General features: G+C 39.3%; 1 long non-coding RNA gene across 2 annotated transcripts; it reads right to left on the bottom strand.

Annotated features, from left to right (window-relative positions):
• Positions 1 to 15,276: 15,276 nt before the first annotated feature.
• LOC136010992 (uncharacterized) lies at positions 15,277 to 64,434 on the bottom strand. 2 transcript variants are annotated; one of them, XR_010611132.1, is made up of 3 exons: positions 64,324 to 64,434; positions 48,388 to 48,471; positions 15,277 to 15,398 (listed from the first exon to the last, which is right to left on the bottom strand). It is a non-coding gene; the product is annotated as an uncharacterized LOC136010992 (long non-coding RNA). The 2 variants fall into 2 exon arrangements; XR_010611131.1 differs by lacking the exon at positions 15,277 to 15,398 and adding an exon at positions 47,851 to 48,091.
• Between the last annotated feature and the right edge of the window lie 7,655 nt (positions 64,435 to 72,089).

Below are 72,089 nucleotides of genomic sequence, written 5' to 3'. Positions count from 1 at the left end.
AACAAGAAAATCTTTATGAAGGTTTGCCACAGGTATTTGCTTATGATATGAGGGGGAAAAATAGCCTTCTAATAATCATGGTAGACTAACACAAAGAAAAAAATTCTTCCCATTTATTGCATATCCAGCCACCTGATTCTCAGACTGTTTAAAAAATAGTGCAGTTATGCCACGTACTTGTATTTAAGATTTTGCTCAGCACAAGCAAAACATGTCCATTGCATGAAGATGATGTGGAGTGGACCTGAGGTTATAAAAACTGGGAGGTAAAGGTAACAGTTATAAAATTGCACCTTTCAAATAGGCAGATGAAAATACTCTAAAGAACTTGGAACAGTTTTCTCCCAGAAACAAACAAACAAACAAAACAAAAAAACAAACAGAAAAACCAAGAATTAAAAAAAAACCCAAGGAAAACCCAAATCAAAACAAAAACCTAAATCAAAAACCTTTTTTTTTTTTACCAGTAATTCGCTGCAAAACAGTGAAGAAATACTAAGTAAGACCAGAAGAAGCTGTTCTTCACAACAAAGAAAACTAACCACAGTGCAAAAGAGATTTGGATTGATAAATTGAATGTTGGCATGTGATAGATGGCTTTAACACAGATGTCTAGAATGCATTTTTACTCAACTTCCTTGACTTTTTGCTTCCTTCCTTTTGACCTAATACTGCAGCGGAGAGTTTTAATTAAAATGTTTTATTATAAGTGAGTCCCAGCACTGGGACAGAAATATTAGGAAGCAGCAGGCAAGTGAGGAAGAATAGGCATTTGAGAGAAGGAAGTACTGTGGAAATATTTTCCTATAGCAGCTTTCTGCTGAATAAATAGACAAGTACATTATAAAAGGTACACACAGGTCAAAAAATAAGTTAACTCTTAATTGGAAAATGGACAACAAAGATTTTATCATCATATGCCAAGATTTAATTGCTTAGAATTTTTATTGCTTAAAATCTATATTACAGGGAAGGAAGGCAAAGAAAAAGGATTATCTAAAGGAAAAATTAATGCATATGGATAAAAAAAAGGGATGCTTCTGATTTTGAAAGTGGAATGGGATCATTAAACAAAGCAGATATATAAATTCAGATCACTTATTATTGATTTGTAATGTGAAACCAAGCTAGATTTTGAAATACAACGTAAACCATACCCATTAGTGGAAGAAGTTGTCAAAATAAAGGCTTTGCATTTAGAAAAGCTGAAAGTTTTACGTCTTGCTTATGTGCTCTAAAATCTCTGCTACATTAAAAGTTTTGCAATAGTCATGGGAAACAGGGGTCTTTGCCCTCCACAGGCACATAAGGAAGAGTACGAATCAGAAAACTACAGTTTTGCTTTCTTCCCCTCCCACCCCCAGGGCTTACCCAGACACATTACACAGAAACACTGTCTAAATAGGACAAAAATTCTACTGGGTTCTGGGTTTTTTTGATTGGGTTGGGGTTTGGTTTTCTTTCTTTTGTATGACTGGTATTTACATCAAATATAGTAAAACATGTAACAAGTTACTTTGCAACCATTTAATGTTTGTTAGTATTTTTCAATAGTCTTTGTTAAAAGGTCTGAAAACACACACACCATGGCCTTTTCATCTTTATCACTCATGCAACAGTCTCTTGCTAACCTGAGCAAAGACTTTGAGATAGTTTAGTCACTGTAGAAAATCACAGAGGAAATCTGAGAAATCTGGGTCAACTGTTAGGGAGAAACCTCTGTATTTACAATTGAAAATCTCTGGACAAATTTATAAATTGTTGGTGACCTTTTGGAAGACAGTGCTTGGAACTGATTCTTGCTGATTTTCAAAGGAATCTAGTATCATTTTTGCCCATATCTGATTTGTTCTCTTCAAATTCTAGTATTTGTATTAGAGTATTTGGATACTCTGATCATTTTTTGAATCTGGATAAAATGAATTTGTCTGTCAAAGTTGCTAAGTTAGCTTCATTTGTACTATACCTTTTTCTCTTTGAACTTGGTGAAAGCTTCCCATTAGTGGCTTTGTAGGATATTTGCTGATGATGTACCCTTATCTGGTATGTTAAAGCCAGCATGTAATGAAAATACTTCACCTGTACTTTGACCTAAATTTAGCTCTGTGAACATCTCAGCTGCAGTGCAGGAACTTCTGGGAACATGGACATGATCAGCGTGCATCCCCAAGAATTTAGCCTTGTGGGAGGATGCTGCATAGAAAGGTTATCTGATAGCAATTCTCATCTATATTGGATTTTTTCTTCCTGAACTTGCTGAGTTATGACCAGTGAAAAAGAACATTGTGGGTCACAGGGTAAATGTTGCTTTGACTCTGCTCTCTGCTGCCCAAGAGATGTGAAGCTGTTTGAGAAAGCATCCATGCTATTTGACCTCATCTTGAGCAGGATTAGGTTTGACCTGAATCAGTTTCTCAGATGCAGATGATGAGGGTGCTAATAATGCAACACTTGAAACATATTGCTACATTACGTAAGCAATGCAGATGCATAAAATAATAGTGTGCCAGTGAAGTTTTCATGTTCTTAAACACCTACAATGTAAGAGGATCTAAAGCTTGCCTGTGTCTTAGCGTTTCTGTAGTTCTAGACTCCATAAATGGGCTTTTGTTGAATTATGAGATTTTCTTGCTTTTCTCCTGAATATCACACACAGTCATGGCACATTAATTGTGGACTGGGTTTCTAGTTGTTGTTTACTATGCTGACTTTCCTTAAAATGTTATTTTCTGGCATCTTTAGGAAAAGTAACATCAGCTTATTATAATGATCCAGAGGGACAGGAGTCAAGCCATACATATTAGTACACTGTATAAACACTGTCACTTACCCATGAAAATGTAATCATTACAGCACTCCTCTACATTAGAATTTCATTTTTACTTTAAATAGGTTTATAAACTTTGACAGCAATTTCTTTTTCACATAAGACAAGATGTGCAGAAATGCACCTTTCCTTTTGTCCAGTATTGCCTACTCAGTGCAAGAGCATATAATTTTCTTGTCAATGAGACTACTAGAAGCGGTTAGTGGGGTTGTGAATGTAATCACAGAGAAGGTTAGCATTCTACAATGGCATTTGAAATCCTACTAGTTATTTCCTACTTAAAGGAGTTAGTGCAAGCCACTGCTGCCTAACAAGAGCTTCTTCTGAGAGCTCTCTGAAAAGTAGCTCACATTAACTCATGCTTGTCATAATCTGTGATTAATACCAGGTGTCATGCAAATCCGTATCTTGTTCTGCAACACGCTCTGATTTTATATACTATCTCTTAAGCTTAGACTGAGCCCCAAAATCTGATTAATGTAATTTATTGGATTTATAAAATTGGCGAAGATGTGACAACAGCCCCAGAGCCTGCATAATTGCTGTGTGAAATCCTGAGATTAAAATATATTGGTTCAAATATGTACAAAGTAATTCAAAGAAATTCTACAGCACTGGAGAAATTATAGTCTGAAACAGCCAAAACAGAAGCCCCTGCATTGGTGTGTCAGAGACGTGATTTACTGTAGGTTTGTTAAATTTATGATCAGGCTGTTGAGTGTGGGCAGGGAGAGAGAAGTCTTTTCAGTGTTCTCATAGGGGACCCTTCAGTAACACACACCAGTGAATCTCATAAACTGTTTCTTTGAACCGCTTGCAGCTTGAAGGCTTTGAAAAGTCACTACTTTTTTTCAAGTTAACCCCTACTAAAGATCAACGTTTACATTCAATTTTCATCATGTCAGAGCTGCTATTTGGGATAGAAAACCAAATGAGTTCATTACACTAAAGACTAAATTTAGAAGTACCTTTTTTCTTAACTAGGATGACTATACTGATTATTATTTCAGGAATTTCAGTATTTTATAAAAAGACTACATAGCAAAGTATGTTCAATGATGTATTTAGAAATGTCACTGGGCTTAGCAGCCAAAATTAAAGATACGGTGGGATTTACTTCTCCTAATAAAAGCCAGTTGTTCATAAATACACGTGACCTCTGTAGTCCTTCTTCTAGCCTTCAGGTATGTCAGTGAAAATTTTGACCTCTGTAGAACAGGCATCTAACATTTGTATCTTTATTTGCTACAGATTTCAATACCATATTACAGCAGAATGGCTGAAAAGCTGCCTTGGTGCTGAGGGCATTTCTGGCTTCTCTGCCTAATCAAGTTTGCTGCCCTGTTTTCGCCTGGAAGGAACAAACAGTTACCTTATATAGTATAATCTCACAAATTCCTGGAGCTAGCAACACATGTTATATGCTGCCGCAAAGTGCGAAATCCCTGCTTTCCAGTGCTAATAGCTATTTGTTTCTTTTTAATTTCCTGGTTCATGAAATGCAACCTCCATTCTTGCATAATTCAGACTGTACTTCTGCCTGCTTGCTGTGGCCTGTGGTCATCCAGATTTCTGATCGCCTGGTCTTGCATCAAATGAAAACTCAAGGAGAAATATTTCAAAAGTGCTAATCTAGCTAAACAGCTCTGCCATTCCTATATTTTATTTTTGCTTTCTTTGGACTTATAAGAAGCCAGCTAGGAAAACAAGAGTACACTACATCATTGAAAAAAAACCCGACATGGATTGATTTCCTAAGTTCCATTCTTAGTTGAGGTCCTGGTTAAGACTCGTGTTGTATTCATGCAGAACAAGATGCAAATATTTTCTTTTTCAGTTCATCTGCCTCTCCAGCAGCTCCTGAGGGTAAAACAGTAACATACTAATATTCTTTTGGCTTCATGGCCAAATATGGGTATTTCTCCAGGCTCATTCTTTATAGTTCATCTAATAGCTGCTTTAAGGCTTATGAGAAAAAGTAAGACCTACCATAGGGATAATCTCAAAGATGGTGAAGCAGCTTTTGCCAAATGGTTCACAGAAGCCCTGCAGTTATCTTATTGCTTTATTTCTCAGAAGAGAAACACTCTTTTCTCAAGCTTTTGCTGTAAAAATAGTGAAACTCTAAAAAAAAACAAAAAAAAAAAAAAAAAAGAAACCACCCAAAAAACCAAACAGTCAAGAAAAAAAAACAAACCCCAACCAAAAATATTTCTATTTTAAAGGTCTGATTTAACATGAACATTATATACACTTGGTATATTTTCTTGGTAATTTACTTTTCATAAAGGTCTGTTGTACTGAAAAACTCTGCCGGGAATTGGATGTATTTATTCTGCATGTACTTAGGAATTTGTAAAAAGGCACAATGACGATAAAAATAGAAATATTATGGCTAGCTGCAGACCCCCTGATACAGAGACTGGTTTCAGCTTAGATAAAGCTTGCTGAGGTCTGAGTTTAAACCAGGCTTCCTAGCAGGGAACATGTACATGCTATTGTACTTTCATAATGAGAGCACCAAATCAATTATAAATATTGCTTGGTATTGACAGCAGACATCTAGATCTGATCTACGTAAAATAATGCAACTAACATGTAAGGGTCAAGACACTGCTTTGCTTGTGCCATCATTACTCTGAGCACAAAGCTCAGCTTTGTTGCCCAAAAAGCAGTCCAGAAAGAGTTGCTGTGTCCTCAGCTCTGGTCCAATTCAAAGCCTGCAGCCAGAGAGACGTCCTTGGAAAGCCCTTTGCAGGGTTTTGCAGGGAAATTTGCCCTAAGGGCAGTGCCTCTAATAGGAAAATCTGACAGAACTTGATTTTCACGTTTTTGCTAAAGTGAGCCTGAATCCAGCCCCCAGCCCCTCTTATCAGTCAGTATTTGCAGTTGCTTTGGGCGAGCACAGCAAGCTTTGAAGTGGAAGAGAGCTCGTCCAAGCAGTAACAGGACTGAGATATGAATATTGTAATTCATACTAGGGAAAACTTTTCCAACGGATGTCTTTTGTGATGGTCTGTATTTCAAAGACTCCTGATTTTTCATTTTTAAATCATTTGCTGGTTGGAACAGGCTGCCCAGGGAAATGGAGGAGTCACCAGCCCTGGAAGTATTTAAAAGATGCAGTAGATGTGGTGCTTAGGGACATGGTTTAGTGGTGGACATAGCAGTGCCAGGTTAACAGTGTGCCTCAGTGATCTTAAGGGTCATTTGCGTCATAAACAATTCTATGATTCTATAATTTATTTAAATGCAGTTGCTCATAGCAGACTTTATTGCTACAAATCAATCAGCTATGTGTGTGTGTGTGGGAGGGGGTTAGTTGCAAGTGTGCTCACAAGAGTGCACTGATTTTCATTGTGTTTCCTTTTCCAAATGCTAAGAATATGGAGTTCAGAAGTGATATTGCTATTCCTTGAGAAGAATTGCTTGGGAATTTTTCAGGAAAAAGAAAAAAGCTAGAAATTGTCAGTTCACTAAAACTATATATTTTTTTTTATTCCTGTTATTTCGTGGAACGTACTAAAAGGTTTCAGTTTAAGATTGGTCTTCCAGTTAAGAAGTATATTCAGCACTTTTGTTTGTTCAGGCCTTTTGGAACTGGGGATTTCCTCTGCTGAGGCTGCTTTAGGCCCCTCTAGCTGAACATTTTTCTGGCATAGGAGCCATGCTGTGCCACAGATCTAAGTTTTGCTTCCTGAAGTTGAGAGTAAAATATGAGTTATTTTATCTTGACCCTGGGGACAGCAGCACTTGCTGGGAAGAGCTGAGCCAGCGGCTGGATGTATCTGAGCTGTGCAGCTTTCCTGCTTTTCAGCATGACTGCTTGTGGGTTTATCGTATTTATACTGTGGCATTGTCTGGGTAAAAGCAATAAAATCAGCAGACTCACGCCTGTCCAGAGTGATATGGAATCATTCCTGGGGTTTTTCTATGTTACAGTAGGAGGGAGTGTTAAACTGTACAAGGGATTCTGTCATTGACAGATATACTATCAAAACCTTCAGCTAACTTGGTGATACAGGACAAATTCACTGAAGCTTCAGCAGACTTTAAGAACTTTCGTTTTCCTGTTAAATTTACCGCTGGTGGCACAGGATCAGTCTCTAATTAATTTTACCACTTGGCAACTGAAGCCATTGCTCAGTCCCGTTCTTGCTGAGTTCTAATGTTGTACATAGAGCCCTGCAACAGAGACAAAAATACTTGCCCCGTTATATAGCACCAAAGAGACTTTTTTAGCCCCTGTACATTTGGCAACCGTGAAACAACTGAGCTGGCATTGGGCCTGCTCTGCACTCATCTCTGCTGCAAGGGACTTGAGTGAAACAATGCACAGACCTAATAAACCATATAAATGTTGCTCTCACAAAGGTTCTTTCCAGTAAAGAGAAGACGTGCAGTGCCATGTGATGGGCACGTGCCTAAGCCTCAAGGAGGAGGCCCAAATTAAATCATTTGGGCTGTTCCCTATAATATTAATAATTTCCAGAAGCTGCTGTTCCCTAGACACCAATATGAAAGTAATCCATTTCTAAAGATAAATTTTCCCCACACCTCAAAAGTAGAGTACATCAAATGTTGCAAGAAGGAAAAAACAGTAGCTGTAGGGAGGGTTTCAAAAATTTCAGTGCATATAGAGGAAACCCAGGACTGTTAGCATATTTTTTACCTTTTTGACAGCAAGTAAATGTTCTGTGGCAGACAAATCTGCAGGAAATAAAATTTTATGATGTGTTGTAGCCATACTGCTTATTTATCTATACACTACTGGCAGACTATCAAAAGACACACAGTGTTTTCAGTGTTTCTGAATATGACTTGAAAGCAGCTTGACTTCTGTAATCATAAACGCTGACAAGTGTACTCTGCATACACAGACCAGATGATGTCTCTTTTTGTGATAGCGTGATGGTGTTGTACAACCAGTCCAGAGATCAAAATCAACTGAGAGGCAAAGGGCATTTTCTGTGTTGCCTAAATATAAAACATTTGGCCCATAAAAGGAAACAGTCAAGCATGGCATTTAAACTCCTCCTGTCCCATTAGGTTACCATTTAAAACAGCAGTAAGCACTGCTGGCTATTATTTCTTTTCTGTCCTATGTATCTTAGCAATCTCAAACCAAATTTGATGTTCATTTATCCTAGGAGAATCCCTAGTGGAGGGGTACTACTGAACATGAAAGGAATGAGAGCTAATTGCAGACATGTAAGTATCTTTGTTTTTTTGTTTGTGTCCATGCTTATATTCACAAGAACAAGTCTGACCAATCTATACTATATGGGTTAGATTTTGTTTTCTACCTCTTTCCAGGCCAGTGCTGTCACACAGAAATGCGTAAACCAGATGTAAGCATATCCTTCAAAAACACCTCCTTTTTTCAGTTGCTGTTGCTACCTATGATGTATATGGTTTCTTGCTCAGTTGAAAATAAGTTATGTCGTTACCTTTCTTTGTGGAAAGGTAGTACATCCAGGTAAAAATTACTGTTATTATGAGTGCATAATGAAAAATCAAAATGAAGAATGCCAACTTAAAGGAATTGTTGCATTTTTGAGCACCTTTGTTTTACAAAGACAGTATTCTTTTACAAAGATGGTACGTTGGCATACGTATACATGGTTACCACACAAAAGAATGTAATTTCAAGCAGGTAAAAGTAAATGTAAGCCGTCTGGCTCTACTGTTGTTATCAAGGCCTTCATCAGTAGTGTCAAATGTTCTTGTTCTGCTCACTACTGCCTGGTTTCATGAATCGTTTTTCTGTTGGCATCATACACAACTTTTTTTTTTTTTTTTGTGTAACAATGCTGCAGGTCATTCATGGGAGAAAAGGAATTCAATGTTGGAAAATTACTTATTGTACTGAAAACATGCTTATTACTGTACAAAGTCCACGTGGAGCAAAATAATATCCCCAGAGAAAAGCCATAAATTACAGTAGTATGGTGTAAAGTAAAATACACAACTGCACACAACTTAATGAAAATGAGCACTCGGTTAAAAGATTTGAAAGTAGTCCTTGCTTCTGGTATTTTAGTTTTAGGCGTTTGGACTTTTAGACTTTAATCTGCTCTAAATATAAAAGTGTGTTAGGTAATCGTCTCTAATACTTGCAAAAGTTTTAAGGACGAAAGTATATTTCTTCCTGTGTTGCTTTTGTTTAAATGTTCTCAGCTATAATGTACTGCCCATGAACCAAAGATAATTTCATCAGAAGCAGGGTAAAGACTTGGGAAATATATGGCAGCAAATAATGGTTGATATGGAAATACTGAATGTTTAATGCTTTTTTGCTGCTGACTTAAAGAATGCTTTAACATAACTAGATGCTTAACAGTATTAAAACTATCAAGAAAAGGATTAGGAGGATATTCCAAAGGTAAGAAAAGAATAGATTTCAGTATAATTTTAAGGAAGTCAGAGGTACTAAGGTCGACAAAGAAAAGAAAACTTGTTGCAAAGCTCTCAAGGAATTAGCCAAGCAGTCTTGAGGGAAGAGAAGTAGGGCAAAGCAGGTCTAAAATCTGTATTTAAAATAAAGAACAAATGTTCTGTAGTATGCAACTCTTGTAATCTAACTTGCATATCAAAGAAGATTTCAATAAATTAATTAACAGCATTGTAAACATCAGATGACTTGCTAAATTATGGGAAAGTGCTAGCATGATACCAGATAGGGTAAGCTTAGTCTAATTTGCAAACAAACTGGTTTAATGGTGGGAGACAATAGATGATGTATCTTGATACTGCCCCAAACTTATCAAAAAAGTAAACTAACAAAGCTAATGTAGATGTGTTCAGCTGTCATACCCTAATAATGGTTCAAAAAGCTGCTTTTTCTTTTTGTCATCATTGTATTGTATCACTTAGTCATCAGCATAAGAAAGCAGTAAGTACTTTAGGAGCTTCTTTTCTCATGCTGGCAAGTGGTAATACTTAAGAGTGACATCACAGCTTGTGTTCATTGTACCACTGACTCCCACAGCACAGAAGAGCTGTCAACTGGTTTTGTGGGTTCATAGTCCGTTCACTCAGATTTCACTCAAGCTCCATGGTTCAGGGATCTCAGCTATGTTTGAGGCAAAGCTTGCAGAAAGGAGTAGTATACTGGTATATAAAAGCTCAGCTTCTTGTCTGTATCAGTTGGCGTTTTATTGGATAGTACCTCTTCTATCATGCCTTGCCTCTGTTACGGCTTGAGATATTCACAACAGCAGTTGTAGCTACTGAAATAGTGTAGCTCACTTACAGCCTGATTAATGTACCTGTATATACATCTTTGAATTTCCCACAGTAGCATTGCAGGGTGACATTTGTTCACCTATAAAGGGGCAAATGAGGATGAAGCAAGAGCAGACAGTTCCTGACCAAATGTTTCAGGGAGGAACACGGTGCACTGCCTCTTGAGATCCAAACCAGAGTCCAAATTTAAGATTCTGTCACTGTCTTTGTGACACATCACTAGTGGCATGGGCAGGGTGTGCAGGCTCCTGTAATGAAGCCTGCCTTGATGAAAAGCTTTATCTCCGTAGCGGGTACATAGGGAAGGGCTTGTTTGGATCAGTACTGGAAAATTTCTCTCCCACTAATATTGAAAACAGATCAGTGAAATAAATACAATGCTTTTCAAAGACAAAAATATAGAGTGCACCAAGATACTCAGTGTACCAATTTTCAGCATGCTTTCTGCATAATTATCATGCTATTAGAGAAAATAACTAGAAGGCACCTTCAGAACTCTTTTTGCTCAGGGCTCTTCAGTATACAAAGCTGATAGTACCATGCTGGATTTTAAACAGCAACTGCTATTTATGCTGGTACTAAAAAAACCTCCTGAAGAGAACTTTTCTTCAATTTTCTCAGTTTAAACCTCACCTACACATTGTTACTGTGATTTACCTGTGGATGCCTAACATTAGCTTAGTCAGGAATGCTGTGCTTAACCTTTGCTCAAAGTCAAGTCAGTGTCTGCCATGAAAAACCCTGTGCAGGTGAATTCATTAGCATTCTATAGGTGAAGGTAGAATATACCTGTACACTGACCTCTATTCTGAGTCAATTTTTTCAGTCTTAAATGATTAGGGATTGAAATAAATGACTGAATATGCTTTGTGAGAAAAGGTGAAATGAATAAGAAGATGACAGATACTTTGTTTTGTGCTGAGACCTGGAGCAGATTTATCTTGTTTAAAAAAATTACTAGAGTGATGATGAAGTAATAATCAGAATTTTCAGTTTCAATTAACAGAGACAGGGTTTTCCTAGAAAGTTTAGAATCTTTTCTAGCATAGTACTGCACTCTGAGCCTTCTGTCTGCTCATCCTTTTAACTGTGTGAAGTTGCACGTGTACACTGGAGCTGCTCACTGCTAGCAAAGGCTTCTGACAAACGTTATCTGCTGAAAAGGGTCTGCATTGATTTTCCTATAGCCAGCTCTTAAACTGTAAGATCATTCCACTCACTTGACCTGTGATTTGAAAAGAAGACCTAGGAATGGATCTGAAATCCCTAGATAATGTATATGTGGCATGAAAGGCAGTAGCATCCATTCAAACCCCACACTGGTTTTAAGCATGTATTTGTTGTGAGGTCCCAGCACACTGTATAATTAACGCAGACAGTAATTTATCTCCTAACTCTATGGGAAATACTACCTTTTAATTTAAAATAGAAAGATCACCTTCGTAAACTTGCTGAGCAGAGCCTGAGGAGAGCAGCATCTCCTGCCTCATTTTGGAGGGGAAAGTATTTCCACCTTTAGCTTTTAACAGACCTTATTTGTCTGGACATTCATACAATTTAGTACATTGCCTTATGCTGTACTTGTGCAGGGGAAATGTCTAACCACTTTACGGTGCCTGTTTGCTGCTGGAATAAAGTGTTGGACAGCTTTTATGCCCCTGGCAAATTGACACTGTGATGCTGAGGCTTGTGATGTTTACTTTCCATGCAGATAGAAAAGGCAATTTCAAACAACCTAAGTAGGCAAAACCTTGTACTTTGGAAAGACTTCTTAAAATGAACTGTGTACTTGATTAACTTCTTCCGGCTGTCTGTAAAATTATCATGCTATTAAAGAAAACAAGCAGAAGTCACCTTTATAAACCCTGGATTCCTTTGGTGTGAGCCTTTCTATGATTTTGCCTTCTAGGGGTTCAGACCAATGTAGTTCATCAACGTTAGTTCTCATGGAGGGTTGACCACCTTGAATTTAGTACTATGCTAGCAAAAATCTGGCATTTCTCACAGGATTTCATCGCTGGTGTGCCACTGACCCAGCCCCTGAAGTGCACACCCCTCTATATGCCATGCTTTGTACCTTACATAGGAGGAGCTGGGACAATAGCAGACTTTGTAATTTTTTCAGAAACGTAACATGCACCAGATGTATTTTGAAGGTATGCATGTCAAGGCTTAGTGAAATAGGGGCACCAGTGAAAGAAAGCAGTATATATCTGGCAAATGGTTCAAGCTCTTTTCTTGAATGCAACATCAAAACTCCCATCTGTAATTGTTCTTAAAAATCACACAGCTGAAGCTCGTCTTAGGTCTATTTTTTATTAAACTAGGTATTTTATGCAAAGCATAAATTAATTCACTCTTTAGCAATTTTCAAAAGACTTTGTCTTTTCCTGTGAAAGCAAATCCTGTACTTTATGCACTTACACTACTATAATACTTACAGTTTTTTCCCATATGCTGGTAGCTGCTCATTTATCTTGCACTAGTGATAGTCTTTTTGGCTGACCTGTGGTGTGACTTTAGCTGAATAGAATGCAAAACAGGAGCTGATAAAGAGCTTTTTTACATCTGAAGGTCATAAATATTGAACACATTTCCTGTCATGCTTGTCAAGAAGAGTGTCATGCCTCTCTTGGTTTTGCAGTCAGTCTTTGAAAAGCGAAGGCCTAGCAGGAGTACCGGGGTATATATAGAATACTTTTCACACTTCTAAAGAAGTTGAGATTCACTTCTAGAAATTTAATAATAAATTCAAACAAGTCTGAGCTTAAAAATGCTACATTAATGCAGCGCTAGCACTTTAATATCAGGCACTCTAAAATCTGAGTATTTTAGAAGGTTCTGCTGTTTAAGTGTAATGGGGCTAAGCTGCATATCCTGAATTACATATTGCATATTTTAATAGTAAGAACATACTAGAACTTACATTTTAAAAACCACTTGTCCATCATGCAAAGCTAATGTTAATGGAGAGTGAGAGACACAGTCATATTTGAAGGTGATCTCTTCAATGGTTAGGAATTTTCAAACTCCAAACTTTGCCATCTCTTTTGGCTGCCAGGTTTTTCATTTAAATAGATATTAAATGTACTGGCTGAAATAGCCAGCGGTTTCCTCAGAGTTAATCGGTTTGGTATCTAAATCATGTCAGAAACTCTGAACTGAAGGTTCAGTTTTTTTTCCAAATAAGGATAGATACATAGGTCTTAGGTGTTTTTTTAAAAATCAAGCATACTCAGAGATTTTGGAGAGTGTCAGCCAACTCAGAGATGCTCATCCATAGCCTTCCTAGTCAAAGTGTACGCTGGGAAATAGAAATGGATGAGGGATATTCTACAGGTTTTGTTTGAGAACAACACTGAAAATTCTATGTCAAAATGATTTTATGAGAGGTGTACAAGTGGGTGTTCTTTTGATGTCATACTGGGTTGAAACTTAAATAGGGGAAGTTTAGATTGGATATAAGGAAGAAGTTCTTTACTGTGAGGGTGGTGAGGCACTGGAATGGGTTGCCCAAGAAAGTTGAGAATGCTCCATCCATGGTGGTGTTCAAGGCCAGGTTGGACAGAGCCTTGGGTGACATGGTTTAGTGTGAAGTGTCCCTGCCCATGGCAGGGGGGTTGGAACTAGATGACCTTGAGGTCCTTTCCAACCCTAAATATTCTGATTCTATATTTTGTTTCATGTGTGCTTCAGTGTTATCAGTTTGTAATTTGTTATCAGGACATTATCTTCTGTTTAGGTACACATGATGCAGCGTTAGTGTGCATTTAAGTTTAATTCTAGAGCCCTATTTTGAAAAGGTACACATCAGACATTTCATATTTTCATGGTCTATGATAATAGTATATCTATATATATATATACTACTTATTGTATTACCTGAATAAGGACAGCACATCTAGATCTTACTCTTTCAGAAGTGCATACTTTATTGTTACAGATGGAAAACTGGAAGCATTGGGCACTATAGAACTCTTATCTTTTTTGTCTACTGAAGATTTTTCAGTTAAAATGGAGATCTTATTGGCAGAGACAATAATGTGTAATTTATTATTTAATTTTTTTAAATGGTTCTTAAAACATACTAAACTGTTATGTAACATGCTAGTGTTCCAACACAGCTGATGAAAACAGTCTGTAGTCTGACACAGGTTAAGTTTTTGAATACAGGTGTAAAAAGTCCTTGACATTTTAAAGAAATTCTTCGTGTCAAATAGTAACATTCTTCCCCATTAAAATGACTTTTTTTTCATTACTGGCAATGATTGAAGATGGCCTATTCCAGATAGAAAATAGTCCCATACATATTCGGAATCTAAATAAGACACTGGAGTCTTAGTTGTATAGATGTATGTTTTTCCCCACTCAGCACAAACAAGCTTGTGCTTGTCAGAGCTGTAGTATACTGTCTGTATCAATACAGTTTGTATTCTTCAATTTTAGGTATCCACTTTGCAGTCTGTCCTGGGATTCATTTGCCGTTTCAGTTTAACAGCAACCAAAAAATATCTCATGTCTTTAAAAGGGTTTGTTATGTCTTGATCTCAGCCGGCTTACCAGTTAGTTCTCTCCCCTACTGAGGATGTCAGTTATTCCCCTCCCAGAATTACTGATCATGCAGGCAAAATTGGACTTCATCATTGTTGAAACTTCCAGAAGAAATACACGATGGAAATAAAGCTGAGCTGTAGAAGTACTTCTTTTTTCCCTGCTGGGAGCAAATTCAGCACGATATGCAAAATACCAATTAAGACATATTTTGCTAACCAATATGCAACATACTTGGATTTAGATTTTTAGTTTGTTTTTTTTTTTTTTTCCTTCATTGCAGCTCTTGTGAGAGGTCACCTAAGCCTCAGGATGCTAAAAGGGCCATTCTCACTGAGGGTAATTCATCCTTTGTTTGCTGAACAACACAATACCAATCAAAGCCACCAGCAGTTGTGTGCATTTGTGGCTCCTGAGACAAAAGGAAAATTGGAGCCCTGATCCTGTGGTTAGTCTTGACAAGTTGTGATGACCTGGTGACAACCATAAGGAAGGTGCTTTAGGAAGGCTACTCCTCAGCTGGCAAGATCCACAGGGCTTGTCAGGACTCCAGAGCAATTTTCCCGCTGCAGGATTCAAAACTTGTACCACAGAAATAAATGGGAGAGCCACGGGAGATTTCCTGTCAGAAACTCCCGAACTGAGCTCTGTACAGCAGTTTCCCAGCTTCTTGTGTTCTGTGCCCATGACTGATCCCTTGAAGGCATCATCTGCTACTGGCTTCAGAACATTGAGGAAGATTGTTGTCACCCGTTTTGTGTCTGAGTGTTAGCTGTGAAAGGCAAGCACAGAATGAGCCATGAGGGCTTGCTTGAAAGGTTCATTTAACCATTGCTCCAAGAAAACTGTGCCTTAATATTTCTTAAGGGGGTTAAGAGGGAGGTTAGATTTAATCTTTCAATGAAATGAAATGGATGAACAGTTTTAGCTGAAACTTCCTAAAAACCATTTGCCCCGGGGCTGACAGTAAGTAGGAAAATATCACCAGAGAGGGAGAGTATTTCAAAAAGTTATCTGCATGAAAGAAGCAAAGTTGTAATAACACTTCTGACATAACATTAACTGGTAGTGCTACCTTGAGCATCCTGTAATAGTGTATCTTATCTGACTCATATCCAACAAATAGTTCTGTTCTCTGTTCCTGTATATTTTAATGCTGGCCACACTTAAAATGGAGCACATTTCATTCAAAGAATATTAGTATCTAGAAACCAGTTATTAATCCACTCACAGGTACAAAATGAATAGCAAAGGGTATTTGCTTCAAGCAAACAGGAGCATAAATAGCTCAGTATTGCAGAAAAAAAGAGTTTTCATAAGTTAAAGAATGGGATAGGGGTGACTGCTCCATTTTCATGGAACAAAACTGGTGACTCCTTCGATAAGCAACCAAGCTGAGAAAAATTAAAATGTACTTTGAATTTGTGTGATTGTGAAGAATTTGTGTAACTGTAAATCCTTGAAGGTATTTTGCTCATACCCTTCAAATGAAAGGACTCTTTAATTCATAATTTATAAGCATAGCCACTCCAGTGAGCGTTCCTTCAGGCTACTGTGACTGCCTTTGCAACCAGCAGAGAATGTGAAGCAGAAACAGCAGTGACCCTTCTGGACATGAATACTTTTTCCCCCATATTGCTTTATAGTTTGTTTTTTGTTGGTTTGTTTTTGTTTTGTTTTGTAATCTTTTGTTAAATTCTTTTGTTAAATTTCGGTAAATTGTTAAATTCTTTGCCCTCTGCTACACAGGATGTTAGCCAGTCATCTCCACACTGTTGTGAAGATGAAAAGACTGGAAATAACATCTAGACATCTTCACTGCTCTGTGCTGACAGGGCAGAGGCAGCCTGTATCGATCGTCACATCTAACTAGTAATAAGAATGTAAACTCAACCTTGTGCTGCTTTCCATCAAAGCAATGCAAGTCAAGCTTTCCTTTTGCACAGCCTGCATTCATTTCTCCAGTTGTCAATATGTCCTGATAGAGCTTTTAGATGCTTATCAATATTTAACTGCACTCCTATTGACTCAGCAATTACACAGTAATTGATTTAAGATTGATTATCATCATGTTAACATTTTAATGGTCAAAGACTAATATAGCTAGCTGAATGTGAAATTATTTTATGCTTTTATTACCTCTGTCTATGCACATTACTGTTCCTTCTCACCAGATTTGAAGTTTTACTTAATGTTGTATTCTTCACCAGAAATAGTTGAAGATACTGTTTATAGCCTTATTCTTCCCCAGAACTGTGCCCTGGTTTTTAGTACAACATGTTGATTATAACCAAAAACCTTCAAATGGATCTCTTCAGAATGTCTTGTTACTGGTTTAAACATATGAAAAGGGTGGGTACTGGCAAATACTGATTTAATCCACTGTGCCACACATAAGAGGCAGTTTGTGAAAGGATAAGACAACAAAGTTATTTTATCAACTGCAGTGTTTTATTCAAGAGGTAGGTTTGATCAGTGGTACTTTTGAGAATCAGCTTTATTGATTTTTTGCATGGAGAAGCCTGAAGTGCAGTCAGAGCTATGACAGGTTTGAGCTCTGCCAGCTGTGGTGAATATAAATATTAACAAAGAGAAATGTCTAATAAATAAAATGAAGAATGTGGAAAGATGGAATCTTTTCCTAGTTTGACAAGAAGACTCAATCTTACTGGTTTTGTTAACTCTTCAGTGCTCATGGTGTATGAGGGGGAGTGAGAGGTTGTGTGTGATCTGTTGTGTAGAAGCCCAGTGGAACAGGAGGGCAGGACCACCGATAGCCAGTACTGGTCCAGGATTTTATATATTAGATGGGAGACTAAATCACGAATAAAGGGTTACTTTTGGGGAATAATTATACAAATAGAAGCCCAACAGAAACCTGAGAAGAAAAAGGAGTGGATTACAGGTGTTTTGGAATGGTCACTGTTCACCATTTCCTATCTAGTCTTTTCTGAGACTATTGGACATTAATTTAAGAAAATCTAGCACTAATTTATTTTTTTGGCTGTTTTTTTGTCATGACTTACCCTACTGGCGCACTTTCCAAAAATCCACTCCTGAAATTTTTCTCAAGATAGAGGCCAGTTGCTCTTGCAAATAGACCTTGGTAGGCTGAGTGTTATATCTGGGCCTTAATCAAAAGAAAAAAAGAGTAAGGAAATCTTCAAAGGATTCCTCACTATGCAAACGAAGAGGTCGGTGGGCTACTTCATTGCAGAGCCAAGCCTTTCACTGGTAGTAACTGAAAAATTATACTTTGATCAGTAAAGGGTTTGAAAAGTTTTTTGACGTTTGTGAACCTTGCTTGAAAAAGCTGTCAAAGAACTGCCACTCAGTGGGCTGCTATGGAAAAGATGGCAAATCATACTCTTCAGTGCTGTTATTGTAGGATTTGGTCAGATCTGTAAATACTTATTGTGCGTATATTTTCATTTTTTTTTCCTGTTCTTTATTAACCAGTGGAAGTTTTGCAACTTTCAGGCATGAGCAATCCTGCAGACAGCTTTAGTATCAGTCAGAATTTTATGCCAATGTTTTTTTTATGCCAAAAAGAAGTCATTCTAGGAGCGTGTTTCCAGGAATATGGTCACCTTTAAAACCACAGTAAATTTCTGGCCTAGTTGCTCTGGCTTTGAGCAATAACTTACTTTCTGTGAGAGAGCTTCTAAACTACATTTATCTTCACCTGAGCTATGCTTGAAGTGTGGTAGATTTTTTGATTGTCCCTGTAATGGTAGTCTATCCTAATCAGTCTCTTCACGTGTGCTGTGGAATCACAGCTTCTTAGAAGGAATGGAAATTCTTCTAATGAAGAGGAATTTTACTTGTGTTCCTTTCTTTTTCTCTTCTTCTTCCTTTTAGCTATTCCTTCCTTCTTCCCAACATCAAGGTACAATCTAAGATAGTATTTAAGGTGGTATGGCCAAAAATACAATAGAAGGAAGTTCTTTAGTCAAGATTAATTCATACAGTAGATTTAGAATGTAGTGAGAAAAACAAATGATCAGCCTTCCCTAAATACTAAAATTGCTTCTTTTCTGTACAAGCATTCATTGAGATATGCAGTTTCAGTGTGCCCACCTTCTAGTGTAATTTCAGCACAGCAGCTCAGTCTAAGCATGGTAATTAAAACTGCAATGATAGTGATATGGTAAATCTGGCTTCAGGACTCCTACTGCCTGATACGTTGTCCCACAGGGAAATTTCGTATGTTAGCTTCTCATCAGTCAGTGTGGTGCCGGATCGTGCAGCCTTTGCCTATTGCATCTGGTGTTAAGACAGGAAGTTGTCATAAAATATGAATTTTGGCTAATTTAATAAGAATAGGATCTAATCCAAATCAAATCTGGTGATTTTTGTAATCATGTCCACCTTTTTACTAAGGACTGTAGTACTGCACCTGAACTTGAGCCAAATGACAAAATGTCATTGTTATCAAAATAATCTGAGAGGTTGCATGAGTGTAGGAAACCTTGAAAGGCAACAGGAAGCTTTTCTCAAAGGGTCTAGGAGAATTATTCCTGAAGATTTGATAAATCTGTGGTTTTTTACCACAGCATTGGTTGAATCTCTCTAGAAAGGGCCTCAAACTAAGGCTGGGGTTTGTCTGAAAAAGTTCATTAAAATATACATCAAATTAAATCTGTAAAAACACAATTATTTTAAACATACAATGGACCCTAGCGTCCTTTTATTGCTAGTATAATAATTAAGATCAATGGGTTTCACCTGTGAAAAACCCGTAGACATTCTTACAGTACTAAAGAAAAACAGATCTTCCTCCACCAGTAATAAACACTACTGGGAACCTCGTTTTGAAGGGAAGTTCATTTCAGCCTTGCATCTGTGACAGATATTAGATGTGCGTAAAACATCTAAGAAATACTTCTGCTCTGACCTTGTTGCACTTTTAAGTTACTTTGTACTGTTTGTACATGACTAAACCAGGTCTGGGACCTGGAGTGGACCATTTGACTCCTTTCATTCACTAGAACTAAATTAGGACTGTCACGAAAAGTCAGTCTGATGCAATAAAACATCCTGCCTAGGAAAGAGTAGAGTTTTCTGTGTGAAGGCTTCTTGTACATTCAGTCGATTTGGATGAGGAATTCCACTTTTGGACAGTTATCAGCGCAAAGTTGATAGAGGCTGGACCATTGCTAATTCTTGGTTCGATTTTTTTCTGGCTCTTAAATGAAGTGTTCAATAGGCACAGAACAGAACTATGTATATCAGGTGAAAAAGTTAGTTCCTACTCAGTCAGACTACTGATGGTGAAATGAATAAAACATTTTAAAATGATAAACTAGTTCATGTGTCTACAGTTCACTTCAGCACTTCATATTTTATTTAAAATTCCTATCCATAGGTAGAAGATGCAGAGTTTCACATTAAAGTTTTCATTTTAATTAACATGCAACAGCAGGAAGAGGAAAGAAACACACAGCCCCCCAAAGCCCCCTGACACCACAGAATTGTAGCAGAATTCTCCAAGTCTTCTTCTCTAGCTGCCCTGCTTGAAACTCTAAAGAGCTGAATTTTTAGAGCCATTGAGTTGTCATAGTTTTGTCTGAAAGTAGCAGAGGCTGCAACTGCCTCTTATTCCTCAAAGCTATGTCCAGTGTAGTTCAAAAAACACATTTGGGATAGTTCGTTCTGAGAAAACATGGTGTTTACGTTCTGGATCCTTGTCTGCTCTATGCATCCATACACTATTTTCTTGTCCCTTAAGAGGCATCAAGGCGGCTTTTGTTTGTTTGTTTATTTGCTTGTTTGCTTGTTTCTAATGAACTTTGAGTGAAATTTATGTATGGATATGCTCTCTCTGGTTGCTGATCAGAGCTAAAATGAAGCATGCTGAGCTACCACAGTTATGGTAGGCTTTAAGGTGTTTCGTGTGGCACCTCTGACATTTGCAAAGCCCTGACAGGGATGCTGTCCAGCCCCCTCTGATCTACCTCCTGTTCTCATGCTGCTTCTTCTCATCTTTATGTAAAATCTAAGTGAAGTCCAAAATGGGCTCTATGATGATTTATTTCTGCCACAAGTTACAATTATAGAGTCATAGAATAGTTAGGGTTGGAAAGGACCGTAAGATCATCAAGTTCCAGCCCCCCTGCCATGGGCAGGGACACCTCACACTAAACCATGTCCGCCAAGGCTCTGTCCAACCTGGCCTTGAACACTGCCAGGGATGCAGCATTCACACATTTCTTGGGCAACCTATTCCAGTGCCTCAGCACCCTTACAGTAAAGAGCTTCCTCCTTAATACTTTCCTTTCACAGATCATTTTAATGAGGTTAGTGTTTGAACAGCTCTAAATGCTATATATGATATCTCTTATTGTTGCCATGATACCACAGGTCACATTTTTTTCTTATATGATGCTTATTTCTGTTTAGCTTCCTTAGAACGAGTTTGTTGTTTGTTTGTTTGTTTTAATAGAAATTTAACACTTCAACAAAGTTATCTGTTCAAACTGGTCAAAAGAAACTTGAACCTGCAACTAAAAGAGCACCTATGCCTAACTGAGTATTGCACATGACACTCATCACAATGTGGCTGTACATAACCATCAATATTCAAAAAACAGGAGAGAGAAGGCAGTAAGGACAGTACTGAAAAGAACTTTTACAGTGATTCTTCTATTCTTGCTTCATCTACCTTAGTTCCACATTAATAAAAAAAAACCAAAAAAAACCAACCCACAAAAACTTAAATTATAATTTGCTATATGTCCACATTCCCTGGATCCAAATGTATCCCCAACCCAATTCCTTGACTTAAATGTAACAGAAGATCCAGAAACAGCTGTTTTGCTTGACAAATTATACTGCTTCAGCCATTCTTGTAATTAGGATGGGAGATACATACTATAGATCCACACGTAGGAAAAAGCTACAGAACATTAATTGCAGTCTATAAAACTTCTAAATTCATCATCACTGGAAATTTCCTTCTCTTCATGCCAGAGTAGAATAATTCCAATATGTGAAATGAATCCAGCGTGTACTTAATCCTTAATCTGCCATGCTGACCTCATTCAAACGTGAGGGACCAACTGTATTACAAAGCATAATTACTCTGAAGCTAAAAACTTAAGCAAGTCTTTGAGGGCCATGTCAGTGAAACTCAAATTGAAATTACCATGGTTCATGTATAAACAGAGAACTTAATCAGGTAGAACCCATAAAAGCAAGGCTTTTAAATTGCCCCAGGTAGCAAAACATAAAAAGTGTTATTCAAATATCCACCTTTTATAATGCTTTCTAACACTGCTCCTTTTAAAATGAATTTAAGGACCTGTGATGTAGTGAAGATTTCCATATGGTTTAAATTATGCATTTTTAATTTCTTTTATATTAGCTAGGAATTCCCACAGTAGATTTTTTTTCCTTTCTTTTTAAACATAATTATGCACGCAAGCGTGCAGTATTTGGACAGATTATTATGATTCTATGTATCATCTTTTCTGTTAAGACTATTAGTCTAAATTCATTTGTATCATAGAATACATGGGATTTTTAATAATATATTGACAGTTACTGAAGTGTTATAGAAGGGGAGATGGTCTTTCTTGATTAGTCTTTCTACACGATAGCAGTGTAACTTCTGAGAATACCATTAAATCAGTACATTATATTTTTGTCGAAGGTGATCACAGAAGTCTTCTTTCAAACAAGAATCTGATGAAGCCAAGTGGGGTCAAACCTGACAAAGACAAATGAATCTTCACTACAAAAAATTCCATTTAGTAATGAAATGTTCAGTTTAAACCAGAATTTCTGTTCTGAGCTTTGGTAAACTCATTTTGCTTTCTACAAGCAAAGAGAGGTTAAGCACAAAACAAAACTCTTCTGCCCTTCTTGTTTGCCTTTGATATATGTTTAGGGTTTTTTTAAAGGCAACTGAAAATTCCTGGCACTAGCACTTCATTACTTTTCTACAATATCCATAGCTTAACTTATCCTGAAATGATTATAGCTTGATAATTACCCAATTAGGAACACTCATCATCATTTTCATTGGCTGTTTGCAAAATATTACATCTGGGTAATTGAATGCAAGTTACTTCATGAACGCTTGCTTAAAATAAAACACACGTGCACAACATAAACAGAAGATACATCTCACTTCATGATAGCATTAGAAACATTTTGTAACTAACTATGAAATTGCTTATAGGAACAAACTAAAATCACAGGAAATGCATAATGGAGAGTCCTAATATGCAAAAACGCTATCTTTGTTTCTGTGTAAATTGTTCTCTCAGTGCTTCACATTTTCCCCTGCTGGGATGGATGACTCTTGAAATATTTCCTTTTAGTTTATATGTGTAAAGTTACAAGACGAGTAACTTTTTACAAGCTTAATTTATTGTTAGTGTTCACCATATATGACTCGTGACCTAATGGGCTTTATATGCTTTTAAGAAATTAATGGAAAGTATTAAATAACCTGAAATCATTAGAATGACTCTATGTGTCTTAGAGAAGATGCTGTTCAATCACCTAATAGTTATAAAAAACATTTTAGCTAAATGGCTAACATTTTTAGACATGTGGCTAAAAACCAGATGGTCACTTTTCATTGCTCATGTATGTTAATACCTATTAATGCATTCATGTTAATACTACAGAAAGCAGTTTGATATTTTGTTTTCATAGGTGATCACATTCATTAGGGCATAAGATTTCTTCTAATGCCACTCTTTCTACTTCAAATCTGGATCAGATTTTATTTCTCCAACTCTGTCTTCTCTGATGTCCTGAGCTACTTCTCCACCACTCTCTAGCTGATAATCCACAATGTCGTGTCCCGTCCCCCCCCACCCCGCTTTTAGAAAAAAATTAGCACAAGTTGCTAATGTTCCTTTGAAATTACTGACATTCATTGTTCGCATTCCCATTCCAGGTTAATTTTATGCATTTTGTGAATTCCCTAATTTTCTTTTAAGATTGCTCATTTAGAGGTCTCACACCTCTATAGCTTGATCTGTATTCCTGACCCAATCTTAGGTCTGCTAGCAGTGGTTGTTCTAATATTGCTTTAAGAAGTGGTGCTGGATCCTGGATCTCTTTCCAGTATGCTCGTGTAAACCTGGAATATCATCAGTGAAGTCGTGGCAGTTCCACAGGTGTGAATTTTGCTAAAGTGAAGGTGAATCTGATCTGTCTATAGCTCTGGAAAACATGTTTTGTACTATGGCAATGGCTCAGAGCATTTATAACAAATAAAGCATCATTTCAGCAAGTAGCAACATAGAAGCTACTAAATTTTCTGATTAGGAAGGGAACCTCAATTGTGATCTGACATACTAATCTAAAGGACACGAAAGAGAGCATTGGATTCTTTAACTCTCTTGTTTTTATACAGCACTCCTTAAAGAAATTTTCCTCAAGGAAAGTAAAAAGTAGTCTCTTGGGGTGGATAGAGCAAGCTGCAATACGAGGTATTTGCTGCCCTCAAGCTGCACTAAGGCGAAAGAATCATGTCTGTTCTTTTGATCTGCACATTAGCTTCAGTTATATGGCAGATGCAGTCTGTTTCACGAATCAGTGATGGAGGCTCAATGGAAAAGCAAGTGGGAATCCTCATAACGTATTGTAGGACTTACTCCAGTAGTTATAGTTTCTGTTTCCAATGAAAAGAATATTAGCCAGGGTACACATGCACAGGACATACTTTTTCATATGTTATAATTATATGGAACATCTTTAGTAATTAGACAGACAACATACAGAGGAGAGATTACACAAATAATAGGATTTTTTTTTCTAAGATTTTACCCAATCAAAATATGTATTGTATTGACAAGCCAAAAACTTCACACAAATTTTAATTATATTCAGTGTCATCACTACATGATCCACATTGAAAATATAAGCTAATCTTTTTTCTATGTATATGAATGAAAAAACATGCTGAGATGCAACTTTAAAATAAATAACATTCACTGTTTATTAGCAATATTTATACAAATACGTAAAAATGGAGGAGTTCTTTGTAACAGGGACTTTTTTTGTGCTATATAGCCCAAGACAAGCTGCAGGCACTACAATATTAAACAAAATAAAACAAACGAAAAAAATCACTGTGTAAAATTATGTGACTCAAGATGAAATGGAGTACTGAATATGCATATTTTCCTCACTGAGTTCATTGTTATGCTAATTTTATTTTAATGTATACACTGAAAAAGTGCATGAAATTTTGGTTTGCAAAATGAGAATTTGATAGTCAGTCAATTCAGAAGACAAAGAATCGTAGATTGGTTTGGGTTGAAAGGGACCTTAAGCATCACCCAGTTCAGTTCCAGCCCTCTACATGGGCAGAGACACCTTTCAGTAGACCAGGTTGCTCAAGGTCCTGTCCAGCCTGGCCTTGAACATTGCCAGGGATGGGGCAGCCACAGCTTTTCTGGGGAGCCTATGCTGGTGTCCCATCACCTTCACCGTAAAGAACTTCTTCCTAATATGTAATCTGAATATACAATCTTTCAGTCTAAGAAGCAGATGTATGGGAAACCAGGCCAGTAAACACAGATTTAAAGGACTTGTGCAAGTTCTAAATTGAGACATCTTTTGATCTTTGAAGTTTGGCTGCTCTAGCAACATCATACATAGGTTTGGCTATCTTGTCTGAGAGAACAGGTGGCTAAACCATACGTATAAATAATAAAGATACAGTCAACAGATTATGTTAATCATAGATCTGAAGCTAACGCTAAAACAAGAATAGGGACATTTGTTACAAATAGATTATAAACTCACAGTTTTCCTTGTCACAGCAGCCAAAGAATTTGCTACTGGGAAGAGTATTCAAGAGACCATTCTGCCTTGGATAAGCCATAACCAAACCAGGCAAGAAAGAGATGTGTTGTTTCACTGTTATACTCTGCTATCTTGGAGGAGTGAGTATACGTTTATTTTTTCTTCAAAGGCTAGTAGGAAACAAAATAATTTTCCAAGCAAATTTGAAAGGTTTGTTCTGTCAACACTGCTCACTGACCCTTCCATTCAAAGCTCTCTGGTTTTGCACTCCTTGCTTGTTGTCTAAACACATGCCAGTGAAGCAAGACACGTTCAAAGGAACGTGTCAGCCTTCAAAGGAAGGTCAGCCTTACCTCCATCCCTGGAAAGGTGATGGAACAACTTATTCTTGACTCCATCACTAGGCATATCAAGGATGAGGGGGTCATTAAGAACAGCCAACATGGTTTTATGAGGGGGAAGTCATGTATGACCAACCTTATAGCCTTCTATGAGGAAGTGACTAGGTGGAGGGATGATGGTAGAGCGGTAGATGTAGTTTTTCTTGATTTCAGTAAGGCATTTGATACTGTCTCCCACAGCATCCTCATAGATAAGCTAAGGAAGTGTGGGCTTGACGATCAAGTAGTGAGGTGGATCGAGAACTGGTTGAAAGGAAGAAGGCAGAGAGTTGTGGTCAATGGCGCAGAATCTATCTGGAGGTCTGTGACTAGTGGAGTCCCTCAGGGGTCGGTGCTGGGACCGGTGCTGTTTAATATTTTCATCAATGACCTGGATGAGGGAACTGAGTGCACCCTCAGCAAGTTCGCTGATGACACAAAACTGGGAGGAGTGGCTGACACACCAGAGGACTGTGCTGCCATTCAGCGAGACCTGGACAGGCTGGAGAGTTGGGCGGGGAGAAACTTGATGAAATTTAACAAGGGCAAGTGTAGAGTCTTGCATCTGGGGAAGAACAACCCCATGTACCAGTACAGGTTGGGGGTTGACCTGCTGGAAAGTAGCGAAGGGGAAAGGGACCTGGGGGTCCTGGTGGATAAGGAGGATGACCATGAGCCAGCAATGTGCTCTTGTGGCCAAGAAGGCAAATGGCGTCTTAGGGTGCATTAGAAAGGGTGTGGTTAGTAGGTCAAGAGAGGTTCTCCTCCCCCTCTACTCAGCCTTGGCGAGGCCGCATCTGGAATATTGCGTCCAGTTCTGGGCCCCTCTGTTCAAGAAGGACAGGGAATTGCTTGAAGGAGTCCAGCGCAGAGCCACAAAGATGATTAAGGGAGTGGAACATCTCCCTTATGAGGAGAGGCTGAGGGAGCTGGGTCTCTTTAGCTTGGAGAAGAGGAGACTGAGGGATGACCTCATCAATGTTTACAAATATGTAAAGGGTAGGTGTCAGGGTGATGGAGCTAGGCTTTTTTCAGTGATATCCAGTGATAGGACAAGGGGCAATGGGTGTAAACTGGAGCATAGGAAGTTCCATGTTAACATCAGGAAGAACTTCTTTACTGTAAGAGTGGTAGAGCACTGGAACAGGTTGCCCAGGAGGGTTGTGGAGTCTCCTACACTGGAGATATTCAAGGCCCGCCTGGACAAGTTCCTGTGTGATGTACTGTAGGTTACCCTGCTCTTGCAGGGGGGTTGGACTAGATGATCTTTTGAGGTCCCTTCCAACCCTTGGGATTCTGTGATTCTGTGATTCTGTGAACTGAAGTAATGTATTATTTGCTCTAGTTGAACAGTAATTTTTTGCATGAGAAATTGTTGATCTTCATGGTTTTAAATGGCTGCATGGTTCTTCACAGTTACATAGCAAAAAACTAGAAGATGATAATTGTTGCAAAATAATTATTTTTCTTGGACCCACAGAAATTTGGTCTCAGAAAAGATTCTTGATTCAAAAACTATTTAGTCTTTGAGTGGTTTTCTCTGATAATCAAACAGACACTCATCTACCTTCCTAAAATTATGCCTTACTGTAAAAGTTTTAATGTTTATACTGGAACTGACTCCACAACATAAAAGAACACAATGTCCATGTATTTATCCAGTGTTTGCATTGCTTTCCAAATGTTTATGACAAATAGTACTTTTCCTAATGCAGTGCTTGTTTCCTTCAAGTATTTGTAGACCACTGTCATGTACCCACAGAGCTTCTGCTTAGTTATTCACTTATGAATATATTTTCTTCTTCTAAATATTCCTCAGTGTCAAATATACAGGTTCCCTTATCTGCTGTGATTGGCAGTGTTTTCTTGTGCCTGGTAGTGAATTATTCTCAGGGTGACCACGTAGAAATTGTAGAAATGCATTAAGAGCTTTAAGATATTACTAAGAATACTGCACAAAAATTTGATGTCTTTTTGACTAGTTCCAGAAGTCTTAACAGTGCTGGTAGTGCCAAGTGATTAGGTGCCTTGCACCTTGTTCAAAGTCAGAGGGAGGGAGGTAACCCTGACATGGCAGATACAGGAGGCAAAGAGGGATGCCTTCACCCAGCACACTGAGGGACTAGCCAGCATAGGGAAACAGAGAAGACTAGTAAGACTGGTATGACTTAGTCTCTACTCACAAAACAGAATTCGCAGTTAAACCCTGGAATAGACAATTACGTACCTTTTTGCAGAACTGGTTAGTAAATTAAACTGTGATAGATGGGGTTAATTACAATAGTCATACTCCTTTTATTTAGTCCTTAATTCTAGTGGTTAGCATGTTCAGTGGGCCTTCCTCCAGAAAACTGGATTTTGTGTTTCCCATTATTGTCCTCTGAACACAACACATAGACAATAGCTCTCTTCCTAAATCTTTAGGGAATCTAACAGTTGGAGACAAGTGTAACTAGAACATAAGTGTATGAAACTTGTAAGAATAGACTTTATTTTAGACTTTAATTTTCCAGAGGGAAAAAAAAAAATCTTTAATTACATTTGCTTGCTTTAAATTTGCTGAATCGCAGAGATGATAATGTTATCCTTAGAAAATTATTGTCATAATTATAGAAGTAGGGATATGGCAGTTCTTTTGAAATTCTCCCCTTAGGAAAGAGAAAAAAGTTGGGCTCAAAATCTGTTGGTTTTAGTGTGTTTAATTTTTATCTCAAAGGGGAAATCTTGTTCAATTGTAGGGTCAAGTACAAGAACCAAAACCCTGTGACCAAAATTTGAGAGCTAAAAGTCTGAAGACAGAAGAAAAAGGCAGACAGACAAGAGACATTAAAATGAGGTAAAATAATTGCTAAAAATTGATAGATATTCTAACAGTGAGTTAAATCTTATTCAAGTTGCCCAGAGAAGTTGTGAATGCTCCATCCCTGGCAGTGTGCAAGGCCAGGTTGGACAGAGCCTTGGGTGACATGGTTTAGTGTTAGGTGTCCCTGCCCATGGCAAGAGGGTTGGAACTAGATGATCTTAAGGTACTTTCCAACCATAACTCTTCTATGATTCTATGATTGTAAGTGCGCATGAGTGTATCTGTGTTTGTAGATTGTTTATATAACTGCTATTCTTGTTAGTAAAGCAGATGTCATAATGATATAAAGGTGGAGGATTAATGTGAGGTATATGGTGTACAAACATGCTTCCAGGTTCCCATTGGAAGATGTGGACACTCTTGCTCTAATTGCAGCAATTCCAAAATATTTTTTCCAGATTTTTTTTTTTTTTAATAGAAAACCCCAGAATGTTCAGATATGGAGCTGCATGTGGAGAATTGTTAATTCTCATTTTGGTGCTTCAGAATGCTTTTTTTTTTTTTAGCATTAATCTAGGCCATAGTTTTTCAGATAGAGGCAAAAAAGTCTGTAACTTCTTAAAGAATGTTGAAATAATTGCTTTCTGTAGCTGCTTACATTTTAAGTCAATTAATTGCCTAAAATGTTACAATGTGCCTCAGTGAAACTTTTTTCAGATACAGTATTTTAAAACAGAGAAACTCTCTTTTTGCAGGTCAGTGCAGAATGCACTGAGTAAGACTCTGCCAGTTTCCTTTCGTGTTTGATCTTTGCTTCCTTGATCATTTCCGTAATCTCTATCACTTCAGCTGTCTATGCCTCCACTTGTAGCATTAACCTTGATGTTTTGTAATAGATGTCTCTCATGACCTTTGCTCTTTCCTGTTCTCTCCCTTAATTTCCTTGGTTAGCCACACTAGTGGTTTTCTTCTTTTATAGCCTATTTATTTCCTAGTGATATGTTCTTTCCTTAGCTTCCCATTTAATTAAAGCTGTCAACTTGAAAGTCACCATTTCCATCTGAAAATGTTGTGTCTTCTCTAGTTATATGAAGCCCTTGGGATGACTCTAGCTAAAAGGCAGAGCAGATTTAGCATTTTTTTTCTTTTCCTTTATTCGTGTTGCTTAACTTGTGTAACATCCCAGAGTTATTTGAGTGTGTGGTATTTCTGGTACCTGAGAAGGTCTGCCACTGATTGTCTGTGGAAAGAGGAGAGAAATGACAACTCCGTCCTCGCTTCTTTTCTCCTTTGGCCTGTCAGGAGCATGTAATTCTAGATTTAGTCAGTACCGAATGAATTAAGCTATATTACAAGGCTGTTTTAAAGAAAAACTAAAGATCTTTTACCCCCACAGTTGTTAAGGAAGGTTCAGGATGTGTGTAGGCAATTCTGGGATGCTTTTATTAAAGCTTTCATGATTTCAGAAAATATAACTATATAACTACTTCTGTTAGTTCTCTATTTTCCCCTGCTCTATAATTCTATACTAATCACAGAGCAAATATGCCCCTCTCAAGTAAACCAAACGTTGAATAAAGAAAAGTTCTTTTTGTTTCTAGGTATCCTCCACTAAGAGAGAAATTAGTTCTGATGCACTGAAGCTGTTTATGCTGGGATAGTGTTTAAATTTTTAATTTCTACTTTTGAAATCTCATCCAAGACAGTTTTAGAATAGTATTGTTATCTCTTACTTCAGCAAGATGCGCTTATACTCACGTCATACAAAAGACATGTTTGATATTCCAAATGCTTTTGAAAATTGACACTGTAAACAGTAGCAATAGCCTCTGTCTTATTATTAATATGGAGATATTTATGTGTTAGTGTAAGACAGAGAGATAAAATCCAGAACATATATAGGAAATATGGAGGTGATTTATATCTAGTGGTAAGTTATGGCCTTCATAAATTAGGCTGGAAAGAGTAACACCACCGCTGGTAAGAGCACAAAATTGATCCAAGTTTGTGAGATTTTTTTCTTTAACAATACTTTGCAGTATTGCTGATGGTGAATATGGATTGATTGAGTTGTTATAACACTTAAGATCACTTTGCAAGGGTAAGACAGGGATGGATACAGAGTACAGGGTTATCTCTTGATATAAAAGGAAATATAAAACCCCTTAATGGCCATTTAAGTTTATTTAAAGGTTTTGTACCACTCATGAATGTCTTTCTAACTGGTTCAGTCTTGTCTTTTCCTTCCTCTTTTACTCAAAACTAATGAATTTTAAAGGGGAAAAGGGTTTCTGAGAACCTAGTACACTAGAAAAGTGGTATTGCACAGACATTGTACTCACTGGGTTATCACATGAAAGGGAAATTTCTCCATGCTAGTATTATTAATTAAATTGCTTATATTTTTCAGAATATTTAGTCAATTTGAGCCGTATCTATCAATATTTTCTGATTAACAGCAACTATAGTTTCGGCAAGAAAACTTTTCTCAAAGTAAATAGTAAACTTGGCCCAATATAGAAGGTTTTAGTCCTTATGGTGAAAGTATAAATTTCTGTCCACATCTCACTGCTTTCTAAGTGTTCTGTATTGGAAAAATATTACAGTAAATAAACATGAATTTACTATGCTCTGGAAAGCAATGGCTTCCTCAGTTTGTGGGTAAATTCCTTAATAAAGGTACTAGGCCAGGGTTAGATGTTTGTTTATCAGAGAAGGTTATCAGTGCTTTGCCTCATGCATTGTTACAGCCCGTGGCATTAGATCAGGATGTTATCGCCTGGCAGTATTTCTGTTCCTAGTCTGGAAGTGCTGTGTCAAACGTTAAAGAAAAAAAAGGTGTAAGCTCCTTTCATGTTTGGCTTAAACACATTTTTATTTCCTAAAAACCTGATGCTTAGAAATCAGTGTATATATTCATAAAAAAAAATATTCCTGAAATGCAGCATCCAGATCAACTTAATAGTTTGCAAAAATTTTTATCCTACATTTAACTAAGACATTTTGTTTAACAAAAGGGAAGGAAGAACTCTGCTCGTTGGACTCAGGGTGGGAGTGAATACAGAGAATCCATACACAAAAAGAAGAAAACTTTAGTTACCTATAAGCAAAGCTCTTCAGGGTGGACTCTGCTTATTCACACACCAGCAGCAGTTTCCCTTTGATTTGAGTTTTAGTATCAGTTCTGTGTTGGAGACACTGTGCTAGCGTCATGAGCAGAAAACCCCCAAGCTCCCTTGTGAGGCACTGCCAGGAAACAGCTCTCTTGTAGCATCCCCTGTGACTATATGCCCCGAAGGGTGCTTGTTTCAGGTAAGTAACTTTCTTATATGCAAAATGTACTTTCAATGACAAAGCTGTGATCATTTCCACTGAAGAGTACTTACTACAGCTTTTCTTTTTTTTTTTAGCGAATTTGCTAATGTGCAATACCAAAGATACCTCTTACTACATGGAGTAATCCCTCTGAAATCTTCCACAACATCTAGTATATATCTAGTACTAAATGTGTATGAGACAACTCTAATTGAACAAAAGTTTCACTGACTGCAGTGAATGAGGGATATGGGCACCAACTGGAAGTAAAAAGATGCAGTTTTCTTCCATAAGATGAATGGAAGCATTGGATACCCTCATGATGACATAAAGGAGGTAAATTTTAGTTCTTTATAGCAGAATTTATACAAATATATTTTAAGACTTCCCCCCCCCCCCCCCCCCAAATATTTGAGCTGGTCCTCTCTGATTTAAATGGAAGGTATTCAATTAGCTGAGATTATTGCCCTAGAAGGGGCAATAGCAGCTGAAGAGCTTGTTTAAGAAAATGTCAAAATTAGGAGATATGTCTTTATACATTCTAAAAGTCCCTAAAATTTTATTCTAAAGATTGAAAGAAAAAAGGTTTATTTCTGAGGAACTTTCAGAGCCTGCTGCTGTCCTCCACAGTACTGACAATACCTGATTTTCTGCAGCTTCTTGGAAAGGGTTAACAGAGCAAGTGTTTCATTACCTGTTTAAAAATCTTTAGGACAGATCTTTGGTACCAGTATATCCTGAGACTAATGGGAGAATGGTATTTTGAGGATGTTAAGGTTTCTTATTATTTAAGTTTGCAGTGAAACACCATCAAACACTGGTGTCAGAATTCTTTTTCCTTTGACATGCTGGTGGGATGTATGTATAAGAACTCAGACAGGGTAGCTGTAAATGGAAACAGCCAGGACAGGTAAGGAATAAGTTCTTTGTCCTTTGAAAGGAAAGACTATCTGAACAAACAGCATACCATTTTCTTAATAAAGCTCATAGTCAAAGTGTCTTCTTGGATATTTGTCTGCTTCTGGATGCCCAGACAGCAGCCAAAATCATTATTTCCATCTTCACTTGCCAAAGAGCTTGTGTCCTTTTCTGAGTCCCTCAAAATCTATGGCTTTTTATTCCCAGGTAAAATTAGACTGAGCATCTTGTAAGGTTCATTTTCAGTTTTCAGTTCAGCAGCATTGTAAGAACAGAGCATATTATCATATGTTAGGTAGATTTTATGTACTGTTTCTGTATTCAATTCAGGTTACTGGTTTCAGTCTCTTCCTTGGATCTTTCAAATCTGCTTCTCTAGTCATGCTCTGCCCTTGTAACTGAGATGAGCTGAGGCATTTGAGATAACCCTCTGCAGGTATTTTGGCAGCTGGAAGCAAGACAGTCTCATTGGCAAGGAGTAATTCAGCATTTTCTTTTGCTCCTTGAAGATTATTGACGTGGAGAATACATAACTCTACCTATTAAGTATGAATTTTAGTTTCTTCCATGGTGCACTAGAAAAGATAGTGAGGTATGAAGGTAGTACTATGATTTTACCTTCACTCAAATTAAGTGGAATTTAAATTAGGGGAAACCTCACAATTAAAGATGGCTTGCACAAGGATGAGTTTTGCCCAAAAGCACCAATATGATTTTTATTTTTGATTAATCTGATTCTCCTTTCACACACCATATAGATAAAAAGCAACTTCAGTTGCAACCTTCACAACTGCAAGAAAGGACATTTTCTAACTACGTACCTTAGCATTTTTAACGTTAACCACTGGAAAACAGATACATATGCAAATATTCAGTGATGTGCATTCAGTCTGTTAATTTCTCATGATAACGTAGGAGGAAATAATGTGCTGGCTATTTCTAGAATGCCTGGTAACTTTATGTGTAAGATTTAACAAAGTAAAATGATTCTTCTTCCTCTTTCATTTTGCAAGAAAATTAATTTTCACTATTGCTCTATATGAATTTGCATGATGATAACTTCGGTTAAATAGACTTTTCAGGTTTCCTACCCAAAGTAATGACAGGGACAGGTCCTTGTAAATCTCATTATCATAATAAAATCCTATTACAGTATGCTGGGAAGAAAGAAAAACCAAAAACCAAAAAACAAACCAAAACTACCAAAAACCAAAACAACAAAGCATTTACATGCAAGTCTGCTGTAGTGACTGGCATCTTTATAATACCTAGCTGCTCTTCATGCTTCTTTATGAGAATTGAATTAAATAACCTGGAAGTTCAGAGTAAATGTTTAAGCCTTACTAGTCCTTGAAAAACGGTAAGGTGAAGAAGTTGCAACACTTGTTAGTGAAACTATTCAGGAATTGAATTACAGACACTTCCAGGGCCACATCCTATCCTTCTATAATTTACAGAAGGAAGCCATCTCGTTGACCCTCAAACCTTCTGTACAAATACTTCCTTGTTTAATAAAAACAACTAAATCATACACTTTGACAAGCCAGAACTGGGAGTCAGTTTTTAAAGCACAAATCCAGCAAGCTGTTAAATGTCACTTTCTCAGTATTGCAGGCTCTTGCTTCCTTCTGCAGCTGAAAGCACTCAGTACCACACTGGATGACGCTTGCTGCATGTGTGCAGTGTGTACAGTGACTTTATACTTTGGTTCTGTTTAGAAGTGGTTAACTGTCCCCAAAATATTCAAAATGCAAAATTCAGTTTGAAATTTTATTTTTCTCCCAAGTTTCCTGGTTATTCTTTCTGTACTCCCTGATTTTGAAGAAAGTTTAGTCGCTGATGCCAACCTTATGAAGTTCAACCACGACAAGTGCAGGGTCCTACACCTGGGTCGGAGCAATCCCAGGCACGGCTACAGACTGGGCAAAGAAGAGATTCAGAGCGGCCCTGCAGAGAAGGACTTGGGGGTGCTGGTCGATGAGAAAATGAACACGAGCTGGCAGTGTGTGCTTGCAGCCCAGAAAGCCAACCGTATCCTGGGCTGCATCTAAAGGAGTGTGACCAGCAGGTCGAAGGAGGTGATCCTGTCCCTCTACTCTGCTCTTGTGAGACCTCACCTGGAGTATTGTGTGCAGTTCTAGTGTCCTCAACATAAAAGGGACATGGAACTGCTGGAACAAGTCCAGAGGAGGGCCACGAGGATGATCAGGGGACTGGAGCACCTCTCGTATGAAGACAGGCTGAGGAAGTTGGGGCTGTTTAGGCTGGAGAAGAGAAGGCTGCGTGGAGACCTCATAGCAGCCTTCCAGTACCTGAAGGGGGCCTATAGGGATGCTGGGGAGGGACTCTTTGTCAGGGACTGTAGTGACAGGACAAGGGGTAATGGGTTAAAACTTAAACAGGGGAAGTTTAGATTGGATATAAGGAGGAAATTCTTTCCTGTTAGGGTGGTGAGACACTGGAATGTGTTGCCCAGGGAGGTTGTGAGTGCTCCATCCCTGGCAGTGTTCAAGGCCAGCTTGGGTGAAGCCTTGTGTTGGATGGTTTAGTGAGAGGTGTCCCTGTCCATGGCAGGGGGGTTGGAACTAGATGATCTTGAGGTCCTTTCCAACCCTAACCATTCTATGATTCTATGTTCTGGAAGAGGCAGATAACACAGATGCTGCAGCATGCATTTGACCTCTGTTACTAGGTTGTCTACACTACAAGCTCCTACTGATACAGCTGTGCTGCCAGTGTTCATAGTAGATGTGAAGTGTGCTGATAAAAGCATTTTTCTGTTGATGTAGATACACTATTGCATTGAAAGCCATGACATAAATGGGCAAACCCCATTCTGTTTTCAGGATACTTCCCTGTCTAAACTCAGATACTTCCAAGTGGTTTCTCTGGCTGTGGCTTTACAGAGTTGGACTCGTTAACTTATTTGCTCATTCAGCAAACTCTTTAGCTGAAGTTCCAAGTATTTTGTGTTACTCAAACTAAGAATAAGAAAATAGGATGACATAAAGAGCAATATTAATCACCTCTGCAACAGGGGTTTTAACAAATGCCCTAAATAATTTAAATACAGAGGATTCCTGATGCATCAACAGAAACTAAGATGGGAAAGTGAAGGATAACTCTTCTGAGCTACCATATATTATACTATACTCTGTTAATCTGAAGTGTAATTTTTTTCTGTTATCTGATGTAGATGGAAATTTGCAGCACAATTATACTTTAGGTTATTACAACTAGTTCCAAAAATTTTGGAGAGTATAGTTCTGTGCCTAGGGAGAATATTTATACTATAAATAATCTTTTCTAGACAAAAAGAAAATTCATAAATGCTAAATCTCCTTGATAAATTATAAAAATATGAACTGGATTACAGAAAAATAACAATTCATCAAACTGTTGTGGACAATACTCCTCATACTTGAATTTATTCCGACCTCATTCATACAGGGATCATTATTTAAATTCCATCATGACTGGTTCAGATAGCTACTTAATGTTGCAAAAACACCAGAAAAGTTAAACAGTGCTAGTGACACCTGGGTCCTTCATCTCAACAGCTTCCAAGATAGAAGTAATTCTTTAATCTTCTGTGTGAGTCTCAAGGCACTCTTTTTCTTAATGCTGTGCTACATTTTCATCTTTTTTCTTCTTACTTTTCTGAATCTCCTTGCTAAATCTATTCTGTGTTTATTAGACAGTGGAGATGTCCCTTCAAACTTACTGACAGCAAAGGCTCTGGTGAAGTATTTTTTAATAAAGAAAGAAGATTTCCCAAGGTATGTGAGGGCTCATTACTAACGGCGAGAAAAAGATTTTGAACCCTATGTTAGTTGAATGACAAGACAGATAGGTGAAACTGTAACACAGGGTGTTACAGAAAATGGGACAGTATGATATAATGGAAATATAAGCTGCCTAAACGCAAGTCTTTTATAACTAGGAGCTTATTTCTCAGTCAAGAATCTGAATTCAGTAAACTTAAAGGAAATTTAATTATTTGCTTCTGGAATATTATGGTGGGGGGGGAGTGTTATTTATATTTTCTTCTTCTTCCACAGCAACAACACTACTTACCTCACACCACAAAATGGCAGCTAGTGATCATAGAATCAGAATGGTTTGTGTTGGAAGGGACCTTAAACATCATCTAGTTCCAACCCCCTGCCACATGCATTGACACCTTCCACTAGAGTAGGGTGCTCAAAGCATCATCCAGCCTGGGCTTGAACACTTCCAGGGACAGGGCATCCATAACTTCTCTGGCAACCTGTTCTCAACAACCCTCACACTGAAGATTTTTTTCTTAATATCTAAAACTTCTCTCTGTCAATTTAAAGCCACTCTCCCTTGTTTACTACATGCCTTCGCAAAAAGTCCCTCTTCAGATTTCATGTAGGCTCCCTTAGGTATCGGAAGGCTGTTAGCAGGTCTCCCTTGATGATGAATAACTCTATGCATCACGGTATTTGGCTAAGAAGCAACTGATGAATCTTTATTTGTGTTCAACAAGCAATTCAAATTTCTAGCCCAGTGCTGGTATGATAGAGATGCTACAGCATCTTAAACTATCCCAATGATGGTAACATACAGGTGACAATAAGGGTAGGTGTTATATCACCCTGGCAAAAATTACAATTTGGGATGTAACTTTAACTGTGAATAATTGCATCATAATCTGTACTGGGGATCAGTTCTGTACTTCCTCTTGAATTCCATGTATGTGTAAGGAACAGGTGTACAAATGCTACCAAATAGGGTTGGTATATAGTATTTAGCAGAAGAAATGTTAAATACAGTCTGTAGACTATGTTCACACAATTAGCTCAATCACCACATTTTCAACTGTTTGAGTCCTGACCCGTGGACCCTCTGAACCCATTAAACTTGCAAGTCCTTTTCCTAGTACCTGCTGTGATCATGCTTGGAAGCTCTCTTGGGAGGAAAAGCCAGCAAAAGCTGAGCCTTCTTGCTGACCACGAGCTCCCTGTCTGGATCCCAAGCACTGCTGTGTGGATAAAAGTGAGCTGTGCTTAAATCATGCAACTGGACAATAGCATTATTTTTTTGCTTGCACTGACTTTGTAGTGGAATAGATTAGTAGAACCTTCACAGTCAATTACTGAAAAGAATAGTTCCAGAAGTTCTTCCTAACCGAGGGAAAATATCTCTTTTATATTTTTATAATAAATTATCCAGTGGATGGGACATCTAATTCTTTTTAAAATTTTGATAATAGCAGCTGTGCAAGAACCTTATAAAGCAGGACTATTGCTTAGCCTGTGTGGCCATATATTTAGAAGGCCTCAGGAATAATACTGGAAACATTATGAAAAGAAAGTATTTTCCCTTAGATCCTCCAGGAGCTCTTAATGGTCAGACATTTGTACAGTCTTTCCTCTTGATTCCAACATCAGCCAATCTCTTTCTTGGTGCCTTAGAAGAGCGTATTTAAAGAAAAAAGTTGGACAAATCGGGAAATACCTTGTTCTTCGGTGAATTCTGTTCTCTAAATAATTATAATGTAAGTTGAAGCCACATTTTACAGGAGCAATTATACAGGCATCGTTTATCACTTCACGTTTTGAAGTTTTCGAAGGGCTCTTTGTTACAACCCTAATTTTCTTTTCATTTTGAAGCTACCAAGTTTTGTTATGAGTCTGATTCAGTACCCTGTCCTTTGAAGATTATTTTAAATCTATTTGGAGAATTAATCGAATATCTTGTGATTTCCTTCACAATGTATTCTTTCTTTCTATAATGCTAATTAAATGTGTGGTGAAAGCAGTGCGTAAGAAATATTGGGCAAATTAAACTTAGTCTGAGACTATTTGTCTTATCTCCAAACTGCCTCCAAAATCCATGCCTTTAAAGTGCCACAGCAGTAAAACTGCTAAATCATTATAAAGCTTAAAGTAGATAGTAATGTATCTTATTACCATATAATGTGAAGAGGAAATGATAGCAGAAGTAAGTACTATAGCTAAGTATGAATTGTACAAATTAGGATGCTTTGCTTAATTTAAAAAGTTTCAAAAACTAAAAAGGGTTTGGTACAGATTGATTCATTAAAAGAAGTTTATAAAAATTCCTCAAGTGGATGTTATTGAAATAATGTGCATGTAAGATCTGACTTTTCTCCATCTGAAAAGTTCTGTATAACTTTTTGTTTGCAGATAATTGGAAACTCACACTTGGTATGTGGGATTGAAGTATTGTCTCATTATCTTCTGTGAGGAAGCTTAGCACAGCATTCCTATGTCTTTGGTGTGGTTTTATCATATTTTCCTTTCAGTCTCTTGACCCCTTCCTCTTTGCTAAAGCATTAGTTATTCTGAAGTTTTGAAATTCATGTGTGTAAGATTTATTCAGCCACATGATCATGAATCTGAAGCCTAGATTTTTATTTAGGGAATTAGATGTATCAATAAGTCAGAGAGGTCTGGGTCACAAAAGCTATGTGCCTGTTGCTCATATTGCTTTCTACGTAAAGATATACAACCAAAGTTTATCAGACTTCTAAGAGAATTGGGTATCAGGTGATGGGGATAATGCCTGTTCTTCTGAAAGTTTATCATTGACTGTTCAATTTCAGGGTGGGCTGTACTGAAGTACCACCCTTTAAATCAAAGTCAGAATGATGAGATCGCACATGTATGCAAAAAGATGGCTGTGCAGTAATAATCTGTGTTTTTCTCTGACTTCATAAAAATAGGAAAGGCAATATATTATCAGTTACTCTTTAGTTTTGACTGAAGTTTATTTTATTCTTTCAACTCTTAGTTGTTGCTTTTCGTTCCTCTTTGTCTTGAATTCCATGCGCAACAATATTCTAATTATACTGTTGATTTCCCATCACAGATGCAAAATTGGTTTTTCCAGAACTATTTCAGAATAATCATAATCTGGGAAAAGAAGCTATTTTATTCATATGTAAAATAAAACATGTTCTTCTTTCTCCCTTAAGAAAGAGATCAAGAAGGATATCTTAAGCTGACCAGTACATGTAAAGAATGCAAGGGAGAAAAATAAAATTGAGACTTTTCAGTTTATTATAGCTTTGAGATAATTAGTCTAATTCAGATTAGCTCAAATCACCAATAAGTCAGGTGTCATTGGCTATTTGTGGGGAATAAAGGGTTAGGACCAGTGCCTAATCATTTAGAAGAAAAATTGGGGGGTTGGACTAGATGATCTTTTGAGGTCCCTTCCAACCCTTGGGATTCTGTGATTCTGTGATTTACTTTTTTGTGCCTCCAAGCCATCTTTATAAAGGAATAATTTTTTTTGCCGTTCACATCTATTTCACCTAGTCACTATTAGAAGTTGAATGAATAGGTAGGTTAAAAGCAGTACTCTGCAGTGCATGAGGATCTTTCTTTAACGCTTCCTATGCGCTCACCTAGACACAGTGGCTGTTAGACAGTGGCCGTTACAGGAGGTCTCTTTCTATATATGCATTTTCTAAGACAGTTTAAGTGGTAAACAAAAATTAAGTAAAGTTAACGCAATTGTTTTGTATTACTTGGGGTTAGCCAGCCGGAAAACTGTCTATCTTGCCTTAAACTGTTTTGCTGTTTAGATGTATCAGTACAATGTTCTCGAAGACCTCTGTGGAATATAGCTTTCATTTAACAGAAAATGCATCAGATTGCTGATATCTGAGTGAGAGGTGGCATGTTGATTGCCAGTTAGACTTCTGAGATGCTTGGTAGTTTCCGAGTTTGCTGACAGCAACAGGATCTGGGACGAAACGAGGATGTACTGGATGTTTGAGCTTCCTTCTCTGACATCCTGGTAACTTTGGAAGAAGGGGAGTACTGAAGGACGGGAGAACTTCGGAAAGATTTTTTTTCAGTAGCAGATATTATTGTCTTTGAGATACTGGAACAACCAAGTACTAATACATCTGCAGGATAGCTACGGTGATTTTATGATTAGAAGAGGGTATTCTGGGAGGTGGTTCAATCTATACTAATGCCCAGTGTCTTCTTTTCTGGCACTGGCTGAAAAAACAAGCAACCCCTGCAAAGCAGTTATGCATGCTATGGCAATGGTGGAGGTTATATTGGCTGAGGAACAGAACAGTGGATGCAACCATCAGTCCCAGAGTCTTTTCTCTATGAGTACAAGTTTCCATAGCAGAGAAAAAACGTTGTAAATTTACTGGCTTGTGGCACACAGGGGCACAGGAGATGGGATCTGCCTGTTCTCTCAAACTCCCTGACAAAGTATAGCTTTAACTGGTCTGAAATTCAGTGACTGTTTTTCGTAGTAACTGCAAAGGCATATGCTGGTGTAAATCCATTTGGCTTGCTTCAGTCCTCATATTGACTTAATTTAAAGCACACTGCATTCAAGTAACTTACCTCAGGATAAAAAAGCAGACTTAGATCCTAGTTAGGTCCCTAGCCTGCTATTACTGTTCTTTTTCCTCCCTTTTGATTTTGAATGCTTAAAAAGAGAGAAAATTGGCCTGCTTTCCCACTGTGTTGCATCTTACATAGTCAAGTGGACTTGTGCAGAGATAAGGCACAAACTCCCAACAAACAATCGCTTTTTACTTGGAAAATGGCTTGGTTTGGGCATCTCGGGATTCATACTTTACTGGCAAAAAAAGTATTTTTCTCTCATCTGCAGTAGAAATTCTGTGGTGCAGCCCTTTAGCCTTAGGATTAAAATCTCCTGTGAAGGAAGGAAATGAAAAAATACTTTCTTCCCTCACTTTCATTTGATGAAACCCCACTACTTTGTATCACATAAGGACTGTTGACCCACTCCAAGGGTCCCCAAGGTCTTTTTACATTACTTCTCAAGAAGACTGTAGGTCCATCCTGAATGCTCCAGTGTTTCATCCTAGGTGGTGCGGTGTTTTGCCTTCTTTGCTCTGTGGCTTATTTTATAGCAAAAGTAATATAAAATATAATTGGGTAATAAGAATATTACCTATTGCTACCTCAAGAGATCAGCTACATTATTCATGAGACTTTGTGCATCAATTAAGATCCTACACCAGAAATAAAGTACTGAAATATCAGATAGGAAAATAGATATTTCCTTTTTCATTCTGTCAGCAATAGGGAAAAATAAAGAAGGGAGAAAGGGGGAGAATCAAGACAGTGATTTTCATGTAAGTGTACTTGTGTTTGGTATCTTCTAAAGATAATTTGTGTTTTTATTTGGTACCATTGCCAGGTCAAATACTGTTGTTTACACATTTGACCGTAGCAGTTCTGCTCAACTCTTATCCACACCTTGTCCTTTAAAGAAAGAAATGTATCTGGAGGCAGTCTTTTTTTAACAACAAAATTCTCCTTGATCTGTCATTGCAGGTGGGGTTTAGAAAAAGCTCAGCTTTAGTAAGTGCTATGAGAAAACCCTTATGTCTCTCGCAAGATTTAGACAATGTTTGTGCAATTCCTTTACATGCTTCAAAAGGTATTAAACAGGAAATGAAAATTTTCAGGTTAACCTTCAGATCATTTTCCCTCAGACAATGAATAAATAAATAAATAAATATCAGGTTAATTTAATACAATATGTCTCTGTTGGTAAGACTTCATTAATAAATGCTGATATAACATAGATCATACATTTTCAGTGAAAGACTTAAGTGTGCGTGATAGCTGTCTATTAACAGATAGCTCTCTATTAAGAGATAATTTAAGCTGGATCCAGAAAACACTTAGATTCTGGCTTCTATTGATATCTTCTTTTACTGTCAGTTTTGCCTGCATTATCATTGCTAGCAATGGCTGTTAAAGTGAAGAAATGAAACTCTCGGTATGAAAGGATTATTTTGCTAATCTTCTTTAAAGCTTCTCCCCAAGTATTCTATCAATATGAGGTTGTTGATAGGAGACAAACTTACTATAAATCCTGTGTTTTGGAGCTGTGATTTAAGTAGCACACCATAACACAATCATGTGGAAGGGTATTTACTGGAACTGTTTGTATTTATTGTGCTGTCCCCTAAATCTAAGACCCAATAGGAATAGTGTTGTCCTGTAGCTGCCCTGGCAAATATGGCTTTTATTACAGAAGATTCACACAGCTTTCAAATCCAATTAGACTCATGTCATCCTGGTGTGGCATACATTAAAACTTAGCAAATGAATCTTACGGAATGACCTGCTGCTTCTGCCATAGTGTTTCTTCCTTTATTAAAGGCTTTTTCAGCCTGAATTTCATTTATTCTTCTCCTAAAAGAAGTGGGCTCTTTTAAGAAAGGGGAAATGTAGAAACACAGACAAGATATTTAGAGGCAGTGCTGCAAATGGTACAATATGTTCCGTGTGAGAGAATAGAGATGACCCGCAGGTTAATAAAAGATAAAACCACTTCCAGGGCCCTGAACTAACTGGCAAGAGAACCCAAAAGTTAAATATTTTTTTTTTTTCTGTGTGTTTCTTTGGTTTTGTTTGGGGTTTTTTTTAGGGAAAAAAAAAAAAACCCAAACAACTATAAAGCAGCACCCCTGCACTCCCATTTTAGCTATCCTAGATGTGCATTGGAAATGTATGTCTGATTAAGTAGATGAAGACACTGTTCCAAAGGTACACTGCAGTGTGATTTCATAAAAAAAAATCCCACAAAACAATAATTTCCTGAGATTCCCCTTACTAAAAAAGACCCTGGGAAAACCACCTATCTTTATAGCCAGTGGGACCTGACAGATTCTTGCTGACTGACCAACTTAATTTTGTTAGGTGTGAGAACTTTTTCTCTAGCACATCAGAATATGAACTAACATACACTAAATATTCTATTCTGTGCAAAGTTTAGTATCGCAGGCTTTAATTTCTCTTCAGCAAGAGCCCTTATTGAAAAGACAATAGGCACAATTCAGGAGAGAGAAGAGTCATAATAATAATCAGAATAATCAGAGAATGTGACTCTATCAAAATTTATTATTGAAGTATGCTTTATAAAATCTGTCATACTTTTAGAGGTGCTTTGCATTGATGAAGTGTTCTAGTCCCTGGTACTTCATCTTTGGTTCCTCAAGTCTTGCAAAGACAGGCATGAGAGATGAAATGAGCCATGTGTGGCAGCATAAAGCCACATCAGTTGACTTGCAAACTGTCCCAGGGCATGATCAGAACAGGGAAAGTGTGCACTAATCTGCACCCATTGGTGCTACCTGTCTAGATTCCTCCTTCATGAACTGGAGAATGATTTTTCTAGCTGCTTTAGGAAAAGACTGGTGGGGCTGGAGAATAAAAGGTTGCTGGAGATAATCCCTGCGGTTGCTCAGGGATTTCCTGAGGGTTGGCACTGGCATGAAATACAAACCCTCCGTCTGCATAGTGGTGTGCTTTAGGACTGATCTATTCATATGCCAGCTCTGGGATTAAGGAGCCTAGCACTACCTTTGCCTCTCTTCTGTGCGCCAAGCATGAGCGCCACATATCTGAGGTTTGTACCCGGCTCCTTTGTTCTAAAGATCTAGGCAAATGAAACGCAAAATTAAATCCTACCAGATCTGAGAAAAGCCAAAGGTGTTTCCTTTAACACTTTGATAAAGACTTTTCTATTTGTAACAAAGCTTTTTGGATGACATAGTGCTTTAGCTTTATTTATCTATTACATGTTATTTTCACTCATGCATTTTCATTGTTTAATTCTTTTCAATTTGTATTGTTGTAAGATACTTATATTGAGGCCACCCTGTTTATTCATGTACTTAATTTGTCCCTGCCATTGCAGTCTGAAAACCTTTTCCAGCAACGGCTGCCTCACAGGAGCAGGCTGCATGCACTGTTGGTCATGAATATTTTGTGTAGTATTTACTTTAGTGAATGATCTGGTATCAGAGCGTACAGAAACCCTTTCAGTCATTTGTGTTATGACTTTTATTCAGAACATGGAGTCTGAACAGAATGCATAGGGTTGAGATTTTGTTAATTTTGCTTTTCTGCCTTGTTGTCTCATGATGCTGTGGTTTGTATTGCAAGTTTGCCACCAATTCTTCATCCATTCTATTTAATTTCCTAGAGAATGTGCCTGGAAATAATCATCCTGTTTCCTCTCTGGTACCTGTGCTTTCTTGTCAGTGGCTTACTCAGCCACTGTTCCTTTTCTGAACATGCAATTTTAATAGAAATGCCAAAGGTAGCAAGTCCACTTTAACGACTAAATGCATTGAAAATCATGGAGTTGATATATTGGAAAGGAGTTGAGAGCTTGCCTCAGAAGAGCTTTTGAAACCCAGCCAGAAATATGGCTAAACTTTAAAAGCAAGATTGTGACTGTGGTGTCTAGTAGGAACTCCTTTCATACCCTGAGGGAGCTAGTTTATATTACTTTTCCAGAGGTATGACAATATCAGAGAATTTGCCTGTTTATACACTCTACTAGGTAAGTGGGTAAAAATAGGCAGGAAAAGTCTACAGCCTTATTTTCTTCTTCCCTCCTGTCCTGGGTTTACCAGTAGCCATTTTTCTCCTTCTTAGTAGCTGGTGCAGGCTCTGTGTTTTGACTTCCAGCCTGGGCAGACAGCTGATAACACCGATTGTTTTTAATTGTTGTTAAGTAATGTTTATTCTGGCCAAGGACTTTGTGAGTCTCATGCTCTGCCGGTGACGAGGGGAAGCCGGGAGGAAGCAGAGACAGGACACCTGACCCAAGCTAGCCAAAGAGGTATTCCATACCACAGCACGTCATGCCCAGGGAGGTAACTGGGAGTGACCCGGAAGGGCACAGTCTCTCTTCGGGGGGGTTGAACTCGTTCGGCGGTGGTATTGTATTCTCTTCTCTTGTTATTTTCTCTTATCATTATTATCATTGGTGGTAGCAGTAGTGATTTGTGTTATACCTTAGTTACTGGGCTGTTCTTATCTCAACCCGTGGGAGTTACATTCTCTCAATTCTCCTCCCCATCCCTCCGGGAGCAGTGAGGGTTGAGGGGGGGTGGGGGGGGTGGGGGTGGAAGGAAAGAAAGAGGGAAAAAAAAGGGGGAGGAGTGAGTGAACGAGCTTTGTGGTTGGGTTTAAACCACGACACCTCCTAAATGATATTTGTTTCTGGTTTGGAAGGACAATAGTTCACTGTTCACTTTTTCTCAGGGATGGATACTCAGCCAAAATCAACCTTCTGTCAGAAATTATGTGAACTAGTTGTTCTTAACTTATTTATACATCAATGTGAATTATGACAATTCACAGCATTTTTTCCAGCCAAACTAATGGTACTCTGTCTAACCACACTTCACTTCTTGTTTATGCTTCATTTACATCAGCTCCTCTCCAGAACCAACAGGAGCAACTGTTAGCAAGGCTTTCTTTTCCTCTTTCAGGTTCAGTGTAAAGGTCAAGGCCATTGTAAAGGTCAAGGCTGATATAAAGGTGTAAGAGCCAGCAGGGTGTATGCATCTAGGCTCCTGGCTTGCTCTGCACAGGGCAATCCCTCTGGAAGCAGGGCTCTCTGTGTGAAACATTCCTCCTTGATTAACTGACAAAAAGCAGAATAATCTGACCCATATATATTAGAGTTGAAAAGACCTCTGAAGTCATCTCCTTCAACCTGTGCAAACAATGTAGGTTGACGTGATCCTTAGGGATGAAGGTTTGCTTTGAAATCACTGACCCTCTCTGCTATATTACCTCCCTCTTCTCTCATTTTGTACTATTTAATCCACAATTTTTCCCTTCAGTAATTTTGAGCTAATACTGTACTTCTACCTGCTTTCCCTATGCTGCCAAGAGTCCTCCCACACCACCTTCACCACCTTCTTTTTATTAATTCTTCATAAGTACTCGCAACTGTTATCATGTCATCTTTTCTCTAGACAGGGCAAATTCAGCAGTTGCTTTTCTTGCCTAACTACTCTTAATACAATAGCTGCTGTCTTCTAAACTTTGATGATTTTTTCTTCCTTTTGGTTTGCTGGCTGCCCTAGTTAAGTCTTTTTTCTTTAAATTTACCACGATTTCCTAGTAGGCAATGCTCAAAGCAGTTCAGATATATCCTTACCAGTGAGGACTGTGTAAAACATTATTTCAGTTCCATGTATAATATCTTTCTTCATGTAGCCACAAGGACAATAATCAAAGGGATAGCAGAAAACACAGAATTTCACAGAAGTCAAAGGAAAGATCACTGAGCACTGTGGAAACTAGTAAACTATTAATTATGACAGAAAGATTAAGAAATTAATAGACTGATGTCCTATGTTTTTAATAATCCAAAGAGAGATATCCAACCATAGATTTATGTATAATTTTTTTCATTAAAAAAAAAAAAGAAATATATTTTTAGGAAAAATAAAAAACCCACAAAAAAAAAAAAAAACAAACAAAACACAAATATAGAAATTCTATTTTAAATCCTTTTTTCCCTTGTGTTCACCACACAATGTTTTGAGAAAACCTCCCTTACAGATTATCAGCCCATCTTGAGGGCACACAGACTCTGCCCCTCATCTGTAGGATACCCAACTCGTGCTACCATACAGCACAACTCCCAGAATGCTGCCTCCTCTTGCCTGTTTCATGCATCTCATTCTAAATCACATCATTTACGGAGTGCAGATGAAATAACTTAGTAGAATGGCAAGTTCCAGCTTGAAAGAAACAATTCTGGTTTGGAGTTAAGAGCATATCGGTAGTAATACTGTGAATAGGAACATGTAGCCTATCTATCTTTTTTTAAATTGCTTTTAAATTGAGGGGATGGATGGGTTGGCTTATGTACGGTTTTATATGTTTGTTTGCTTTCATTTTAATTGCAAATAATTTTTCATAATGTGCACCCAAGATTGTTTGAAACACATCTACAATACCTCATCGTATTTTGCTGTGAACACACTGTGAAAAAATAATGGGGGAGAGAAACATTTGCTTTAAAACATAAAACTTTAATTAAAGGTATCAGTATGTGAGACATCTTCCTTCAGAATATTTTTAAATATTGCCACCTTCAGGCGAAAGTGTATCTAAGCATTTGAGATTTCTTTCACACGGAATCATACAATTCCATATGTGTATGATTTTTAAATCCATGCTAATGCTTTTTTTTTCCTGAGATCTGGGAGGGGAAGAGCAGGCAGTGGTGTGAATTTAGAGAAATTAAATTCTTTGAGCTTATGGAATGAAAAGCAGAGGGGAAGAAAGCACCACAGTGATACATTAAACCAATACAGAGTACAGTTGCCTTCAATAAATCATCTCAGATTTAGCACTATGGTCGTTGGTCTTCTGCAATTTACTTTTCTGTTGCCTTGTCTCTTGCAAAACTTCTCCCAAGCTATCCCTTTCTTTTTCCCCCATTTCTACCCTAGAAAGATAAAGATGATTTATAAAATGGATAGATTCTGCTTGGTCATTTAGATCAAAGTTAAAACAGAATTTATAAGAAAAATTCACTATATTAAGGAAAGGCAATGAATTCTGATGGAAAAGAAAAGGTATTTAAACTGTGCTTTTAATCTACAGCAGAAGTGTCAAAGCTATTTGGTTGAACCAAACATTCGAACCTCTCCTTAAGGCTTCAGGGGGAAAAATGATAAATAAAAGTAACCCTTCTAGGCAGACACTCACATTAAGCAACATCCACATTGTTCATGGTCTTACCTCTGCTGGTTTCTTCCAGTGCTAAGAAGGGAGAGTGGTCCACAGCAGCAGATTATTGATTGACTGATGGCAGGATCCCATTTCCTGTGTATCCAAAGCCAAATCCTTTTCAAATATAGCATTACACAAACAGTGCCCTCCACCTAGAGAAAAATGTCACGCTGTTTGGAAACAACAATGGCAAACACTCTCTCTGGACTGAGGGGTTGCGCTTCACTTCCCACTTAAATGGTTTTGCACTGTTGCACTAAAGAGCTGGCACATTACTCCCCACAGGTGGCTGCATTTCAGCAGCTGAGTGAAGTGAGTCCCTATTTCATCTTTCAGCTGTAGTGAGTACTAAACATAACATAGGGCTCCTCTATTTCCAGAAGCTATTAAACTTCCAAAACATTTACCTCTGAGGCTAAACTTCAATTTTGATTCTGAGAAATGTCTCTATTCAAAAACAATGCATTAAGTGAGAGTGAATTAAGTCCCTTGCAACAAATCGTAGGCATATGCTGGAGCTAAGTGGGGGCTTAAACAGCTTTCTGAACTTAGTCCTTGTCAAAAGTGGCATTTTTATTTTAGCAAGTTTGAGCAAAATCTCTTCATCCATATTTTGAATAATGAGAGAATGGCAATAAAATACATAACCTTACTGAACTTCCATCTGCAAAAGCATTTGAAAATATGGCACTTTATCAATAGTATTCTCATAGATTTTACAAAATGTAGCAGAAGTTCAAAAAAAAAAACCAAAAGCTGACATCTCCAAAATAAAATGTTAGGTCTGCAAAGACTTAGCAGCATCCATGACATAAAAAACCCCTCACTTCCTTCTGGGGAAATACAACCCTCAACCAGCTGACAACAGGACCATGTAAACAAGTTTAAATTCTCTGTTAGTTGAAGGCAATATTTAGTTAATAGGGCAGATGGAAAGGGTTGTTCTCTGTAAGTAGCTGGGCTGGTTGTTTAACCACAGGCACTTCCAACAGATTGTGAGTACAATCCCAAGTGAACTTGGAGGGAAAAGCCTTACTGAGGAAAGGGAGGCAAGTATATGTCTTACAGCTGGACTAATGTATGCTCCCCGCACCCCCCCACCCCCCTTCCCCCCTCCAGCCTGACCTTTATTTCCCATAGCTCTGCACAAGTTAGAATCACCAGTGGTGAGTGGAGGTCGGCCGTAGTGGATGTGTTGCTTGTGATGGCTGCATCTAACTCAAAGGGGATTCAGGGGAAACAGATAACACAATAGCCAAGGGCTAATTTGAACAATGCACAGACCTAACCACAGTGCTGGTCAGTGTCTGACTCAAGTCGGATTTGGAAGAAACTAACATCTGTAGCCAGTATGTAGAGTATGAGAAATGTGCGACTATGAGTCAACTGTCTTCCTCCATAAATTGTGGACAGCCCAGTACCCATTGAGCTCTCATGTATGTCAGCGGGCTGCATGCCAGGATCTCCCCCTGAGGAGGGGCACCTCTCAAGGTTACTCCTCAAAGCTGAGAGATTCATTATTGCATTGGACAATTAGTAAGCAAATTGAGAATAAGTGCACTGAAACTTTGAAATCTTAGCTAAGTGCTATAAAGGATGGATTGTGCACGTAGACATAAAGGATCCAGCTGCACCTAAAGTTGCCTCTGAGAAGGAGTTTAGAACACAAAGGGGCTCAAGGGTACCTTGCCATCGAACCTTGTTAAACCACTGTCACATTTACCATTGAACTTTGTTAACTCACTGTCTTATATGAATCAAATATATTGCTGCTTCTCTCTTACAAGTGAAGTGCATCACTCCATTCTGGGCAACTAAACAATGTGCTGTATGCACCATGTCTATAAAATACTGCACAGAACTTGCAGAGGAAGGTAATAGCTAAGCATTCAATACCTCATTTTCATTCCCATTGTCATTTAGAAAGTGTGGCTGAAGACGAGACACTTTCTGCATTTATAAAATGGAGAATTATAACAAAAAATGAAGGGCTGTAGAAGTGGGTGGTTAGTCAGAAATACTTTCTACAGTGAAGAGAGGAGATAAAAGTGAAATTAGGTACTGAAGGGAGGAAAGCACATCCAACAGTAATGCAGCATTCAGTCACTGGCAAAGGGAGATTAGCAGTCCAAACAACAGATTTGTGGAATTATGTAGAGGAAGAGATGCCTTGGCCATTTCCTCAAATTAAACTGATTGAGGTCTGTGCATTTTATTACATGGATTTTTTCTGATTAGATCTGAAGCTGAATGTTTTTCTTCCCAAGAGTGATTCAGAAACTCAAGAACTTTTTGCACCTTGTTTTGAAATGCCATGCATGGGTGTATCTCAGGGACCCTGTACCATTGCTCCTGCATCCATGGTAGCTCAGAAACTGCCATGTCAGTTGGCTGCTGCCTAGCACTTGAAAAGCTGCTGCAGTTCATTGTGGCTACATGGAGGCAGTTACGATGCACTCATCACAGTGGTATCTGAACATTGTATAATCTCAAAAGTGCTTGAGGATGAATGGCTTATATAAATGTAGAATATTATTACTGTATACTCTACCTAACTGGGACATACTGAATAGGGAGAGCTGCTTTACCAGGGCTATCTCCATGGAAACTGATGACAGTGTGTAGTAATGATTGTTAGTTAGTCAAAATAGCAGTGACATATGTTCAGTCTAAGATATCTGATTTAGTTGCTGGTAAATAAAATACTGTTTAGCCAGGTGACAAATAGGTGTGAAATCCCAAACTGTTTCTTAAATAGGCAAGTTGTCAAGTAAAGATGAAAAAGCGTATTTTTCTAGATCCTTGGGTAGCTCAGTCATAGGTGGATCAGTTCAGGGGCACTGGCTGAGGGCAGAAGCAGTCTGTTGACCTCACACCAAATCACTTTTGATTGTGGCACTGACAAGCCCAGGGACAGCAATAATTCTTGGTTGGCATTTCAGTAGCTCATAAAAGGCGGGTGTGTGCACTGCATTGCATAAACAGATGCACACCAAATACTGCGTTACACTGTCTAGTGATGGGGCTGACCCAGCTTTCCCCAGTGGAAGACATGAGTGCTCTTGGAGTGTATGGGGAGCGCTCTCTTCAATAAGCCATCTTCATTTAACTTCTTCCTTGCAAGTTTCAAGCATGCTTGGGCCTGAGTAGGCCTTTTCATGTGAGTCGAGTAAGTGTCCTTGGACTGTGATTCAGTGAGGTGCGAAGCAAGAATTCTGCTACATTAAAAACAGCAGTCTGTGGGAGCTGCTTAATGCTGAGAGGCTTGATGGACTTGGCACGTATGGAAGTGCTACTACTTTGCTTTCTCAGCCTTAAACTATTCACTTAACTGTAATATAACAGTATATGGGTCCATGCCCTTTTCTATAAGAATGTCGATCTTCTCTCACATGAAAAATCACATATCCTCTTCACAGGAAAGAAACACCAAGTCTTTGATTTCTCTGTTAGATAATCATGCTGGTACACTCTTCAAATGATTGCACTCTTTAAAATGGGATATTAAAATGAAACACCCACGGATGTTCTGTAATGATTTACAACCTTGCTGGTTAAAGACCTTGGGCTATTTTATTTTACAATGGGACCAAAGAGAATTTACCATTTTTCCTGTATGAAGAAACCCTAAAGATACTGGTAAGTGATTTCTGAGAAAAAATTTATAAAGTCACCATGAAGCCAGTAGGTGATCTCAAAAATTATTCGTGTATACTTGTCAAAATTAGTATTAGACACCAGAAGTATTGTTTTCCATGTGAGAAATCCTTTTACATATACTGTGCAGTTGATTGCGTAACCCCTGGAAGTTGTGTCTTATTATAGCTGCTTGAAACATACATTGTTAAATTAAAAGCATTCAAAGTGTATCCTGTTTCTGAGTTCACCGAGTTTCCATATATGTTCAATGTTTCTGTGGTTTTCTCTTCATACTGTCAGCAAGTTCTGGACTCTGGAATCCAAATACTGGGTTTGCTTCTCATCCTTAACTGAAAGACACCATAAAAACTGAGCAAACCCTGTGGTGTTATGGGCTTCAGTTCTAACCTGTACAACGAAATTGTTGTCAGTAAGCCGTAATGCCTTGTACACTACATTTGATATATTTCTTGAAACCTCAGCTGCTGAAATCATGTACAGAATTAATCTCATCTAACTTTACTGTATGAAAATTGAAGCATCTGTTTCAAACTGGTTTCCTAAGTGCTCCCTCTCCTATGCACAGCTGTGTAAATAGCCTGTTTGGTGGAGTTCCAGGACAAGGTGAGGTTAGAGTTTCTGGAGATGCTTTTCTCTGTCTCCACTAACAGAAAGGGACTCTGGCTGGCATGCTTAGGCAGTTCATTACTTCTTCCCTTTCTGAAACTTATCCTCTGGGTTCCTTATGCTAAACTTCCACAACATTTTGAATACTTTTTACTGTCTATCTTTCAGTGCATTGCTTGTTGTTTCTCTTTACAGTCTAAGACTAGCATACTATGTATATATCCCTATATTTCCCACCTCTTTAACATATTAGTGATGGTGAAGCTATGAGGGTCTGCCTCCAGTGCTCTGTGCCCCATAGGTCCTGGGACTCTTACCTGCCTCCTGGGAGAAATTCAGTGCAGAGGCTCTCCATGGAGCCAGCTGACTGTTTCCTATGGGACCAAGAAAGGCAGGGGTACCTCCTTGAGAAAATTCTCAGCAGAGCTCATAGGACAGGTGACGAAATTATTTCAGATGTAAATATTCTGCTCACACTTGCAGCTGTATAATCTAGAGTACCTCCTGATCTAGAGATGTGAGAACAAAATGTAGACCTATTAACTTAGCTGTTCCTAGGGTGTGAGAATGACAATTACAAATAGTTTAGCCCTGGATAATTAGACAACAAACTTCTTGTTAACGGCTAGCAGGAAGCAATTCTTTCCACGGTCTTAATTTACCGTATTTCACAGAGAAGCTGAATCAGACTCATGATTAGTTTTATTCTCTGTAAGCCCTTTCAAGTCACAGGATTAAATAAAATTATGACTGAGCGTAATGATGGACATGGATCAACATGTCTTTTTCTCTCTGTCAGGAAATGGAGCTTTATGAAAATGTTTCCTTCCATTATTAGTTTACAAAAGAAAAGTCAAATTGAAAAATAGGGGAAGCTATAGTCCACAGTAGGAGAGGAGAGACCATTTCAGCATTTCCCAATTTGCCAAAAAATATCTTCACCTCCCTCATCATCACTTTTCATTCCCCTCACCTCCCAGCTCAGGTTAAAATATTTACTAAGGCTGTTTCCTAAAGCCACAGCAGCTAAATTGCTTTGCTATGGTGTGGATTTACAACAGGATTCTTGTGATTCGTGCCCAGGCACTGAAAAGAACTGTGGCTCATCATGCAAGTGGCATATCTAACAGTCAGGCTAACTGGTGAAACGATAAGGAAAAGAAAGGAAATCGCTCATGGACATGCCTGGGAATTGACACAATAGTTTTCTCTGAAATGGTTGTGTCATATTGTGAAATACATGCTCGGACCATTTTAAAACTTTTTATTATTTACTCAATAGACTGTAACAACTCTGAAGTTTACTGCAGATTTATGCAGTAGACCAGCTCTGTATTTTTGGTCTGTCATGTTGATACCTGCGAATAAAGGGTTAACATTGTGCCTGCTTGCTGAAGCAATCACTGTGCTTAGTGAAGCAGGACAGTAGGAGTCAAAGCTGCTAGAATGGTGAAGCAGAATTGTAGGAGTTACAGCTGCTAGGCAGAATTGCAGTAGATAAGATTCATAGCTTAATATTTAAGACATTCTTGTTCAAATAGTATCTTTAGAAAGAAAAGGAACAAAAGATAGCCAGAGTAACAAAATTTACAAACGTGACAAGTTTCTGCTTTAAGATACATAAAACCGGCTTGTACCGAACCTGAGGTTTGGATAGGAACCGGAACCTTATTGAGTCTGCTTCAAAGCAAGAGGTTACTCATGGTGATGAACTACAGGCCTTCATCTTCACGACCCCTAATGATCACCACCAGGAGGCACTGCGCAGCTGCACCAATGGGACAAATGCCAGAAAACTAATTATAATACTAGATGGGAATAGGTTTTGCATATATATTAGCTGTGAAGCAATCTCATGTTTAGGTGATCATTATATGTAATATAAACGAATTGAGTGACAAAGAAAGGGTGCGCATGCTTTTGGAGGAGTGATCCCCATGTGCCTCAGTGCTGAATAAAGCATACCTACTTTACAACTCTAATGAGTTGTGGAGTCTGTCCACGTATCAATGTCAATATTGAGACAAGGGGGGCACAAAATCACAAAATGGAATATATAAACCTTTAGAATTAGTTTTAAGTAATGTCAAGTTTGACGGCTTTGTAACAGTAGCAATGGAAAATTACTGGGGTGCACAATACATAGGAAAAAAATAGAGTACAGCTAAAGAACATACTGAGAATTCTTGTGCAAAATAAATCATTATAGCTGACATAGTTTAACTGTAGTGCATCCTGGACACCTGCCGTTCCCATATACTCCTTATCCCTGTGTCCTGTTCTTCTAGACTGTTTTTCTTAAAACTAACTGGTAAGTAGGAGGATAGGAGGATTATTATGTCTCTGGTGCTAATGATCCAATTAAGCTGGTATGAGCATCTACTGCGCATGCTTCGAAGGCTGCCAGAAGTGATGAAGATTGTTGGAAGAAGTAAACGACCCTCAGAGATCACCACCACAATTTTGTACGCATGAGGGGAACTTTCTGGAAAATTCTGTAATCCATACGTAGCCTCATGAATATGTATGTATGCCCAGGGGCTATATAAGGACAGCTTAGTGTAGCAATAAGAGAGAGACATGATAGGTGGAGCCATCCCCCCTGTCTCCCGGTGCCGGAATAAAGAATACCTGCTTGTCAACTTAAAACTTTGTTGGCGAGTTTGTCCCTGGAGTTTTCTCCGAATCAATATCCATGTGAGCAATTACAGAAGGGCATATTTTACCCAATGGACCATAGTGGCTTCTCTGGAGCCTGTTATATTGTACAGTATTTTGTAACATGTTGCAGTTCCAATGTTAATATAGGCATACTCATCTCCATGGGGGCCTCTTTGAGTATGCTCTAAGGACTGATTCCCTTCTAAGCAACTTGGGTGCCTGAACGGAAAGGGAGATTGCTCCAAAAAACAGTACATTGTGCCAAGCTTCTGTCTCTTTAAAACAAGAGACCTGCCTTCTGGAGGTGAGCAGGTCAGTGGGATTTAACATCACTGTCCAAATTTTACTGGAGGATTGTATAGTTAAACTAGCATGAAGAAACCACAACAGTCTCCAGTCACCTGCTAGCCCCTGCATGCTTACTTGAAAATATTCTTTTTCTGGTGTACCTGCAAATGTCTCTCTGACCTTGTCTGAAGCACACAGAATTTCATTTACTGTCTTTAAATAAGGCAGGCACTTGGCTTTGTCTTGCACTGATTCTTGTCAGTGTCCCCCTGCAGAGGATCTGTATGTTTCTAGTGACTCAAAAGGGAAGATAAAGCTTGACTTGAAGCATCCTGTGAAAGCCTGAGGAGCAAGGGTTTGCTTCTCAAAACATGAGCCTCTCTCCAGGTTGGATGAGAAAGGAGCTCTTCTGTAAAAAGCAGTCACTCAAGGCTACAAGTATTTCACCTATGCCTGGCTTTCCAACAGAATGACAAAACCTGAGCTTGAATTATTTAGCTCAGAGCTCGTGTGACAGACAAGCATCATGTACTAGCTATTAAAACACCTCCTCAGTTTAAAGCTGGACCAGAATCTCAGTGCATAAGCTATATGACTGGAAACTTTTCATATTGTCATCTCTGCTCCTTCCCTTACTTCAGTGAAACAATATTGATTGGACTTTTTTGATTTCTGCCTTTTTTCTGTTTTCTTAGTTCTTGCAAAGCTGCTGGCGTTAACACCACTAAGAAGGGAGTTTGCATATGCAAATTTTACTCCCTTAATTAAAATAAGGAAATTGATTACACTGCTGAGCCCCAGAGCTGCAAATATGTAAACAAATGTTACATGCTCAGAAAGGAAGAAAAGTGAGCCTTAAGTCATGGTTTTGTGATAGACAAAATTAAATTCCTCATTCCTAAATTCAAGTGCATGCTGTTCCAGAAGCACACTTTGTGGTTATTTATTCATTTATTTATTCAGATTTGGGATTGTTTTGTTTTCATTTGTATTTGCTCCTCTGACTTGGAACCCCCTTGCTTTCTGTTAGTTGGAATAAAGCAATTAAGAGCAGGTGCAGCTTGAAGAATGTGATGGGGCATCTAGAAAAAATGAGTAACAGGAAAATCAAGCCATGGGTTTTCATTTGGTTTTTAATTGTCTTTTAGTATGTGGCCTTCATCCTTTGAAAGCCAGAGAATCCGTGCTTCTGCTGCCTCCAGAAGTCATGAGGACTTTCACTGGTGGATCTGAGAATACAGTCTGGTTGAGACATGGTCTCTTTGTAACCACCTTTCTCAAAGTGCTTATTCCTGTCCTTGCAGGGTAGTCTTTAGCCCCCTTTAGCTATGTTGATACAGCTGTCCTTAATAAATTGGATGATTCAAATGATCTGGTCACAAGAAAAACAAAAACCCCAGCAGAATATTCTAATACGGTACTGAGTTTTCCCTAAACAGGTAACTTCAGTTATTAATTCAGAGCATAGTTCAGTAAAGAGTCATGGTGTGACTGAAAACCTTGGTGTGAGCCAGTGGAAAAAAATGTCTGGGCAGGGATAAATTGAGGAGCAAGTATTTCTTAGACTAGATATATTGGTGTCATGAGCATACTTTGCAGATGGACCCTCTCTGATAGACAGTAGTGTTACTTTTCAGTTTTCCTAAGTTCTTTTAAGCATAAACCAGTGTAGCAGTGCAGAAAATCTGCTGTCCTTACAAAGTGTCATTTTGAGCCATCAAATTCCAGTTCCCTTTTTGATGACTGTGTTACCTCCCAGTCTTAACAAATAAAGACCAGTCCTGGAACATATCTGGGAGTTAAAAGGACACAAGATACTTATATTGGTGTAGTTCCCACCCACATCTCCCTAGGTGCTTCCTTAAGAAGCCATATATAAGGTGCAAAAGTAGGCGTGATATTCTTCCATGCTGTTTTGTTACACTTGTTTTGCAAGGCAAAAGTGACTGTACACAGTATTAGTAGAGAGTAAGGCTATTGTTTTGGGTAAGAAACTCTGAGATTTTCCACACATTTAAGAAGTAACATTGCAAGGACTTATTTTTTTTTACACCAATCTTAACATTTGGAGGTCTTTTCTGCTTACTGTCTGACTATCTATGAGTTTTGCTGATACGAAAGATACATAGCAAAATTCAGTATCTGCACAGATGATCCCCCTGAAATGGCAAAGGCTGATGCCAATATGCAATATTTTCAGTTTGTAAATTCCACTAACTTACTTAACTTAAAGATACAATTTAAGCCCATTCTCCATACACAGCCTCTAATCGATTAGGAGTAACTAACTGTAAAAGAGAACTTGTAAAATAAATTGCCACAAAACTCACAGCATATGAAAGCATAGCTAGCAGGATCTAAGTTCAAGGCAGATCCCAGCTACCAAAAGTACCAATCAGAGTACAGCCTTGGATGAGATTTATTGCCATTATTAAGAAAGGTGATTTTGATCAACAACCATAGAATCAAAGCATGTATTCACCAATATCCCCATACTAACCCCAGCATAAATACACAAATTGCCATACTCTGATCTGTGACATAGACAGAGATTGCAGCGTCATCCAGAAAACAGATCTCTCTGTTTTGTCTTAATTTTGCATGGTACTTAGTACACAGCCAGAGTAATACCCAAATTAGATTATTAATAGAAAACAATGCATTTCCTAAAGACGAACTAGAACCCAAACACAAAGGGCAAGTTAGTGTTATTGAGATTAATTATATTGTCAGCTCCTGTATACGTCGCATTAACATTAATCACGGCTTCAGCCACATGCATGTATATATCTCATTAACTCAAATGGGCAATACATGCTCATAGAGCTCTAGTTAATACTGATGGGAATTGCATATACGTGAAACACTCGTTAGCATTAATGAGGGTTCTCCTGTGGATGTCTAATGATCATTAATGGGAGTTACACGCATGTGTAGTTCCCATTAACATTAGTGGCACGTGCATTTCTCATTAATACTGATGGAAAATACAGGAAGCCATATCTCTCATTAATATTAGGAGGAGCAATGCATATACTGCAAGGAGAAAGCTACTCCTGAAATATTCTCAATGAGGAAACTTTGAGCTGTTGTTAATTCTGTTCTAAAGCAACTTCCGTTGCTGCTGTCTTTCAGTGAATTATCCAAGGTCTCCAAGACCTTGGCTGCAAGGCACAGGTTTTCTTCCCTTTGGTACCAGACATCACGTAGATTCTGTGGAGGTTTATTTTTAAGCAAACAGATTTCTGAATTGCTGCTATTTCAAAGAAAATTCTGTATGTGCTTTTCACAATATAGGGGTGGCACACATCAGCTGCTGAGTTATTGCTCTTAGGCACACAAAATTTATAAGTTCTTGTGATCATAACTCCATTTTACACCATGCACTAATGCGGTATTGTGTTAAATTCTGAAGTGGTTCCTGATGAATGTAGTAGAGACTAAAGTCCATAGCTTCCCACTGGATTAAAAAAGGTATGAATTCACTACAGTACTGAACTTTTTATCCTTCCAGTTACGAAAGAGTTCAAATTCATACAGTCATAGAATGGGTTGGAAAGGACCTTAAGATCATCCAGTTCCGACCCCGTGCCATGGGCCAAGGGCACCTTCCATTAGACCATGTCACCCAAGGCCCTGACAATCCAGCCCTGAACACTGCCAGGGATCGAGCATTCACCCCTTCTTCAGGCAACCTGTTCCAGTGTCTCACCAACCTCACAGTAAAGAACTTCTTCCTTGTATCTAACCTAAATCTCCCCTGTTTAAATCCATTGCCCCTTGTCCTATCACTTTAGTCCCTCATGAAGAGTCCCTCTCTGGCATCCAAAATTTTTGGGAAGCAGAGCTGGGAATTTCTTTGAATTCAGTGCCCCTTTCAAAAATGTGTTCTAACACCTGCCAAACTGTTTCCATGAGCTTTTCTATACACTCACTTTTAGATCTCCTTTTGAACATCTGCAATTGCTGCTGTGTAGTGTCAGTGCAAGAGCTCAGGGTTTCATGTGATGGGGCAGCCAAGGGGCTGCTGGAGAGGACTTCCCTCCATCCTCCATGGGGCATTGCTGGTTTGGTGAGTGCTGAAGAGCTAGAAAGAACCTGAAGCTCAGTGCCAGGTGGGCACATGGTGTCCACATGGTGTGAACTGGGATGAGCAGACCGGGTTAAGGAAGAATGCTGATCTTCCTATCAAGGTACATACATGAGACAGGGGAAGGTGATTGTATAAAGCTCTTGCCTGGGAATCAAGTGCTTTGGAAACAGTTCTCACCTTCATATCCCATTGTAGGTTAAATTCTTTTTCCATTCTTTGCTATAGCTACCACCTTGTACACAGTAATTATAACCTGAAATAGGATATCTGCATGCCAGTCTAATGGCTTAGCTACAGTTAATACTAACAATAACAGCCACCCCAGATACATTCTATTTAAAACAGAAAGAAATATATTTAGTCTTAAAAGTGCCCTATGGTAAGATAGTCTTATTGCTTTTCTCATTACTGTACAGAATTAGAATATCCGCTGTCCATGCAAATCAGTTAAAAAAAAAAAAACAAAAAACAACAACAACAAATAAGGCTTGCAAATAGGAGATGAAAATTAAAGGATTATGTTTGTCAAACACACCTACTACATCACATTTCCTAAGTCTGGTGGAGGTATATATTGCACCTTTCTATGCCAGTAAGTCCCTGATACACAAGAAAGCTTTAGTGTGGAAAATGGCAGGCTGCATTACTGCAGCTGCTGCTCCATTTCAGGAGCCTTCTGGAGAGAGGGAGCAAGAGTGTGAGAGCAGTTTCTAAGTACCACAAGAGCTGTGCAGACAAACTGCCTCGCACAAGCCTTTTCTACCTGCCCTAGCCCTTCCCCTTTGGCAGTATGCATTGAGCACTCTTCTCTTGCATATTGGCTCCTCATCATTACAGTAAGAGATGCTGTTGCCACCACCTTTACCAGCAGATGTTTTATTGCAGGGCTCCCTGACCCCAGAAGGGTCTACATGGACACTGTATGTAATCTACTTCAGTTTGCATGAAAATCAACACCAAATTTAGGTACAGCAGGCATAAATGCATAAAACTTTTTATAACCACAAACATACAGATTCAGATTTAGGCTTGCCTAAGACACATACGTGCACCCAAACACATTTATCCACACCCACATTTACCCATCCAGTCTAATGCTGGAAAGGTGATTCTAGTGCTAAAGGATGACGGATGTCAGAAGACATCAAGGAAAATCACAACAATAATATTCTTTCTGGCTGCAACCGCATTAAAGATTCTAATGTGTAACTACAGCTTTCACTTATAATTCAGGATTCAGCTGCTAAACAAACTAAATAATTTATCAAATACAATATGTTCTAACTCTGCAGCTTGCAAAAGCTGTAGCCATACTTTTGTTTCAAAGAGTCACCAAATGGTGGAAATGTCAAGCTCTTCCTTAAAGGGCATCTTCCTCAATTCCCTTGGTAGATAGCACCATTTTCTGTTTTATTTTTCCTAAAGAGGTTTTATTATTTTCCTACTTTTCATCAGGGTGGGGTTGCCATGGCAATAAAGTAGGATTTCTTGCTGGATTTCACCTTTGCTGTCTTGCTTCATATGGTTCTCTCTCCTCAGAGCAAACATGGTGGACGCAGTGCACATACAGATGTGTGATTTCACATTTCTTTCTTGAGTGTGCTTGGCAGCTGCTCTCCTTAGACAGGCAAAGCAACACTTCACAAACAGCACTTCGCATTCATCCTTCCACTCTCTAGTGGCCACCATTACGTCTCCCTTGCTTTGTGAGCTCTCTTTTAAGATTGACAGACTTTCATAAAAGGTTTGCTTTCAGTGTAAACAGAAATATTTGTTTAAACATTTCAGTTTATTAAATGACCAAATTATTTCCCCTTCTCTTTGAGTTAGTCGAGGTTAAATTATGAAATATGCTACAATGGAAGTCAAAAACATCTATTTCATATCCCTGTTGATATGCCAGAGCTAAGCTGATTATTGAATTTAAAAGGCTGGGTTTAGGTTGCAACTCTTCCATCATGACTGTGCCCCTCAACTGGCTCTCTCCTTTCCTTTTTGTCAGTGTTTATTGTCATCCCAATTTTCCCAGTTAGACTTCTAGGACTTCTCTCAGGAAAGAAGAGAGGTTCAAAAATTGAATCACTCACTGGGATGAAGAGTTTTCATTTTATCTATCTCTCCTGTATCTTTCAAAAATGGATTATAAATCTGTTATCTCTATCTGAATTTCACAGTGGTAGCATCTCAGAAATCCAGATAAAAGGAACAGAAAATGCAAAATTAAGTCACAGTTCTTCAGTTTGAACTTTGGAGATCAGCTCTTCTTTCTCTGTGGAGTAGCATCAGAGGAAATAGCTGGCATTTCAGGGTGCAGTAATGAATAATGCATCCCATGGAAGTATCACTAATATCATCAGAATTTAAAACTCCATATCCCAGTAGCTGTATGCCACAGAAAGAAATTTAAAAATACATAGTGTTTTTAATGCAATGTGACTTTTTTCAGGTTAGTGTTTGGGTTTCTCTTTGCAATGCAACTGAAGTAAAGCAGTGATGTATTGCATGAACTCTTGTGAATTAGCCACGATGCCTTTCTTTGCAGGTTTTCAATACTTTGCTTGTAATGGCCAAGCTGAGGAAGCTCTTCCTGATTTCTAGTTAAGTCTTACTCTCTTGCTTTCCTTCTGTTTTAGTTTCCCTCTGCTCTTACTAAAAGTGTCCTGGAAGAGTATCAGTGGAAGTTTAAAGTATCACTGTTTGTTCCTCTGACTTCATCCATCTCTGACTGCCAGTCACACTTTTTCTCTTGACCAGGTACTACTAGTGTAGCTGTTGTTCAAACATTAGAGCACCCAAGAGACATGGGCATTGTCTCTTTCTTCCATTTGGTTAATGCCTTAGAAAACTTAAAATCTGGGTAGAAGACGAAAGTCAACATGTGGATATCAAGACAGAGGGGGAAGAAAAGGTGCAATGAGACTTCACAACTATGCAAGCTAAGCAGCAATATCGGTACTGTGATTATTATTTATTTGCAGGTTATTATAATAAAAGAAAGATAGAAGGGGAACCTCCAGAGCTGTCAGATAGCTACTTCATAGGATGTAGTGGGGCAAAGAGCATCAAGTTATTTGCCTGAAAATCTTGCACTTAGCGTACAAGGTTGGCGTGCCAGATGATGGGTGGTAGGAATTGGTTTCTTAATAATGAAGTCACTCAGAAAATTTAAGAAACTTTTCTGTGATGTGAGAGCATTTCATGCTTTGCTGAACTGGAACTTCTATTTTCACCCTCATAGTAATGTCCTGCAAGTACAGATTCACTGCTGCCATCATGTTAAGGACTGTTTGTACTCCACAAGAGAGACTCTGTTTACTAGTTCTTCCACAAACTTACACTTCCGAGCATGGTATGTCATAGCTACAGCGATAATCATGGTTGTAGAACGAGCTGTGCTTCGGCTGCTTCTCTTCAGGTTGGCTGCTCAGGGCAGGGGCCAAGCTTCCTGCTAGCTGTTTGCGCAGGACCAGACAACCTCCTGCCTTTTAAACCAAACCTGAGCTCAGTTTACTAACACACAAGGCCCAGCTTTGTCTGGCACTCGTAAGCCTTTCCTCAGACCAGTTATGACAGTGCCAACTATAGTGACCCAAAAGCACATTCTGCACAAAAAACAAGTGTTCATTATAGCCCCTGTTAGCAGGGCTTATTGACAGGGCTTTAAACTAGTTATGAAGGGGGGAGGGGATTTAACTGGGCCTGTTGGGGACAAGCCCAAGAGGAACATGCTAGGGATTGAAGGATGGCGGGCTAAGGAGGACTATCAATCTCTTGTTTCACTTGTGGGAAAGGATAGCTTTTTAGACCCTGTCCCGCAGGGGAAAAAGAGTACTAGGACTGGCTCCCTGAAATGCCTGTACACCAATGCACGCAGCATGGGGAATAAACAGGAGGAGTTAGAAGTCTGTGTGCAGGCTAAAGGTTATGATCTAGTGGCAATTACAGAGACATGGTGGGACAGTTCACATGACTGGAATGTGGTCATGGATGGCTATGTCCTTTTTAGGAAAGATAGGTCAGCGAAGCGAGGTGGTGGAGTTGCTCTTTACGTGAGAGAGCAACTAGAATGTATTGAGTTCTGTCCGGGGTCGGATGAGCTGCAGCTGCCTACTTACTGTTGTTTTAAAAATGCACTAAACTGTTACTTTAAAAATGCAGCAAGTGAGAAGAGGAAAATTTGAATGTTAAGACTTGAGACTTTAGTGACAAAATCAGGAATGAGACCTCCTCCCACCTCAGCTTGGCTTTCCATTACATGTAACTATTACATAGCTCCATGTGATGTATGTTTCTGGTAGTTACTATTCTAACACAGCTGCACTCCCTGCCATTTAATTCAATGACAATATGTGTCAAAAATCATTTGAGGGGCAAGGTGGGGAAAAGCCTATGATTTTGGTAAGCCGTGTGTGCTGTTTATACTTCTAAAATGCATTTAGTGTGAAAATCTGATGGCTCTTGGAAATAGCTTCCTGGACTTTTTCAGAGCTTGCCAAGAACAACAATAATTAACATAACGAATTTGTGTGACAGGAACAAAAAGGCTGGCCATATGTTTTGTTTACAGGACTCCACTATTTCTCTACTTCAACCTGCATTAAGTAGTATCAGAACTGAAAACACGGTTCATTACTTACCATGTTTACACTGAATTGCTGTGTCAATTCCTGAAGTGAGTAGCTCGAGAGAGGACGCCTTCAACACCGGAGCGGAGGAGAGATCAGCGTCCAGGAGCCTCAACTCAAGAGTAGCGAGAGCCTGAAGTCCTCGACGGGACTTGCCCAGGAGCCGGCAGCTCGGCTGACGCGCGCAGGGACTCACAGGGGCGGACCCAGGAGAAGCAGCACCAGCCCTGAGTGGTTAAAACCCTGCCCCAGGGAGCGCGGCGAACCGAGCGGGCAAACGGGGTGGGTTGAGGCGGTTTGTGTGGCAGTTCACGCGAGCAGGTGAGCGGGATGGTGAGCACTCGCCGTATGACCGGGGCCCGGTCTGGGAGCTCTGCTCTGGCTGCCCCGGCGGTGGCCAGCGCAGGCACCCAGACAGAGCCGATGACAGGCTCGGAGTGTAGAGGGTGCCTGCACTGGGCTTGTGAGGGAAAGGTGCACAAGGGGCAGGACTACGCTCGGTGCTCCCTGGGGGAGGCCCTCCTGCAGCAGGTGGCTGAGCTGCGGGATGCTGTTAATAGGCTGCAAGATGTCAGGGAAGCTGAGAGGAAGCAGGGCTGCTTGTGCTAGCCCCGAACTGTGCAGGGGCCTCAAGCTTCCCCTCCAGCTCATGGAGAAAAGAAGGCGGCTGTTAACCCGGGAAGCTGGGAATTAGTAACAAAAAAACCCCAAAACCGAAAAACAAACACAACAAAGAAAGGAGGAAGAGGACAATTAAAAGCAAGGGGCTTCCTGCTAAATCGGTTGTCCCCACCCAGAGCCGCTTTGCTGTCCTGCAGGGGGCTCATGAGGAAAGGCACCAGAAACAACCAGCTGGTGCACTGCTAAAGAAAACCTCTACTGGTGCTGCGAGCGAGGAAAAAGCAGCGGGTCGTAGTAGTAGGGGACTGCACTTTGAGAGGGACACAAGCACTCATCTGTTGGCCTGACCCAGTCTCAAGGGAGGTGTGTTGCCTACCTGGGGCACGGATCAGGAATGTTGCAGAGAGGCTGCCTGCTCTATTAAGTCCCACAACTGTTACCCACTTCTAGTGATCCATGTTGGGTGCTAGGGATATAGATAGTAGCAGCCCGGGGAACATAAAGAAGCACTACAGAGCCCTGGGAGAGGTGGTTAGGGGCTCTGGAGCTCAAATTGTCCTTTCGCCAATTCTCCAGGATACAGGGGAGGACCTTAAAAGAGCTAGGAGGATTGGCCAGGTTAATAAATGGTTAAAAGGATGGTGTCATAGTCAGGGGTTTGGGTGTCTTGAACGCAGGACCCAAGTTTGTAGGCCAGGTCTACTGGGGGCTGGTGGAGCTGCTCTGATAAAGGGGAAGAGTGGTTTTGGTAGGAGGCTTGCCAGACTGGTCAAGGAGGCTTTAAACTAGATGTGTTGGGGGTGGGGGGCATCATTCCATCCCAACAAACCCAGTCAGTTCCCAGCACCTATAATAAATGCTCGGAGCAATGTAGAGATATTCCAGCCACTCCGGCCAATGAGCCGGCTTCAATTGGAGCTCGTCTCAGATGCCTCTATACAAACGCCCATAGCATAGGGAACAAAACAAGAGGAATTAGAGATATGTGCACATCTACGGGAATATGACATAATAGGCATCACAGAATCATGGTGGAATGGCTCCTGTGACTGGAGCGTTGGAATAGAAGGTTACAGGCTCTTTAGAAAAGAGAGGACCAGCAGGCGGGGAGGGGGAGTTGCCTTTTATGTTCGGGATAGGCTGGAGAGCATGGAACTCTGTCCTGGGGGCGGGTGAGCAGTCGACAGAGAGTTTGTGGGTCAGGGTTAAAGGGAGAAGAGCTATGGGGGACATTACTGTGGGGATCTGTTGCAGACCGCCTGATCAAGAAGAACCTGCAGATGAAGTACTGTATAGACAGATAGGAAAAGCTTCACGCTCACAGGCCCTTGTTCTCATGGGGGACTTCAACCACCCTGACATCTGTTGGAACGATGGCACTGCCTGGCACAAGCAATCCAGGAGGTTCCTTGACTGTGTGGAAGACAACTTCCTTTTGCAAGTAATAGGGGAGTGGACAAGGAGAGATGCCATGCTTGACCTTGTGCTCACCAACAGGGAAGGGCTCATTGGAAATGTGACGCTCCAGGGCAGGCTTGGATGCAGCGACCACAAAATGGTAGAATTCAAGATCCTCAGGACAGTGAGAAGAGCATGTAGCAAGCTCACTGCCCTGGACTTCAACAGAGCAGACTTTGGCCTATTCAGGAACCTGCTTAGTAAGGTTCCATGGGATATAGCCCTAGAGGGCAGGGGGGGCCAAGACTGTTGGTTGATATTCAAGGATCACCTGCTACAAGCTCAAGAGTGTTGCATCCCAACTAGACGGAAGTGCAGCAGGAGGGCCAGGAGACCTCCTTGGATGGATGAGGAGCTGCTGAGGAAAATTCAAAGGAAAAAAAGGCTTATAAAAGGTGGAAGCAAGGACAGGCGGCCCGGGAAGAATACAGGGATGTTGTCCGGGAAGCTAGGGACCAGGTTAGGAAAGCTAAGGCCCAGTTAGAATTAAACTTGGCTAGGGATGTTAAGGATAACAGGAAGGAATTCTGTAAGTAAGTAGCAAATAAAAGAACAGACTAGGGACAATGTAGGCCCCCTCTGGAAAGTATTGGGAGAACTGGCTACACAGGATTTGGAGAAGGCTGAGGTTCTGAATGACTTATTTGCCTAGGTCTTCACTGGCAAAGGCTCTGACCACACCAATGCAGTCTTGGAATGCAGACACAGGCACTGTGAGAATGAATACCTTGGGCCCACTGTAGGAGAGGATCTGGTTCGAAACAATCTTAAAAACCTAAACATACACAAGTCCGTGGGACCTGATGAAATCCATCCGCGTGTCCTGAAGGAGCTGGCAAATGAAGTTGCTAAGCCACTGGCCATCATATTTGAGACATCATGGCAGTCAGGTGAAGTTCCCGACGACTGGAAAAAGGGAAATATAACCCCCATTTTCAAGAAGGGGAAAATGGAAGACCCGGGGAATTACAGACCAGTCAGTCTCACCTCTGTGCCTGGCAAAATCTTGGAGCAGATTGTCCTGGAAGGCATGCTAAGGCACATGAAAAACAAGGTGCTTGGTGACAGCCAGCATGGCTTCACTAATGGGAAATCCTGCCTGACCAATTTGGTGGGCTACAGACCTGATGGATAGGGGTAGAGTAGTTGACGTCATCTACCTGGACTTGTGCAAAGTGTTTGACACTGTCCCACACAACATCCTTGTCTCTAAATTGGAGAGATACCAATTTGATAGGTGGACCACTCAGTGGATAAAGAACTGGTTGGATGGCTGCACGCAGAGAGTTGTGGTCAATGGCTCAGTGTCGAGCTGGAGACTAGTAACGAGTGGTGTCCCTCAGGGATCGGTGTTGGGACCGGTGTTGTTCAATATCTTTGTCGGTGACATGGACAGTGGGATCAAATACCCCTTCAGCAAGATTGCCAATGACTCCAAGCTGTGTGGTCCGGTTGATACGCTGGAGGGAAGGGATACCATCCAGAGGGACCTTGACACGCTTGTGAGGTGGTGCTGATGCCAACCCTACGAAGTTTAACCATGACAAGTGGAAGGTCCTGGACCTGGGTTGGAGCAATCCCAGGCACAGCTACAAGCTGGGCAAAGATGAGATGCAGAGCAGCCCTGCGTAGAAGGACTTGGGGGTGTTGGTCGATGAGAAAATGAACATGAGCCGGCAGTGTGCGCTCGCAGCCCAGAAAGCCAACCGTATGCTGGGCTGCATCTAAAGGAGCGTGACCAGCAGGTCGAAAGAGGTGATCCTGCCCCTCTACTCTGCTTCTTGTGAGACCTCACCTGGAGTATTGTGTGCAATTCTGGTGTCCTCAGCATAAAAAGGGCATGGAACTAACTGTTGGAACAAGTCCAGAGGAGGGCCACGAGGATGATCAGGGGACTTGAGCACCATTTATATGAAGATAGGCTGAGAAAGCTGGGGCTGTTCAGCCTGGAGAAGAGAAGGATGTGTGGCGACCTCATAGCAGCCTTCCAGTATCTGAAGGGGGCCTATAGGGATGCTGGGGAGGGACTCTTCATTAGGGACTGTCATGACAGGACAAGGGGTAACAGGTTAAAACTTAAACAGGGGAAGTTTAAATTGGATATAAGGAGGAAATTCTTTCCTGTTAGGGTGGTGAGGCACTGGAATGGGTTGCCCAGGGAAGTTGTGAATGCTCCATCCATGGCAGTGTTCAAGGCCAGCTTGGATGAAGCCTTGGGTGACACGGTTTAGTGTGAGGTGTCCCTGCCCATGGCAGGGGGGTTGGAACTAGATGATCTTAAGGTCCTTTCCAACCCTAACTATTCTATGATTCTGTGATTCTATGATCATATTTAATACTTCAATGCTAATAACAGTGGTAATGGATAATTTGTGCATGTAATATCTTCTGTATGTTAAGATAGTTATTTACAACTTTCATCTAAAGAGCAGATTTCTTTATGCACTATATATATGCACTGTGTATTATTGGGCAACTATGTAAACAGAAGTATTAATAATTCTCATGTAGAGAATGCCTCTTCCTAAGACATTAAATACTCTGTCACCTTTTAATTCAGTTTATAACCTTCTGCTGAGGTGCCCAGTAAGTCTGTTACTTGGTAGCTGTCACTCGACAGAAACAGTAGCCTGGGAAGCAGAGCGAGACCTGCGACCTCCTCCTTCCAGCAGCCACAAACAACTGCCTGTTTAGGACGATAATTCCATCTTATTTCTTCTGACCTCTGTTGGATTCAAATTACTATCCTAAAAAGATAAAGCCTGTGCTAGGGCCATGGCAGACTTTAAATGCATTCATTTTTAGGCACTTCAGCAGAGATGACTAAGACTTTGAACAACAGGAGATCGCTGCTCTTCAAACAAACAGAGTATCTGACGTATCATTGAAGATAGTCATGATATCTTATTTCTTGTGGGTATTTTAATACCCAAAGTTAGTCAGAGAGGCAGAGGAATTGTGATATTAACACACTTCATATGCTGATGAGCCAGAGCTCCTTCATATGAGAACCAAGTTATGTTTGCTTGGGCAACTGGATGAGAACCATTTCTGTACATATTATCTTGTTATTCTTCAGCTGTGTTATGTCTTTAATAGTAAATATTGTCTTTATTTGTGTATCTGAATAATTCCGTGCAAAGGGATAGAATATTAATTATCTTTAGTAGTTTAGAAATTTGCTGGTGTACTTGTAAATGCTTTAATCACCTTGCCAAACAGAATCAATGAGAAAATATCAGTAGCCTGTAAAACAGTTCAGATAAATTAAACATGTACATTTATTACTGCAACAATATCAAATAGACCAGGTCTGAATATTCTTCTTTTCAGAAATATGATTCTCGCAACAAACGAGAAAAAAACTAAAAATCTGTCTGGGAACTGGGAAGGGCAGGTCAGCCATTGATTTCAGTGCTCATTTTAGACACGCTAGATGTGAAGGACTTAAATATTCTTAGTTTTAGAGTGGACCAAACCAAACTACATGGTTCTTGCCAACCATGCGGCTGAACCTGAGAGAGAGCGGAACATTACACCAATTTTCAGAAACCTGAAAGCTTGCTCTCTGAAAACAGAAACCAGTTTGTATCATCATTGCAGACACAGAGAGATGTCAGCGTGAGCTCTAACTTTAGTCAAGCATCTCAGAGCAAAATCAAACAAACTCTTTAGTGACAAAGACTTAGTGTTAAAGCAAATGCCAGTAGTTATAAAATAGTGAGGGGGAAAATAGACATGCTGTTTAGGTGAAACCTCAACAGACCGATTCATTTTTTTTTTTCCATGAAGAAACCATTAACAAGGTTTTAAATAGCCGCAGCCTGCATATTTCAAATGCCCATGTGTATAATCCATGAATAAGGGCACCTTGGCTGAATACATTATGGAACAGAACTGTCATCTTTACCCCTTTCACAACCATGCTTTTTCTTGCTTATGTGAATAGACAAGAATAGTGAGGAACACTTGTAAAAAGTTACATTAGACAGTGAATCAGTGGGTTAAGATGTGTATTTTAAAAAATAAGCATCATTCCACCAGTTCCTTTCTTTCTACCACTTTCTCAAATCAGGCCATTCCTCTGCAGTTCTTTATTTAGACACAAAGCCTGGTAAATGATCATGTTTTACCCACAGCCTGACTGAGGCTTTTTTTGTGATTCATTCACCTGCTGCTCCAGCAAAATGTAATCCCATCTTCATTTATATACCTAAGAGACAATTCCAATGCAGGAAAGAATGTATGCTACCAAAAGGAGACTGCCACGTCTGCTGTGCTTGATACATGTGAAGTATGGCAAAAATCTCTCTGCAGCTGTTAACCTTTGTATTTAGAATGAGAGGATATAATAATGCATTTGTAGGGCAGGAATGACTCACTGAATATTTCAACAAGATATGCAGATTTTATTATGTGCTGTTCGGTAAAATATACGTATATTTATTCTGGTAAGCCATATATTCCTGGCCTCTGAGCCCGTTTCAAAAGGGGACACAGAATTTTTTGGTCAAAGTAGTTTGACTTCTCCCCTTTAACCATTAGTTTGCATCTCTGTATAGAAAAGCTAGGAATTCAGATCTTTAATGCACTGTCTTTAATGATGGGGCAGGGGAGGAAGAGTGGCAAGTTTTCTGGCAGCGTTGGCTCTTGTCTATGACACTGGGTTTTAGCTCGAGTGGAACAATATATAGCTCCAAGCTTACGAATTGCTGTTATCAGTTAGAGCTTGCTGAGAAAATGAAGTGCATGCCTACACTTCTGTTTTGTATTCTGTAGAATTTAAACCATTTTAAGCCCTGAATGCAGGCCTTTACAGATATCTGAACTGTATTTTTTTCTATCTGACTCATGTCTCTGTGAGCCATTTATAGCACTTTCATATGCAGAGAAATTTTTTTAGGCTATGTATGATGCTCCTCTGAGTATATTTAAGCCCTCCTTTTTAACAGGGGCTGGGCACAGAAGGAAAAAAAAGAGTCTCCTGGTCTCCTGGATAATGCTTTACAATGATAGGAATAACAATAATGCTTAGAAAATGGAAATCCTTCCTATTGTAACCACGACAGCTTCTAAGTAGGAGCAGGCTCTTACTACATTTCATCATAAGCAAGGAAATCTGGTTTGCTTCTTCTTGTCTGACCTTGGCAAAACAATGTAATCTTGGCAGCTCTAAGTTTCTTATGGCCCCAGAGTTGAAGTTCCAGGTTTCATGCAGTGGTGAGGTAGACTGCCTCAGCCCTTCACAGGCTGAGCTGTGCTCGGTGCCAGGGCAGTAGCTGGCAGGGAGGACAGAGTGACAGATCATTAGCAGCCCTATGAGACAACACTTTGGCAATCTACATTGTACCTGAGAACAAAGATGAGTACTGCAGGAAAAACACAAAAGATGAAAGATCACTAAAATTGCAAAACTACTGTTTGTATAAAGAAAAAATAAAACCAGCAAACATAGGCTGTAAGCAAGTAAAGGACTCAGCGTTTATTGTTACCTCTAATGGAGGTTTCCCTGTCCCTGTTCACCATTCCATTGCACCAATGGTATGAAATTAAATTTCCTTTTTTCTCCAGGACTTTTTGCAAGCCACTTCCAAGTCCCACATCCACACACACTTCTTACTTGAAAACAGCTGCCAAATTGTGAAGATAAGAAAAGAAAGCTATCAATTCCTGTTTAAAATGATCAGATAATTGTTAGC

The sequence above is a fragment of the Lathamus discolor genome, chromosome 3 (genome assembly GCF_037157495.1).
Source record: "Lathamus discolor isolate bLatDis1 chromosome 3, bLatDis1.hap1, whole genome shotgun sequence".
NCBI lineage: Eukaryota > Metazoa > Chordata > Aves > Psittaciformes > Psittacidae > Lathamus > Lathamus discolor.
This window is presented reverse-complemented; position numbering and strand designations above follow the sequence as displayed.